At 37.5% G+C, this 72,089-nt stretch overlaps 2 protein-coding genes across 3 annotated transcripts in view; one reads left to right on the top strand and one right to left on the bottom strand.

Annotated features, from left to right (window-relative positions):
* The window catches only part of LOC127862357 (polycomb group protein Psc-like), a 21,341-nt gene extending 4,842 nt beyond the window's left edge, over window positions 1–16,499 (top strand). The window contains exons 3-9 of the mRNA XM_052401443.1: window positions 529–681; window positions 3,749–3,796; window positions 4,262–4,352; window positions 6,019–6,073; window positions 8,086–8,184; window positions 12,841–12,921; window positions 13,516–16,499. Of these exons, the coding sequence (XP_052257403.1) occupies window positions 529–681; window positions 3,749–3,796; window positions 4,262–4,352; window positions 6,019–6,073; window positions 8,086–8,184; window positions 12,841–12,921; window positions 13,516–15,363 (2,375 nt within the window). The 3' untranslated portion in view covers window positions 15,364–16,499. The remainder of the gene's footprint in view (window positions 1–528; window positions 682–3,748; window positions 3,797–4,261; window positions 4,353–6,018; window positions 6,074–8,085; window positions 8,185–12,840; window positions 12,922–13,515) is intronic.
* A 19,714-nt stretch (window positions 16,500–36,213) lies between these two features.
* LOC127862447 (uncharacterized) lies at window positions 36,214–71,160 on the bottom strand. Of its 2 annotated transcripts, none has more exons than XM_052401567.1 (10): window positions 71,057–71,160; window positions 46,580–46,691; window positions 45,620–45,716; window positions 44,545–44,600; window positions 43,413–43,463; window positions 42,113–42,212; window positions 41,605–41,665; window positions 40,304–40,402; window positions 39,870–39,950; window positions 36,214–38,694 (listed from the first exon to the last, which is right to left on the bottom strand). In XM_052401567.1, exons 2-10 carry the CDS (start codon window positions 46,689–46,691, stop codon window positions 36,628–36,630), a joined length of 2,724 nt encoding a protein of 907 aa, XP_052257527.1. In that variant the 5' UTR covers window positions 71,057–71,160; the 3' UTR covers window positions 36,214–36,627. The 2 variants fall into 2 exon arrangements, with proteins under 2 accessions (XP_052257527.1, XP_052257528.1); XM_052401568.1 differs by lacking the exon at window positions 71,057–71,160 and adding an exon at window positions 59,320–59,493.
* Between the last annotated feature and the right edge of the window lie 929 nt (window positions 71,161–72,089).

The following is a 72,089-nucleotide window of genomic DNA, read 5'->3' as shown; positions in this document are numbered from 1 at the left end:
TGGCCTTGAAATGAAACTGCGCAATATCGTTTCGAATTGTTTACAGAGTAGGTGTTGACAAATACTCCGGTTGATGTCAAATTAACGTATAAAACAACATGTTCTGTACGTCGGCAGTGCAATATGCTAGTTTTGGTTTTATTCGGTGTTTTCTACAATTTTAATGTTACGGAAAACGTGATCATTTTTCTGTACTCTCTTGAACGTATCTGTTGGTAAAATATGATGTTGTTGTTTTTGTAAAATTAGACACACATTTTCCTGACTGCACGTCGCGTAATGATTAACATACATGTAATTAATCCAACTCGAACATATGTGTTATTGCAATCGATTGTGTTTCTTTGTAATCAGGTTCTGAAATGACTATTGTATGCTATATAATGTTATGTTGTTATATATATTATATTATATTATTATTATATTATGATAAACAATTATGTGTATAAACTGTATATGTACGTATGAAGACGATATTCTGTAAGTCTGATAAGTCTGATTAAAATGTCTGTCTGTATGTATGTTCAGTTTGCAAAACGTGCATCGTGCGGTACCTTGAGTCGAGCAAGTACTGCCCAATATGCGAGGTCCTCGTGCACAAGACACGCCCTCTACAGAACATCAAGCTTGACCACACCCTACAGGACATCGTCTACAAGCTAGTTCCAGGACTTTTCCAGAGTAAGTACCGGAAGTTAAGTTCGCTGTGGCGTCGTGGGTATGGTGTCCACTTGATCGTGAGGTCATGGGTTCGATCCCCGTTCTTGAAGCGTTCTTTCGATCTTCCCCAAAGATACCAAGTAGTGGTTCTACCCAGATAACGGACTCGAGTGTTTCAATAAGCCAAGTCTTTCGATGATATCGAGCTTAAATCAATAGGTTTAAACTAAACTAAACTTAGTAGTCTAGGACTCGGATATTTGCTGACCGGTTAGTGCAGTGGTTGGTACACACGCTTCTCACCTGTGAGACTTTGTTAACCCGTTTATGCCTAGCGTCTAGAAAAAATGCCTTGGCAAACAGCGTTGACCCAGATGAGACGCCGCGTTATGCGGCGTCTCATCAGGGTCTGCGCTGTTTGTTCAAAGGAATTTCTGTATAAAATATTCTAAATATAGAAATAAACATACTAGACATACCTAATTTTGGAAATAAATTGATCAAATTTAGAAGGATGGGATAGTCCACTAGGCATACATTGGTTAAATTTTCACTCCTGGCGCATGTTTGATTTCCACTCCTGGCGCATGTCAGTTTGGTTGGTGGTGACTAAACCGAATTGGTCGGTAGTCCGGTTTACTATTCAAACAGCGGAAGCCTTCACCCAAATGCATAGTCTTTCAGTAAAAACACTAAATAGTTGGAAATTGCAGCCATGGTACAATAGTTATTAAACATTTCGTGAGCCTTGTGAGTCAATTATATAGGGAAACACACTTCGGCTCACATACAGTGCAGATTGTAGATGAAATTGAAAAAATAATAGTGTGCAGAGCTTTAGTTTATTTTTTGTATTTCTTTAAAGGTTAACTGCCGTGTCTTTAACGAAAAATACTATTTTATAAATAAAAGCATCATAAGACTATTGAAAACAAAAAGAAATATGGAAAATTACTTTATACAAAAACTCGATGATTTTGTTTATCGGCAATATCCGGTAAACGCTCGGGTATTTTCGCCTCCTGTTGTGATGTTTACGTAAACACAACTTGCATTGAGAGCCTATGGCTTAATGAGATTCTGTTGGGTCCATTTCCGTAAGTAGAGACAGTGCTTGGTGTCTTTGGGATCGATCTCGTCACCGTTATCCATTATGCCATCTCAATTTCTTTTTTCCTGAGCACTGTTCTCGCATTTCATTACGAAGCAAATGGAAACTTGTTGTTTAGAAAAAATACAACTTAAAGGGGCCGCCCAACAGATTTTGTCATGTATTGAAGCTTGTCGTTAAATGCTTTATATTGATAAATTTAAATATTTGAACAAAAAATCTCCATTAAAAAAAAACAAGAATACAATTCAAAAAAGGAAAAAAGTAACCCTTAGCAGGGCTCGAACCACTGACCCCTGGAGTAAAAAGTCTCCTGCCTAGACCACTCGACCATGCATGCTCATGCTTGGAGCGAATGTATTTTTTACCTATATAAGCAATCCTCGTAGTATCCCACAATAAAACAACAACAACAGAACTTTCCATATTATTCAATCGTTTTGCGTCGCACGACGCTTTATAATTTTCAGGTTTTTAAATCATAAAAAGATGCATATAATAAATATTTGAGAGCTTGGTAAATGGTCAGTATTACAATTTACTCAAAAATATCATAACTTAAACGAAAATTTGCGAATCTGAAACAACTTTTTTTAAATTTTGTCAATTTACTAAAACGTTGGACGGCCCCTTTAAATCAGTAAATACCATACTGTGATATGAGTTATCATCGTTCCTTGAACAGGCGAATTTCAAGATTTTATGTTCGTTTCACTTCAACGTCTGAGTACATGTTTAAGAACGGGTTGTTGAAAGCCATTCTGTGCAAAAAATTGGAACATGTTTACAGAGTTATCGTGTCTTTCATATACTAACATCAACGATTCTCTCCGTTCAATCGATTGTTGCAAAGGGGCGTGATCCATTTGTCGATACTACCAGGCATATTCGAATCGATTCTCTTTTATATATTAAATTATTAATAGATCTATATACTGTTAATTACACTTATGGTGTTGTGCTAATTTGGCATGTTGATGAAAGCCGGCATAACGGGTGCACTTGTCACACAGACTACTACAATGATATATTTTTTTAAAGTGAGTAATTAAAAACGCGTAACATATTTTCCCAGATTTTGTGTCCCGAATAGTTCACAATTTGTCTGTATCAAATTGGAAAACAAACATTGTATTCTAAAAAGCGATTGTCTTGCAAAGACATTTTAACGGTAATATCGTGACGCCTGAACGTGTGGGTTGGATTATTGTGGGGCTATATTTGTACCAAGTTGCGTTTATAATTACAAAGAAAATACTTCTAAACCGAGCTCAGACGAATGTCGTGGTTCTTTAACAAGACAGGTCAGTTCAGAGCGAGTCTAGACTTCAGTAGAAAGTGCGAATTTATGTTGTATTTGCTGTCTCCCTGCATGTACTTGTATGCAGACACAGCCTCTGTCTCTCTGCATGTACTTGTATGCAGACACAGCCTTTCTAAGGCTTCGCCACGAACTGGAGGTAAATCTGGAGAAAACAACTTTGATTCACAAGTATTTAAATAAGAGCGCACGTTTCTCCAGAATTGAAGGCTATAGATCACATGCGCCGCGTCATGCGAAAATGCGTATTGTTCCATATGCGGCCATCGTAACTCCATATCAGCCTGCACATTCCCCGAGTCTGGTAGGAGCTAAATTGTCTGGTATAAAGTCACTCAAGGTTTCGTGGTCTCATGAATAAAATGATGATTTTAGAAATTCAGCAGACACCAATTTAGCAGACGACAAATATCCCAGCATGCAAATGGTTTACGGACGGGGTAGCTCCTGACCTGCCTACTCGAATGGTCTGTAGCTACATTGCCTGCATAAGACATCGGTCAATAGGTAGTATCGAATATCAGCTACTATATCTAATGGGTAGAGTATATACTTGCAAAAGAGCTTGTTAACCATGTTAAGACCAATTATGTCAGTATGTTTGTTGTATGATATTTGTAAGAAGATGCATGATGCAGAGGTGTTGTTACTTGCAGATGAAATGCGCCGGCGACGGGAGTTCTACAAGGACAGCCCCACCATCCGTACGTATTGCAGACGACATCCAGTTATGTTATGTTACAGCTGAGTTGTGTTTGTGTATGCGCTCAGATTTTGACATTTGCAACAGTTTTCAAGTAAAAAATGGTGGTCAGTTTACACACTCACACCTTTCCTGCGCACACATTGCTAATCTAACTAATATCACATACGCATACTGAGATATCCACTGATTGAAAACTACTTCACTTTAATCAGATAAGGGAGTATCTGCTTAAAAATTAGATCCTGACCGATTCTCTTGCAAGAAAGTTCTATAAATTTGTTATATGATTTTTTTCAAGACAATTAACGGGCTTAAACTTATGCCTAATTTTCAAATAACAATCGTATCAATATGAAACATATTGGAAGTTTTAGATTTGAATTGACTTAATATTTAAAAAAATCTATATAATGTCGATGATGCTGTATTATTATGACGTTATTGGTATGGTCACGTGTTTCAGGAAGTGAAAAGGCGCGACAGGAACAGCAGCGCGAGCGCTATATCTTCTCAGCTGAGGAACAGTTTAGCGTGGCCCTTGAGTTTTGTCCGCAGTGTGTATCCCTTCCAAATCGTACATTATTTGTGAAAGGCTTACTTTTTATGTCCCCCACCCATATTGTTTTTGCCCTGTCTGTTGGTTTGTGTGTTTGTTTGCGTCTAACTTTAACATTTGCCATAACTTTTGCAATATTGAAGATATCAACTTGATATATGGCATGCATGTGTATCTCACAGAGCTGCACGATTTCAGTTTTGAGTGGTGAAAGGTCAAGGTCAAGGTCATCTTTCAAGGTCAAAGGTCAAATATATAGCATCAAAGCGGCGCAGAAGGGGACATAGTGTTTCTGACAAACACATATCTTGTTTCACATGCTTTTTATGCCCCCTTTCGGAAAAAGGGGGTATATAGTTTTCGCACTGTCCGTCAGTCTGTTAGTCAGTCTGTCTGTCAGTCTGTCACAATTTTCGTGTCCGCTCTCTAATTCAAATAGTTTTCATCCGATCTTTACGAAACTTGGTCAGAAATTGTATCTAGACAATATCTAGGTCAAGTTCGAATATGGGTCATGCCGGGTCAAAAACTAGGTCACGGGGTCGAAAAAAAATCCAATGGAAGTAATAAGCTTTAAATGGACATAATTATCTGACCTGCCAAATTATATGTTTTTGTTAAATAAATCAAAGCGGCGCTGTAGGCGGCATTGTTTTTCTGACAAGCACATCGTGGTAAAAAGTAATGGTCATCCTTCAAGTTCTAAGGTCAAAAATACAAATCCAAAGGAATTAATTAGCTTTAATGGGAGATAATTATTCAATATTGAACATAGAAACTTGATATTTGGCATGCTTGTGTTTCTCATGGAGCTGCAAATTTGGAGTGGTAAATCTACAGTCACGGTAGTGGCTTTTAATTATTTGCTACTAAAAATAGAGATTTGTTAGAGACAATTATTTTCAAGGGAAGTAATTTATATAATTATACATCTCAGATTATATATTTCCTTACCAAGAATTTAAGTTCTTTTCACAGTTGCTGTACAGATTTTTTATTTTGAATATTTATAGCTCAAATGATTGATTTGTCAAAGTTTTTTTTTAAATGATATAATTATCCATTTCTTTCCTGTACTTATTTGTGAATGGTAGAGTTCATTACATACCTGTGGACTTATGTCCATAGATACATGATGAACTCTGGCTATGATCTCTTTGATAAACCACAGGCCTCGTTTGTCAGTGATGTCTGACTTGGTCACTTTTGACTGTCTACAGACCCCCCCCCCCCCCCCCGGTTGAATTGGACAAAATCCAAGGGAAGTAATACGCTTTAAAGGGAGATGATTTCTATATCTGCCAAATGATAAATAGAAATTTTATTTCAAAGCGGCACAGTAGGGGGCATTGTGTTTCTGACGAACACATCTCTTGTTCTTATTCAGTAAATGGCCTTTGTGTAAGAGAGCACATTTTTGCGCACATAAATATTTTAAGCGAATTCGATGATCCGTACAAATAGACATCGATTTTGTTTTAAATTGTGATGGTTCTTCGTTGCATAAAATGAAAGCGTCTGTTTGTGTAACATTTACATCTGAAGTTACAACTAAATAACTTGAAGTAAAGGTAACATTAAGTTGGCATGTTACACATGTTTTTAAAGTTTGAAATTCAAGTATTTTTATAGAATAAATAAAATGCCATAAAAACTGTTTCCAGGGGTCGTGTGCGGCGAACATCCGGTCGAACGTCGCGAAAGAAAGATAATAACACGGTAAGCATTTTTTAGTTAATTTGTTATGAATGCAGTTTCAATTTTCTGTTTAACAATATGCTATAATCAAGGGCTGATGTATAAGCTGATGTCAGAACCGACGATTACAATTGCACGCTTGGTAAACAAACATCAACTCTGAAGATTTACTTTGTACAATTACTTACACCGCTTAAATTTACGATTTACATTCGCACGCTAGCTTAGAGACGGCGTAATTGAATCTTTACCTTCCACGCAGGACAGATCCGACTGTCCGTTTATGATCGATGTTAATTATTTATTAATGAGATTTTTTTTGTATTCTATAAACCACCAGTGGATTAAAACCGATTACTAGTATCTACCCACACCAACCATTTATCTATTAAGTGAATGTTTTCCGCCGTTTATTTTTAAAGCGGTTAACAGGATAATTCCACGACCGGAATGACGTCATGACGTCAAAATAATTATGTCCTTTAGCAAAGAAGGTGTGAACAAATTATCGATAAATAACACCGTAATTTTGGCTGTTTGAATCAGTGAATAAACCGTTTTAAATCATCGATATTTTCCGATTAACCGCAGGGCAGCAGAAAAAAAGCCAACGTCAACATTGACGATTAACTACGAAAAATTGACAAACCGACGTCAGAACTCGCTCTTTAATTTGCGAGCTGGATAAAGCGGCGTAAAAACTAAAGATTTTCTTGGCATGCGAGATAAGCCGGCGTAAAAACTGACAATTAATTGTGCGAAATAGATAAACCGACGTCAAAACTGACAATTTGCGATGCACGCTGGATAAACATACGTTAAAAAGACTATTACTTTTCTAGGTGGATAAATTGACGTCTCAATTAATAATTTAGTCGGCACACTAGATAATTCGACGTCAACACTGGCGATTTTGTTTGCGAGCTGAATAAAACGAAGTCCAAAAAAACGACTTACTTAGCACGCTAGATAAACGTCAGAAACGTCGATTTACTCTGCTCAGCAGATTAACCGATGTCAACACTGGAGATTAACGTTTCGCGCTGGATAAACCGACGTCATTGCAGACGATATACCTCGCACGCTAGATAAACTAACGTCATTGCAGACGATTTACCTCGCACGCTAGATAAACTTACGTCATTACAGACGATTTACTTCGCACGCTAGATAAATCGACGTCATTGCAGACGATTTACCTCGAATGCTGGATAAACCGACGTCATTGCAGACGATTTACTTCGCACGCTAGATAAACCGACGTCATTGCAGACGATTTACCTCGCACGCTAGTTAAACCGACGTTAAAACTTAGATTTGCTATGCACGTTGGATAAACGGACATCAGAAGTGACGATTTAGTTTGCGAGCTTGGTAAACCGACGTCAAATCTTACCATTTATTATCACCACTAAATAAACTGTCAATAAGACGGACGATTAACTTTGGACTCCGGATTAACCGACCGTTTACTTCGTGTGAGGGATAAAACCGTGAAAACTGACTAATGCACTATGTCACGCTTTACAAATCAATGCCAAAACTATCAATTCACTTTCCTATTTTAACACCATCGTAAACCGACGTCTAACCTAATGACATAGATTATAAACACACATAAGAAATGTTGAGTGCTTTGCACGCTGGATAAACCGACTTTAAAACTGACCGTCGTTCTGCTTTGCACATTTAATAAATATATGTCCAACTGACCGTCTACGGGGTTTCTTGTGTATACTATAGATGAATCGAAGTCAAAAACCGACCACCAATATTGCACGGCGTGCAAGCCTAACTGAAAACCGTCCATTGATATATCGCACGGGAGATATATTAACGTCAAAACTTACGCTTAATAGCCGTTCAATCTCAACAAAAACTGACGATCTAAAAGCATGCTATTACCGAATGTTTTTCACGGCGAATAAACTAACGTGAAAACTTTCCATCAATTTATTACAAAGTAGATATACCAACGTGAAAACTAACGCTACATATCCGTCCAACATTAACGCTACCGTGTTCGCTTGCAGGCGCGCGAGAGACGGTACCTACTTTGTCCAGCCGGAACCACCATAGCCATGCTGAGGAAGTTCATACAGCTCAAGTTTGCACTCGGTCCCGATATGCAGGTAAAACTCGTCTAGTGGATACGTTGTCGGATTGCCGTACTTTTGTATGATTGAATTACGTGTTTGAACTGGTAGTTTGATTGACGTACTTTTGTATGTTTTAATTACGTGTTTGAACTGGTAGTTGGATTGACGTACTTTTGTATGTTTGAATTACGTGTTTGAACTGGTAGTTGGATTGACGTACTTTTGTATGTTTGAATTGCGTATTTGAACTGGTAGTTGGATTTAGGTACTTTTGTATGATTACATTATGTGTTTGAACTGTGTTTAAAGGTAAACAGTATTGATAAAGTAGATTTAATTGTCACGTCATTCGCATTATTTTATTTTTTTGAGAGCTATGCACAGACATTGAAAGAACGTCATGGCTGTGTACGTGTTAGTTGTTATGCAGGCTGTTCTGATTACGATATAGGTTAGATTGTGGTGGCGACTATTTTAATTGTTGAAACCACGGTTGGAATGGTGGGCTTCGCATATGAAAGAAATGTACCAGTAATGTATGAGCATTTTGTTCACAAAGCATCATATTTACATGTCTAAAATAAGCAACTAATTATGTCCATTCGAGTGTGAAAAAAACCTCTTTTTTTAACTTCCGGGTATTGCAATTTTAAATTTGACGTTTTCTTTGACGTTTGTGATTGGGTGTCCAGTTTTGATATGCAATTCAAACATAGTCTTATGTGGTCGCCCCGCATGCCTCGCTGTAGGCCAAACGTTAGTCACGCTTAATTATGACCTATAAGATCCATTTCTTCACAGGTGGGTGAAAATGCGATTTGTAAAAAAATATGCTTGTACAGAGGAAGTTTTGATTCCATGTTCACACAGCTCCTTAGGTTGAACTTAAAATTCCTTCAAGTCTGTATATTTTTAGTCAATTGCTATAGTATTTAGACACTAAAAATTGAATATTGCTGATCGGTTAATAACATCCCCTTTTGATTTCTCAAAGAACATTTTTTTTAATTGTTTATTTAAGTACATGTATGTTTATGTTATGTTGGGTTAATGTTATATTATGTTGATTTCAGTTGACATTATGTTTATGTTATGTTGGGTTAAGATTATTCTGTGTTGATTTAAGTTGAGATTATGTTCTTTAGCTTGACTATACCTTATACCAACTTGACTGAACAGATTGAATACTGGACTCAACATTATGTTAACTCAATCCGACGTAAAGCAAACTTGACCCAACATAATGTTACCTTAACCCAACATAATGTTACCTTAACCCAACATATTGTTAATTTAGCCCAACAAAATTTCAACTTAACACAGCCTAATGCCAGCTTACCAAACTTATCAGTTTTTATGCTCCCCGAAATATTTTCGGTGGAGCATATAGATGCCAGTTTGTAGTTCTTTACTTCCTTACTTCCTTCCTTCCTATCTTCCGTCACACTTTTGTTACAGTTTCTCATAGCACCTTCAATACTTTACCGATCTCTTTCATATTTGACATGTAGGTACCTTGCATGGACCTCTACCTTTTGGTGAGGTTTGATGTCACTGGGGTCAAGGTCACCGAGGCTAATAATAGATTTTTCCGTCACACTTTTGTTATAGTTTCTCATAGCACCTTCAATTCTTTGCCGAACTGTTTCATATTTGCCTTGTAGGTACTTTGCATGGACCTCTACCTTGTTTAGCTCACCTGATTGCTCAGGTGAGCTTTTGTGACCGGTCTTTGTCCGTCCGTCGTCCGTCCACATGTGTTCGTAAACACTCTAGAGGCCACATTTATTGTCCGATCTTCATGAAACTTGGTCAGAAGCTTTGTCCCAATGAAATCTCGGTCGAGTTCGAAACTGGGTCGTGCCGGGTCAAAAACTAGGTCACAAGGTAAAAAAAGAAAGAAAAAACCTGTAAACACTGTAGAAGTCAGATTTCATGCCCAATCTTCATGTTACTTTGTCAAAATGTTTTTCTTAATGATATGTTGGTTGAGGTCACAAGTGGTTCCGGTCCGTTGAAAAACATGGCCGCCAGTGGGCGGGGCAGTTTTCCTCATTTGGCTATAGAGAAACCTTGTAAACGCTCTAGAAGTCACAATTTTTGCCCAATCATCATGAAAGTTGGTCAAAACATTGGTTTTATTGATATCTCGGACGAGTTCGAAAATGATCCAGATCGGTGAAAAAACATGGCCGCCAGTGGGCGGGGCATTTTTCTCTATATGTATATAGTGAAAACATGTGAACACTCTAGAATTCACATTGTTGGCCCAATTTTCATGAAATTTGGTCAGAACATTTGTTTCCTTGATATGAGAGTTGAGTTCGAAAATGGTTCCGGTCAGTTGAATAACATGGCTGCCAGGGGGGGGGGGGCAGTTTTCCTTATTTGGCTATAGAGAAACCTTGTAAACACTCTAGAAGTCACAATATTTGCCCAATCATCATGAAAGTTTGTCAAAACATTGGTTTTATTGATATCTCGGACGAGTTCGAAAATGGTCCAGATCTGTGAAAAAACATGGCCGCCAGTGGGCGGGGCATTTTTCTCTATATGTATATAGTGAAAACATGTGAACACTCTAGAAGTCACATTTTTGGCCCAGTTTTCATGAAATTTGGTCAGAACATTTGTTTCCTTGATATGAGAGTTTAGTTCGAAAATGGTTCCGGTCAGTTGAATAACATGGCTACCGGGGGCAGTTTTCCTTATTCGGCTATAGAGAAACCTTGTAAACACTCTAGAAGTCACAATGTTTGTCCAATCATCATGAAAGTTGGTCAAAACATTGGTTTTATTGATATCTCGGACGAGTTCGAAAATGGTCCAGATCGGTGATAAACATGGCCGCCATTGGGTGGGGCATTTTTCTCTATAAGTATGTAGTGAAAACATGTGAACACTCTAGAAGTCACATTTTTGGCCCAATTTTCATGAAATTTGGTCAGAACATTTGTTTCCTTGATATGAGAGTTGAGTTCGAAAATGGTTCCGGTCAGTTGAATAATATGGCTGCCGGGGGGGGGGGGGCAGTTTTCCTTATTTGGCTAAAGAGAAACCTTGTAAACACTCTAGAAGTCACAATTTTTGCCCAGTCATCATGAAAGTTTGTCAAAACATCGGTTTATTGATATCTCGGTCGAGTTCGAAAATGATCCAGATCGGTGAAAAAACATGGCCGCCAGTGAGTTTGAAAATGGTTCCGGTCAGTTGAATAACATGGCTGCAGGGGGGGGGGGGGGGCAGTTTTCTCATATTTATATAGTAAAAAAAGCTTGTGCACACTCTAGAAGTCACATTTTTTGCCCAATCATCATGAAACTTGGTGAAAAGATTGGTTTTATATATATCACATAATTAATGCCATAATTATTGCCCTTAGATTGTCCAAATTTTCATTTTATTATACAAAATCCTTGTAAACACTCTAGAGGTCACATTTTGTTTCAGATTTTATGAATCTTGGTCATAATATTTATTTTTGTAAGCAATGTTTGATGTTTGGTAAGCGAGGTCAACTCAAAATATAGGTCACCAGGTCAAATCTTACAAAAACAAAATCACTCCATATGCCAGTTTTGGTTCAATAATGATGAAACTTGACCAGGATGTTTGTCTGGACAATATCTAGGTCAAGTTTGACGTTTGGTAAAGATTGAATGAACCGACTCCTCTCAGGTGAGCGAACTAGGGCCATCTTGGCCCTCTTGTATTAGGTTTGAGGTCACTGGGGTCAAGGTCACCGAGGCTTATAATGGATTTTTTCCGTCACACTTTTGTTACAGTTTCTCATAGCACCTTCAATACTTTACCGATCTCTTTCATGTTTGGCATGTAGGTACCTTGCATGGACCTCTACCTTTTGATGAGGTTTGAGGTCACTGGGGTCAAGGTCAAGGTCACCGAGGCTAATAATAGATTTTTCCGTCACACTTTTGTTACAGTTTCTCATAGCACCTTCAATTCTTTACCGATCTCCTTCATATTTGGCATGTAGGTACCTTGCATGGACCTCTACCTTTTGATGAGGTTTGAGGTCACTGGGGTTATGGTTAAGGTCACTGAGGCTAATAAAAGATTATTTCCGTCACACTTTTGTTACAGTTTCTCATAGCACCTTCAATTCTTTAACGATCTCTTTCATATTTGCCATGTAGGTACCTTGCATGGACCTCTACAATTTTATGAGGTTTGAGGTCACTGGGGTCAAAGTCACCGAGGCTAATAATAGACTTTTCCGTCACACTTGTGTTAAAGTTTCTCATAGCACCTTCAATACTTTACCGATCTCCTTCATATTCGGCATGTAGGTACCTTGCATGAACCTCTACCTTTTGATGAGGTTTGAGGTAACTGGGGTCAAGGTCAAGGTCACCGAGGCTGATAATAGATTTTTTCCGTCATTTTTTTGTAACAGTTTCTCATAGCACCTGCAATTCTTTACCGATCTCTTTCATATTTTCCATGTAGGTACCTTGCATGGACCTTTACCTTTTTGATGAGGTTTGATGTCAATGGGGTCAAGGTCAAGGTCACCGAGGCTAATAATAGATTTGTTTAGGTGGTTATTAACACATAGATAGACAAAGCGCATCATCGGGGAGCATCCATCAGTTTCACTGATATTCTTGTTTTCAACAACAGGCAGTTTTGTCGTTTCATAAATATCATCACAAATCTTATTGCCAGGTTGACCTCGTGCACGCGGGAGGCACCCTGAGGGACCACTACTCGCTCATGGACGTCGCCTATATCTACTCGTGGAAGCGCGTGAGTGCATGACCAGTATATAGGCTTGCCATTTTAAGCAACACTGAATCTTCTTTGAAATAAATTTTGTTAAAAAAATAGAGTTCCCCCTTTAATGCCTAGATGTTTTACGGTTTGCTGCTCAAACTAGTAAGGACATACAATTTGTTTTTGGTTCAACCACAATTACTATTTTCATTAAAAGCACGGAATGCGATTTTTCACTTAAACGTATTTATATTAAAAAAAACAAGCTGTCGAATTTAATTATACATAATAAGATGTCACTTAAAATCATGACGCTCCAATTCAATTAAAGATGATAAAACTGGGCATAATACATGTGCGTAAAGTGTCGTCCCAAATTAGCCTGTGCAGTCCGCACAGGCTAATCAGGGACGACACTTTCCGCCTAAACTTGATTTTCGGTAACGAGGGACTTCCTTCAAACTAAAAATACCATAAAAGCGGAAAGTGTCGTCCCTGATTAGCCTGTGCGGACTGCACCGGCATATCAGGGACGACACTTTACGCACATGAATTAAGCCCAGTTTTCTCAGAACAAGACACACATGATACATTGTTGTTTCGCTCATGTTTTTTTTTCCATTCCAGGAAGGGGTTCTAGAGTTATATTATACAGTGTACAAATTACCACCGCCCCCGATGAATACAACGTTAACAGAAATAAAAGACGAAAAACACGTTCATTATTCAACAGACGATAAACTGCTTAAACCAGACGACAACCGTCCATCTTCGTTGTTTTCCAAAGCGTCGTTACTAGGTAACCACGCTATGAACAGGAACTTGCATCATGACCTGTCACCTTTAGAATTGATAGCAACGGTTGCTAACGACATTTCGTGTCTACAGGAGGGACGTGGCTTGAAACGTAAGCCGGAAGTTGCGCAATTGTACGAAAATGACGAAGATGCGAGCTCTACAGAAACGCAAATTAAACGAACAGTAGAACGGGCTATAGACCTGTGCTCCTCAAATAACTCAAAGTCCCTAAAAGACAAGAAAACAATCGTAGACGCTTCGGCGTCTGTGTTACCAAACGATCCCCAAAACCGGAAATCGTCGTTACTTAAAGTACCAGGTAATATAAATGAAAAGTCGAGTACAAATGAAGCGCATAATATGAGCAAAAGTTTACCGCAATTTAAAGATAATAAAAGTAACTCTATGTCAGCGACAAGCGGTAAATCCGGCTTGAGCGTTCAATTATGTGACAAGCCAATAAAGATGGATACAGCGTCACAATGTGAGCATAAAGCAAAGAAACTGAAAACGGATTTACATTCCAAAACAGAAAATATTAAAAAAAGTGAAAACCTGACTTTGTGTTCTAAAAATAGCTCTAAGCCAATAGAACCGCCACAAAATCGACTGAAGCCTGGAGAAAGTGGTAAAAACAGCGCGAAACATAATACGATCTGTAAACCAGAGAAAATCCCAGAGAACGACAGTTCTAAAAATGTTCTAAACGGTTCCAAAAATAAAGACGATACTTCGAAACTCGCTATTAAATCAGAACGTGCCATAACATCTAAGGGTATCAGTAAAACCGCTGCGGATAAACAGTTACCGGCGTTGCCTAATAAAACTTACTCTGGCCGGAAGTCGGAAAAGCAACAAACAGGGCTGCCTTCTAATGCGATTGGAAATCGTGCGTCGTCGAGTCCGGCCCGCACACACCCTTCAAGTACTGCCGCTGTGTCTAGTCCGGCCCGCACACACCCTTCAAGTACTGCCGCTGTGTCTAGTCCGGCCCGCACACACCCTTCAAGTACTGCCGCTGTGTCTAGTCCGGCCCGCACACACCCTTCAAGTACTGCCGCTGTGTCTAAGCGACAAAGCGTGGCACCAAACCATCCTGACCCAAAACCAAGCTCGTCTAAGACGCACGTGCCTAACCAGCAAGACAAAGCGTCTTGTAATATTGACCAAAAACCAAACCCGACTGAGACGCTGGCTTCTAACAAGATTGACGAAGCGTCTCGTGATAGTGATTCGAAACCGGTCCAGAAAAAAGTCGGAGGGCTGCGTCCGTTGTTTAAGAAAAGCAGCAACGCTGCGTCACCAATGAAAGCAGACAAGGCGGTCGCCGAAGGAAAAGCGAGTCCTCAGAAATCTAGTGCAAGTGGAAACATTTTTGAGCTTACCGGAAATGCTTCAAAACTCGCGCTTCCGGTGGCTAAGAATGGCGACACGTGTCATACGCGTCCCGAATCCGTCGGTGATGTCGGCGATGGCATGAAAGAAAACAATAACAAGACGGACGATAAAGGAGTGGTCGATAAGGAAGAGACATGCCCGGTATCTGAGAAGATTTCACATCCGCATGATAAGGTTAATGAAGCGACTACTAAAGCTGCTCCGCAAATTAATGGTCATTCCACCATTAAAGACATTGGCTCCAAACATCACACCACAGCTCAGCCGACGTCTAAATGATAGTAGCGGTTCTGTTCGCGGCTTTAATTACAGCACATGTACTTTATTCATGTACATGTAATTCTGATACGCCCGCATTATGTGTGCTCTCCGCCATATACATTTTCGTACGTAATGTTTACTCGGTTCCGATGCACACATTGTGATGGTAAATGCCCGATATGTATTACAATATTAGTATGGTATTGGTCTCATTTAGAATCATATCGAATGATCAACTATTTATAATTATATACATGTAACTGTTAATATTTTGAGGTCTATGAATTTAATTGTTTGCGAACATTAAATATGGCCTAAAATACATTTGATATTAGTATTTCATGGCCGACCAGCCTTCGTCGCACAAACTCATGTGAGCCGCGCCCTAGTAAAACCGGGCTTAATGCATGTACGTGAAGTGTCGTTCCAGATTAGCCTGTGCAGTTGGCAGTTTACGCGCATGCATTAAACCCCGTTTTCATAGGGCGCGGCTCATATGAAAAAAAACTTAGTTTTTTATCGAGGCCCATATAGGGCATTTAGCTTTTTAAGAGGAGTTTTCATGGAAGCACCGAAATCATCCGCTTGTTACGGTTCACTTTGCAATATCAAAACGCTATGGATGCATTTATTTGCTGCCTTTTTTTATTTCAAAACTTACATGTTTTTCGCTTTTGCTTGTTTGTTAGCTCTTAAAACTGGAAGTTTGTTTTAACTGTTAGTTTTATTGTAAATGTATACTGAAAAATATACGTTATTAATACAAAGTTTACAAGTGTTGATTTTAATGTTGTAATGTTTAACTGCCTTAAGATAGTTATGTTTTTGATTGTTGAACGATTGTTTCTGTGTTAATCATGTTTGCATTGAATTTGTATTTTTACATTAATAATATATACGCACGCACTTTGAAATTTATGTTCAACATAACTTTGATTTAAATATGTTTGATTTGATGTGACCAAATAGTTTATTTACTAAGAGTTGTAAACTCGAACTCCGCTTTCGCATCATCTATACCATAACCCGTGTCTTTGTTTTATTATACTTAAACTGTATTCGTTTTTTTTTTACTATTTCAATGCTGAAATCCAGATTATATTAAACAGGTATTAATTATTTTAATGGAGGGAATAAAAACGAAGATATCCGAACTGTTTTGTTCTGGTAAACCCCATCCTTAGAGCATGTACACTTAATTTTTCCGGCTTGTGCGGTGAATGTTCATTTTTCGTTCGATCATTTTATAAAAGTTAACTTGCCAAATACGTTCACCTGGTTGAGACGGTGTGTGCACACGTAGCCTGTTTATATTTTAAGAAGGTCAAGGTCTGTTAGACTTAGAGATAAAGGTCATTTTTAGCATATATCAGCTTGGTAATAGTGTTATTGGGCATTCATCGGATAGGGCTGTATTTGAGTCTCGCTCTGGGAAAACGGGGTTTAATGCATGTGCGTAAAGTGTCGTCCAAGGTTAGGCTTTGCAGTCCGCACAGGCTTATCAGGAACGACACTCCGCCTAGACTGGATTATCTTTAAGGAGACTTCCTTTTAACAAAAAATACATGAAATGTTAGTGCCCTTCCTGAATAGCCTGTGCGGTCTGCACATGCTTATCTGGGACGTTTCTTTTCGCACATGAATTCAGATCTGTTTCAGCGTGGCTCTTTTAAATTATTACTTTTGCTCAGCGTGTGGGCATGACGTGACCTTCGAAAAATGTAATACCTACTTCTAACGTCAAGGTCGCATTGAAAGGTCAAAGGTCAACAGTTGTTATTAAACTTCCAGTCAGGGCAAGGCACGTATGACTGTTGCTTTTCCAAATAGGTTTACACAAATATTTGTCGTGTTTTCGGCAACGGTCTACGTGATTCTCAAGGGAAAGTTAGTGGTGTTATAAATGTGTGGTGTCAGTGTTTTGACCAAAATACAAGAGTACTTCGGTATTTAGAAATGTTACTTGACAAGTGGTTACAAACGACTGCATTGATGATGCTTAAGACAATTATTGTGATATAACGATGAATATGGTAATGAAAATAGAAAAGTGGCTTTATTCTTTCTTAATATATCGGATTAACAAGGTTAAATAATATATCAGCTGAAATGCAACACTAAGCCCTTTGACGGCCGGGTTATAAAACGTACACCATAAGTGAGATCAAAGCTTATTATCGACATGATAAATGCCATCTAAAAATGGGTTATGGGTAGGGAAAGATTCGTTCATTTATATAAATCGCATATCCCTATAAAAAAAGATACAAGTTTGAGCAAAATTCGGGGGGGAAAATGCACACAAAAGTCATGTGTACATCCACAATCGAGGGAACATATCGTTACTGCAGGGTTTAGGAAATTATATGTTAATATCCGATCTGTTCTTCTTCCTCGTCCCATTAAGAGCATCGACGCATCATCTAGGTTTTATAATAATAATAATAATAACTTTATTTCATGAAGAATTCACATTAAGAAATAATTTCTTTTTTACAATGTGGTCTTCAGTAACAAAACACAAGTATATATTTTGAAACATGCATACGAACATACAAGGGAAAAATAGAAAATGAACTATACAGTTAAATGTTATAATAACTTCCTTTTCAATTCCGACGACGTCGACGACGACGAAGACAACGACGACGATGATAATGATGACGATGATGATTATGATAATACGAAATATGCAAAATGTGATACAAAAATCAATCTTTCAAAAATTAATCTTTCAAATAAATCACATCAGACACATCACAACAAAGTATTAACATAGAAAAATTAACAAATGAGCATACATATATATCAATGATTTGTTTGTAGGTATTCTTTAAATTTTATTTTTAATATAGTATTCGAAGACACTTGTCGGATGCTTATTGGAATTCAATTCCATATGGTTCGTGACCGAAACGAAAACGCTCGTTTTCCATAATTTGTTTTAAACGGAATAGATGATATATCAGTGTGTGTGATGGATCTAAGAGCGTACACATTGTTATTTGAGATATGTATAACATTATTGAAATAAGAGGGCATTGCGCCTATTACAAACTTATGAACAATAGATCCAGTTAGGAAAGTACATCTGTTATTGAATGTCAACCAACCAAGTTCTTTGAATAAGGGAGCTGAAGGAGTTGAATATGGTTTATTCAGTATTATTTTAGCAGCTCGTTTTTGTATCGAATGTATTTTACGTAAGTGTGACTGTGTTGCTGAACACCATAATGCGCAACAATAATCCATAGTCGTTAATATATGTGAGTTGTAAAATAGTTTTTTTGTTTCATAGTTAATAAAATAGTTAATTCGTTTTAATAAGGCCAGTTTAAAGTTAAGTTTACGACATACACTGTTTATGTGAGATTGCCATGTAAGATGCTCATCAATCGTAACTCCTAGTAAATTAAATTCTTTGGTTTGTTCAAGGAGAATGCCATTAATATTAAGTCTAAGCTTGTCAGTAGAACTACGAGCTTTTGATAAAAGCATACATTTAGTTTTGTTTGGATAAATTTACGCATCTAGATTCCGTGGTTTACGGAAGTTTAGTGGAAATGAACAAGAAAGAAAAATCTAGATGCAAATACGCGTAAATTAAAACAGAAAATCGAAAAAATACCGATTTGGATACAGTTTTAATTTCTTTAAATTTTCTAGAGTTTCAATCGAGATCATTTTGTGATATTAGAGTTTTTTCCCTTTGTCAATTCGACAAACGTATCAAATTAAGCTTGAAACGGACGTATCGTATTGCAGCTTAACAAGTGCGTTCCAAATTAAATGTTTCCGGTATAAATATTACATGGTCATTATCATGATCAATATTTATATCATCAAAACATTTCACCATTTTCATAGCGGCTGCAAACCGCCTTTTTAAATAACGCTTGAACGTAACGACACCAATGCGATGATGGCAACATCGTTTATTGTATATACATGAGCCTCGCTCTGGGAATACGGGGGTTACTGCATTAGGGTAAAGTGTCGTCCTAGATTACACTCTGCAGTCTGCAGACACTTGGTTACTGCATTAGAGTAAAGTGTCGTCCTAGATTACACTCTGCAGTCTGCAGACACTTGGTTACTGCATTAGAGTAAAGTGTCGTCCTAGATTACACTCTGCAGTCTGCAGACACTCTCCGCATAAACTGGATTTTCTATAACAGAAGACTTCATTGAAACGAAAGCGGAAAGTGTCGTCCCTGAATAGCCTGTGCGGACTGAAAGGGCTTATATGAGGCGACACGACTCTTTACTGCCTGAACGGGCTGCATGCTGGGAAGAGCGCGGCTACTGACCTGTGGTCTCAAGGTTGCAAGGTTAAATAATATATCAGCTGAAATGCAACACTAAGCCCTTTGACGGCCGGGTTATAAAACGTACACCATAAGTGAGATCAAAGCTTATTATCGACATGATAAATGCCATCTAAAAATGGGTTATGGGTAGGGAAAGATTCGTTCATTTATATAAATCGCATATCCCTATAAAAAAAGATACAAGTTTGAGCAAAATTCGGGGGGGAAAATGCACACAAAAGTCATGTGTACATCCACAATCGAGGGAACATATCGTTACTGCAGGGTTTAGGAAATTATATGTTAATATCCGATCTGTTCTTCTTCCTCGTCCCATTAAGAGCATCGACGCATCATCTAGGTTTTATAATAATAATAATAATAACTTTATTTCATGAAGAATTCACATTAAGAAATAATTTCTTTTTTACAATGTGGTCTTCAGTAACAAAACACAAGTATATATTTTGAAACATGCATACGAACATACAAGGGAAAAATAGAAAATGAACTATACAGTTAAATGTTATAATAACTTCCTTTTCAATTCCGACGACGTCGACGACGACGAAGACAACGACGACGATGATAATGATGACGATGATGATTATGATAATACGAAATATGCAAAATGTGATACAAAAATCAATCTTTCAAAAATTAATCTTTCAAATAAATCACATCAGACACATCACAACAAAGTATTAACATAGAAAAATTAACAAATGAGCATACATATATATCAATGATTTGTTTGTAGGTATTCTTTAAATTTTATTTTTAATATAGTATTCGAAGACACTTGTCGGATGCTTATTGGAATTCAATTCCATATGGTTCGTGACCGAAACGAAAACGCTCGTTTTCCATAATTTGTTTTAAACGGAATAGATGATATATCAGTGTGTGTGATGGATCTAAGAGCGTACACATTGTTATTTGAGATATGTATAACATTATTGAAATAAGAGGGCATTGCGCCTATTACAAACTTATGAACAATAGATCCAGTTAGGAAAGTACATCTGTTATTGAATGTCAACCAACCAAGTTCTTTGAATAAGGGAGCTGAAGGAGTTGAATATGGTTTATTCAGTATTATTTTAGCAGCTCGTTTTTGTATCGAATGTATTTTACGTAAGTGTGACTGTGTTGCTGAACACCATAATGCGCAACAATAATCCATAGTCGTTAATATATGTGAGTTGTAAAATAGTTTTTTTGTTTCATAGTTAATAAAATAGTTAATTCGTTTTAATAAGGCCAGTTTAAAGTTAAGTTTACGACATACACTGTTTATGTGAGATTGCCATGTAAGATGCTCATCAATCGTAACTCCTAGTAAATTACATTCTTTGGTTTGTTCAAGGAGAATGCCATTAATATTAAGTCTAAGCTTGTCAGTAGAACTACGAGCTTTTGATAAAAGCATACATTTAGTTTTGTTTGGATAAATTTACGCATCTAGATTCCGTGGTTTACGGAAGTTTAGTGGAAATGAACAAGAAAGAAAAATCTAGATGCAAATACGCGTAAATTAAAACAGAAAATCGAAAAAATACCGATTTGGATACAGTTTTAATTTCTTTAAATTTTCTAGAGTTTCAATCGAGATCATTTTGTGATATTAGAGTTTTTTCCCTTTGTCAATTCGACAAACGTATCAAATTAAGCTTGAAACGGACGTATCGTATTGCAGCTTAACAAGTGCGTTCCAAATTAAATGTTTCCGGTATAAATATTACATGGTCATTATCATGATCAATATTTATATCATCAAAACATTTCACCATTTTCATAGCGGCTGCAAACCGCCTTTTTAAATAACGCTTGAACGTAACGACACCAATGCGATGATGGCAACATCGTTTATTGTATATACATGAGCCTCGCTCTGGGAATACGGGGGTTACTGCATTAGGGTAAAGTGTCGTCCTAGATTACACTCTGCAGTCTGCAGACACTTGGTTACTGCATTAGAGTAAAGTGTCGTCCTAGATTACACTCTGCAGTCTGCAGACACTTGGTTACTGCATTAGAGTAAAGTGTCGTCCTAGATAAACTGGATTTTCTATAACAGAAGACTTCATTGAAACGAAAGCGGAAAGTGTCGTCCCTGAATAGCCTGTGCGGACTGAAAGGGCTTATATGAGGCGACACGACTCTTTACTGCCTGAACGGGCTGCATGCTGGGAAGAGCGCGGCTACTGACCTGTGGTCTCAAGGTTGCTGCTGGCAGGACATTAAGTCGGCTTGTCATCATAAAGCATAGGTGGCAGGACAAACATATTGGCAACAGCGCGTTTGGCCTCTCGTCTAAATACAATTAAGAATCTTAATTCAACATCTTTATAATGTTAGATTGTTAACAGTATATTGTACATACATGTTTATAAAATATATCGGACTTCGTTATATAACGCAATATGAACTCATATGAATATGAACTGTTGAGAGTGATGTGATACATATTTTCCTATCGATCTGTCAAAGCCCTCGTGATCAAAAATAGTCCGATGCATTTGAAACTAGCATCAATTCTAATGATAGTAAATGATGTTTCTTTCATTGGATACTAGTTCGTTAAGAGACGCGCGTTTATATTAAAAGAAAGTCTTAGAAAAGGATGAACTTTATCAGATGAGGCAAGGAACAGATTTCCGGTAGCGCGATACCACATATTTGTTCTCGAAAAAACAACATCAGATTGATAAGTCATTTATCCTAAATCGATAACATTCAGTTTATAGAACAAGAAATTATGTCGAACTTTCAATTCTCTGTCAAAAAGGATGATGATTCCATTTCAAGTGTTAGGTACCTTTCATAAATGGAAGATGTACTGAACTAGTATATATACTAACATTTTGTATTAATAAAAATACGATGGAATGGTTTTTGAATGATTCGTTAATATTCCATATTTAATATACCACTATCTTTAAATATACATTTAATGGATTTATGCGCTTTCGTATGTATAAGACATCGGATCAATCAAACAAACAGACACGTCTGGATCAAACAAGTGCAATAATTCATTTTTAAAGAAGTACTAACACCGATTCGGGCATTAAAGCAGCCCCATGAGCCATTGAATTAAACTCATGCTGGATAGAAGCTTTGTCTGACGATATAACTTAATTGACAACCTATTTAATTTATACCGCATATAACATTTTACGTGTATGTACACATTAAGAGTTGCTATACACGATCGCATTAAGCGTTTCTATCGCGAGCTGGTTTTAATTCTACTATTTACGTTTTGGCCTACATCTGCATATCAGCGTGGAAAACAGCACGCTACCTACTGCTGAGAATGCATAATTAGTTCAACCAGCTGATTATTTCCGCCTCGATTAAACCATCCGCAGATTGTGTGTGGTTTTATCGAGCGAGCAGACGAAATAGCTGACCTACTTTGCGCGGAGGAATATCTTTATAGGCGTGGCCTACACGTCAATCATTGTGACTGTCAATGAATAGTTATAAACCAATGAAAATATTCAGAAATTTTGCTATCGTTTTCTGATTGGTTTTCGATAAATGGTAGCTCCTGATTGGCTATATGCGCTTGACTTGCAGAACAACCAATTGTTAAGGGATCGTCTCAACGTTCACAAAGCATATAAAATGCAGCCTCACCAAGGACTTTAAACCCCGAAACGACAAGCAGTACATCTGAGCGAAGGTAAATGCAGGTTCAAACATATTTGCTACATGTTCACCGTTTACTGTAGATATAAACTACGATGAGGACTAGAAATAGTGTTTGATGAAGCTTGCTATTTTACCTTGTTCTTTAATGACCACGAATTATTCACTATATTACAAGCGGAGACAAGCGAGTACTTGCGCCATCTCAATGGAACTACTACTTCAAACAATAATGAAAACATTATTGCATTATTCGTTATGATGTCATCGAACTTACCAGGCTCAGCGAAATTCATTTCGATGTCATTGCCGCAAACAACCATTGGAAGGTGATACACCAACACAATTAAATTAAACACGGTCGAACGTGGATCTGAAACACAACACGACCCGTTGCCATAGCAACTGATCATTAGGAAAATAAATTCACTCAGATATCAGAAAATCGCCGTGGTAAGAATTAGTTTCGCAAACACCAGGCTGATTGAAAACCCCGACCGAGTGTCAGCCTCGCGTTGATAACAAAGGGTAAATATTGGTAGTCTGACTGCGTGAAACGGGGTACAGCTGTAAAAACATCTGTAGGTCGGGGTGGGACGCGCTCTGAAGGGAAACGTTTGCCATCGGCGAAGGAAAATGTCTACACACCGTCGATTTATTTGTAGTGATTTGCGTGTCACTATTTAAGAATATAAATTTCTTTTATTTATTTTTTAACGCGATTTCCCGAACAAAGGTATGCACATAGAGATTGAAAAAAATGTTTCTGTATCGGCATTGAGGATACTTTTCCTATACAATTTAGGAAGGTGAACACGTTAAGGCCGTATGATAGACCGATTACACGTTACGTAATAGATAAGTCTTCCGCCATCTTGGAGATATCGATAAGCACCGCCGCTAGCAGAGATAACACCAATGAAAATATTTTACAAAATGGTAAATAAGAGTTTTTGGGTATCACCATCGAATGCAGTAGCAATTGCCCCTTTCTTAATATTCCGCGATTAGGTCTTAACACTAAGGGATCAACATTACTAAAAATGAAACCTACAAACAATGATCTTTTTTGTGCGTTTGTCTCAAATAATAGAAGCCTGTATGTTTTAAAGAACACATGGCAAATACAGTGATTTCAATTGAAGCAGAATCTTGTTTTTCGATGCAAACATTTTGAATGTTTTTTCACTTTTGACTCCTCCATTATTTCTGCGTTGCATCATTTTGAAGCAAATGTTACAATGAAAATAACACCAAAATGTGCTTTATATTAAAAAATTGTGGTTTTTTAAATAAGATTCTAAAATTTATACAAAGAAACACTTCGAGAAATCAACAAACATATAGAAACAAAAATATAGACTTCAGCATTTCGAACCCTGAAAATTTCATTCAACCCCTACAAATTTTAATCATTAATCCTTTGACTCCCGCAGTCAATTGTATAAATCTGGAAAACTCCTATCCAACGGATAACTTCTGGTTATCATCAATGTAAGCACATCTTTTTTTGGTTAGCGATTGTATAAACAAATAGATATCTGAACAGGTGCCCGTTTTGGTTACGTTTTTTAATCAGATTTAGCCAAGGTATTTTACTTTATCCGAATAAAGGCAGCGTTCCTAGATAAGCTGCGTATCAGCGTAATATACGCACTAGAAATATCAAGATACGCCCAATTTATCATTTCCGTGCGTACATTTAAGCAAGCCAATCTGGACTTACGCAAATGATGTAAATTTTCTGCGTACAACCACAGGAGTTTGAAATTCTATCCATAAAGCTAATCTAATGGCTAAATAAAAAAAAAACTTTATAGTATAAAGACTACAGGAATGAAACGCAGCAGACCCCGGACCCGCCCATTTTCCAGTAAACAAGGGAAATTACTGGAAAAACAGGGTACCCTACATCGACCCATGGTATAATAATCAAAAGGCCGGTGAAAGAAACTACGAACACTGCTTACCGTGAACTACCTTCCTCTTAATTCACAATTATTCAACACTTTTCGCTCATCGTGGATCCATTGCGTGTTGTTGTTGTTTTTTAGGCTAACACTCTACCGGTACGCAGTTGTTTACCACTATCGACAAAGCGGGGGTTTGGGGCGGAAGCTCCCGATACTAAGCAAATATATAGGATAAAAGGATTATTAGGTGTTGCGTAGGTGCGTGAAGTTGGCTCGCCGTTCGACGTTCGACATTAGTTCAACATTCAAATAACCGAATGTCGAGCTGGCTCGGCATTCCAGCTCGACATTCAGTTCGGCATTCGCATATAATGTTGTATGCTTATTTTTGAATGTCGAGCTGGCTCGGCATTCCAGCTCGACATTCAGTTCGGCTTTCGCATACAGTGTTGTATGCTTATTTTCGAATGTCGAGCTGGCTCGGCATTCCAGCTCGACATTCAGTTCGACATTTGGATAAAGTGTTGTACAATTATTTTTTGAATGTCGAGCTGGCTCGGCATTCAAGCTCGACATTCAGTTCGGCATTCGCAAATAGTGTTGTATGCTTATTTTCGAATGTCGAGCTGGCTCGGCATTCCAGCTCGACATTCAGTTCGACATTCGGAGATAATGTTGTTCAATAATTTTTGAATGACGAGCTGACTCGGCATTCCAGCTCGACATTCAGTTCGACATTCGGAGAAAGTGTTGTTCAATAATTTTTGAATGACGAGTTGGCTCAGCATTTCAGCTCGACATTCAGTTCGACATTCGGATATAGTGTTGTACAATAATTTTTGAATGACGAGCTGGCTCGGCATTCCAGCTCGACATTCAGTTCGACATTCGGAGAAAGTGTTGTACAATTTTTTTGAATGACGAGCTGGCTCGGCATTCCAGCTCGACATTCAGTTCGGCATTCGCAAATAGTGTTGTATGCTTATTTTTGAATGTCGAGCTGGCTCGGCATTCCAGCTCGACATTCAGTTCGACATTCGGATATGGTGTTGTACAATAATTTTTGAATGTCGAGCTGGCTCGGCATTCCAGCTCGACATTCAGTTCTGCATTCGCAAATAGCATTGCATGCTTATTTTCGAATGTCGAGCTGGCTCGGCATTCCAGCTCGACATTCAGTTCGGCATTCGCATATAGTGTTGTATGCTTATTTTCGAATGTCGAACTGGCTCGGCATTCCAGCTCGACATTCAGTTCGACATTCGGATATAGTGTTGTACAACAATTTTTGAATGTCGAGCTGGCTCGGCATTCCAGCTCGACATTCAGTTCGACATTCGGAGAAAGTGTTGTACATTTTTTTTTGAATGACGAGCTGGCTCGGCATTCCAGCTCGACATTCAGTTCGGCATTCGCAAATAGTTTTGTATGCTTATTTTGGAATGTCGAGCTGGCTCGGCATTCCAGCTCGACATTCAGTTCGACATTCGGATATAGTGTTGTACAATAATTTTTGAATGACGAGCTGGCTCGGCATTCCAGCTCGACATTCAGTTCGACATTCGGAGATAGTGTTGTACAATGATTTTTTAATGTCGAGCTGGCTCGGCTTTCCAGCTCGACATTCAGTTCGGCATTCGCAAATAGTGTTGTATGCTTATTTTTGAATGACGAGCTGGCTCGGCATTCCAGCTCGACATTCAGTTCGACATTCGGATATAGTGTTGCACAAAAATTTTTGAAAGTGGAGCTGGCTCGGCATCATAGCTCGACATTCAGTTCGACATTCGCAAATAGTGTTGTATGCTTATTTTCGAATGTCGAGCTGGCTCGGCATTCCAGCTCGACATTCAGTTCAGTATTCGCATATAGTATTGTATGCTTATTTTCGAATGTCGAGCTGGCTCGGCATTCCAGCTCGACATTCATTTCGACATTCGTATATAGTGTTGTACACTTTTTTTTTAATGTCGAGCTGGCTCGGCATTCCAGCCAGACATTCAGTTCGACATTCGGATATAGTGTTGTACAATAATTTTTGAATGACGAGCTGGCTCGACATTCCAGCTCGACATTCAGTTCGACATTTGTATGCTTATTTTCGAATGTCGAGCTGGCTCGGCATTCCAGCTCGACATTCAGTTCGGCATTCGCATATAGTGTTGTATGCTTATTTTCGAATGTCGAACTGGCTCGGCATTCCAGCTCGACATTCAGTTCGACATTCGGTTATAGTGTTGTACAATAATTTTTGAATGTCGAGCTGGCTCGGCATTCCAGCTCGACATTCAGTTCGACATTCGGATATAGTGTTGTACAATAATTTTTGAATGACGAGCTGGCTCGGCATTCAAGCTCGACATTCAGTTCGACATTCGGAGATAGTGTTGTACAATGATTTTTGAATGTCGAGCTGGCTCGACATTCCAGCTCGACATTCAGTTCGGCATTCGCAAATAGTGTTGTATGCTTATTTTTGAATGACGAGCTGGCTCGGCATTCCAGCTCGACATTCAGTTCGACATTCAGATATAGTGTTGTACAATAATTATTTTAATGACGAGCTGGCTCGGCATTCCAGCTCGACATTCAGTTCGACATTCGGATATAGTGTTGTACAATAATTTTTGAAAGTGGAGCTGGCTCGGCATTCCAGCTCGACATTCAGTTCGGCATTCGCAAATTGTGTTGTATGCTTATTTTCGAATGTCGAGCTGGCTCGGCATTCCAGCTCGACATTCAGTTCGACATTCGGAGATAATGTTGTTCAATAATTTTTGAATGACGAGCTGGCTCGGCATTCCAGCTCGACATTCAGTTCGACATTCGGATATAGTGTTGTACAATTTTTTTTGAATGTCGAGCTGGCTCGGCATTCCAGCTCGACATTCAGTTCGGCATTCGCAAATAGTGTTGTATGCTTATTTTCGAATGTCGAGCTGGCTCGGCATTCCAGCTCGACATTCAGTTCGACATTTGGAGATAATGTTGTTCAATAATTTTTGAATGCCGAGCTGGCTCGGCATTCCAGCTCGACATTCAGTTCGACATTCGGATATAGTGTTGTACAATAATTTTTGAATGACGAGCTGGCTCGGCATTCCAGCTCGACATTCAGTTCGACATTCGGATATAGTGTTGTACAATAATTTTTGAATGTCGAGCTGGCTCGGCATTCCAGCTCGACATTCAGTTCAACATTCGGAGAAAGTGTTGTACAATAATTTTTGAATGACGAGCTGGCTCTACATATACATATATGTATGCTTATTTTTGAATGCCGAGCTGGCTCGGCATTCCAGCTCGACATTCAGTTCGACATTCGGATATAGTGTTGTACAATAATTTTTGAATGACGAGCTGGCTCGGCATTCCAGCTCGACATTCAGTTCGACATTCGGATATAGTGTTGTACAATATTTTTTGAATGACGAGCTGGCTCGGCATTCCAGCTCGACATTCAGTTCGACATTCGGAGATAGTGTTGTACAATAATTTTTGAATGTCGAGCTGGCTCGGCATTTCAGCTCGACATTCAGTTCAACATTCGGAGAAAGTGTTGTACAATAATTTTTGAATGACGAGCTGGCTCGGCATTCCAGCTCGACATTCAGTTCGACATTCGGATATAGTGTTGTACAATATTTTTTGAATGACGAGCTGGCTCGGCATTCCAGCTCGACATTCAGTTCGACATTCGGAGATAGTGTTGTAAAATTATTTTTGAATGTCAATCTGGCTCGGCATTCCAGCTCGACATTCAGTTCGGCATTCGCAAATAGTGTTGTATGCTTATTTTTGAATGCCGAGCTGGCTCGGCATTCCAGCTCGACATTCAGTTCGACATTCGGATATAGTGTTGTACAATAATTTTGAATGACGAGCTGGCTCGGCATTCCAGCTCGACATTCAGTTCGACATTCGGATATAGTGTTGTACAATAATTTTTGAATGTCGAGCTGGCTCGGCATTCCAGCTCGACATTCAGTTCAACATTCGGAGAAAGTGGTGTACAATAATTTTTGAATGACGAGCTGGCTCGGCATTCCAGCTCGACATTCAGTTCGACATTCGGATATAGTGTTGTACAATAATTTTTGAATGACGAGCTGGCTCGGCATTCCAGCTCGACATTCAGTTCGACATTCGGAGATAGTGTTGTAAAATGATTTTTGAATGTCAAGCTGGCTCGGCATTCCAGCTCGACATTCAGTTCGGCATTCGCAAATAGTGTTGTATGCTTATTTTCGAATGTCGAGCTGGCTCGGCATTCCAGCTCGACATTCAGTTCGACATTCGGAGATAATGTTGTTCAATAATTTTTGAATGCCGAGCTGGCTCGGCATTCCAGCTCGACATTCAGTTCGACATTCGGATATAGTGTTGTACAATAATTTTTGAATGACGAGCTGGCTCGGCATTCCAGCTCGACATTCAGTTCGACATTCGGATATAGTGTTGTACAATAATTTTTGAATGTCGAGCTGGCTCGGCATTCCAGCTCGACATTCAGTTCAACATTCGGAGAAAGTGTTGTACAATAATTTTTGAATGACGAGCTGGCTCGGCATTCCAGCTCGACATTCAGTTCGAAATTCGGATATAGTGTTGTACAATAATTTTTGAATGACGAGCTGGCTCGGCATTCCAGCTCGACATTCAGTTCGACATTCGGAGATAGTGTTGTAAAATGATTTTTGAATGTCAAGCTGGCTCGGCATTCCAGCTCGACATTCAGTTCGGCATTCGCAAATAGTGTTGTATGCTTATTTTTGAATGCCGAGCTGGCTCGGCATTCCAGCTCGACATTCAGTTCGACATTCGGATATAGTGTTGTACAATAATTTTTGAATGACGAGCTGGCTCGGCATTCCAGCTCGACATTCAGTTCGACATTCGGATATAGTGTTGTACAATGATTTTTGAATGTCGAGCTGGCTCGGCATTCCAGCTCGACATTCAGTTCAACATTCGGAGAAAGTGTTGTACAAATTTTTTGAATGACGAGCTGGCTCGACATTACAGCTCGACATTCAGTTCGACATTCGGATATAGTGTTGTACAATAATTTTTGAATGACGAGCTGGCTCGGCATTCCAGCTCGACATTCAGTTCGACATTCGGAGATAGTGTTGTAAAATGATTTTTGAATGTCAAGCTGGCTCGGCATTCCAGCTCGACATTCAGTTCGGCATTCGCAAATAGTGTTGTATGCTTATTTTTGAATGACGAGCTGGCTCGGCATTCCAGCTCGACATTCAGTTCGAAATTCGGATACACTGTTGTACATTTTTTTTTATAATGTCGAGCTGGCTCGGCATTCCAGCTTGACATTCAGTTCGACATTCGGATATAGTGTTGTACAATAATTTTAAAATGGCGAGCTGACCGATGGACGACCAACCGAAGACCGATGGACGACCGTTGGACGGGAGAGGGATAACCGATGGACGACCGACAGAAAGATAAGGGACGACCGATGTACAACCGATTGGCGACCGACGGACGACCGATGGACGGGAGAGGGATAACCGATGGACGACCGACAGAAAGATAAGGGAAGACCGATGGACGGCCGATGGACGACCGATGGGCGACCGATAGACGACCCATCGATGACCGTTGGCCGACCGATGGACGACGGATGGACGACCGAAGGACGACCGAAGGACGACCGAAGGACGACCGATGGACGACCGACAGAAAGATAAGGGACGACCGATGGACAACCGATTGGCGACCGATGGACGACCGATGGACGGGAGAGGGATAACCGATGGACGACCGACAGAAAGATAAGGGACGACCGATGGACGACCGATGGGCGACCGATGGACGACTGATGGACGACCCATTGATGACCGATGGACGACGGATGGACGACCGAAGGACGACCGATGGACGACCGATGGACAACCGATTGACGTCCGACGGACGACCGATGGCCGACCGATGATCGTCCCTGGACCAACGGTTGGTCGTCCATCGGTCGCCCATCGGTCGTCCATCGGTCGCCATCGGTCGTCCATCGGTCGTCCATCGGTCGTCCATCGGTCGTCCATCGGTCGTCCATCGGTCGTCCATCGGTCGTCCATCGGTCGTCCAACGGTCGTCCAACGGTCGTCCATCGGTCGTCTTTCGGTCGTCCTTTGGTCGTCCTCCGGTCGTCCTTCGGTCGCCCCTCGTCCATCTGTTGGTCGTCCATCGGTCGTCCATTGTCTGCCCTTGTCCGACCGTTAGTCGTCCATCTGTCGTCCCTTATCTTTCTGTCGGTCGTCCATCGGTTATCCCTCTCCCGTCCATCGGTCGCCAATCGGTCGGCCATCGGTCGTCCCTTATCTTTCTGTCGGTCGTCCATCGGTCGTCCCTTATGTTTATGTCGGTCGTCCATCGGCCGTCCATCGGCCGTCCATCGGTCGTCCATCGGTCGTCCATCGGTCGTCCATCGGTCGTCCATCGGTCGTCGCTCGGCCAACTGTCGGTCGTCCATCGGTCGTCAATCGGCCGTCCATCGGTCGTCCCTAGTCCAATTGCTGGCCGTCCATCGGTCGTTCATTGTCTGCCCTTGTCCGTCCGTTGATCATCCATCGGTCGTCCCTTATCTTTATGTCGGTCGTCCATCGGTTATCCCTCTCCCATCCATCGGTCGTCCATCGGTCGCCAATCGGTCGTCCATCGGTCGTCCCTTATCTTTCTGTCGGTCGTCCATCGGTTATCCCTCCTCCGTCCGTCGGTCGTCCATCGGTCTTCGGTTGGTCGACCGGTCAGCTCGACATTTAAAAATTATTGTACAACACTATATTCGAATGTCGAACTGACTGTCGAGCTGGAAACTAAACAGTACATGTATATTGATGCAGGAGTTTGAAATTCTATTCATAAAGTTAATGTAATGGCTAAATAATAAAATAGACCCCCTATATAGTCTCTATAGACTATATAGGCTAACTCCCGTGATATTATTATTGTCAAATATTGTCTCTTTCGGAGGATACAATTCCACGCACGATCGGACATTTCCCTAGAACCGCTGATCGTTCAGCTCGGTTACACCAGCACTTAAACCAGATAGACACAATCGTAAGGTCTACATCATCGGACATTGTACTAATTAATTAAGCAACATGTATGTTTAAATGCATAAAGTAACGACACATCTAAACTGCCGTAGACAAACTGATAACTAACTGCTGAGGTCAATCATTATAGCCTCTACTGGGATCTGGTCAGGTTCCAAGCAGTTTGACGATTTAACAATAATTCTTCTGAATTTAGATAACTTGGAAAAAAAACAACATAAATCTTAAGACATTTTAGCAGACGACATGGAGTTGATTAACACATGTATGACGAAACACTGCAGAGGCGTATTTAGGTGGGGGGCTATGGGGCTAAAGCCCCACCCCCCCCCCCCCCAGCTGGCTGGCTAGATATGATTTTTTTTTAAATGAGCCCCTTACAGTTCCAATCCACTTGTGTATTTCCTTTCATATGCCCCTAATTAGGCCATTAACAGCTGTCAATTTGTGTGATTAGCCCCAGGGATGTGTACAGACGATCTAACATTCGCCAGCTAAACTGCACGCTTCATTGACTGTAAGTGATAAACTGCGCTATTTGATTGGCTGCAGGAGATACATTCAACTTATGAAATTCATCGATACATTTAGCTATAGGTAAATGTTTACAAATGGCTGCCGCATGGGACTTGTGAAAAACAATATCCTCCAATTACCTTCAGTCGAGCGGTTAAGGAAACAACTAAAATAATTTCTTAATTATTTCAAACATTGCCGCAATAAACGATGTACCTAAAAAGATTTATTTCATTCTTGTTAAATCCATGTCAAAATTGTTTATTTAGAGCGTGTTTAACCACACATAGCCGATAGTTTCATACACATCCGCAAATGACATACACTTCGCGCGTCGTTTACCTTGAGTCGAGAGGTAACATCCGAAAAGCGAGAGTACTCGATTGCAATAGACATGAGGTCAACAAAACTTCGTAAATTCGATTCACTGAACAAATTTAGAGAAACCGAAAGATTAATTTTACTTATTTTATAACTTTTATTTACGCCCTACCATTTAACAAGTTTCTGTTTTAACGGTCGATTTATGAGCAACATTGACATGAAAAAGTGCTCAAGAACTGAAAAAAACCTAGAACGTTCGCAATTTGTTCCAATACAATTTCGGCATATATATTACTATTAAAAGATTTGATAAAATTATCATCAAATCGGGACAGGGTATATCCACTGAACATGTGGATATCAACATGTCTCGTATTTTCGCGATGTGCGCGCACAGATTGTTCCATGCAACAATTTCTGGGAATCGTGAAAAAGTAAAAGAATTTTCTTTAAAATAAATCAAATACTTGAAATTATGTGTTTACACTAGCGCAGTGGTCTGCAATTTATGCGCAAGTTTAATGAAGAGTACCGAAAAATGCACGGAAAAGGCATAAATTTGGACTATTTCAGTTGAAGTAAGATTTTTAATGCAATTAAACTTTTTTTTTCTTATATTAGTCGTGTCTATAATTATTTTCAAGCGTAGTAATTTTATTAAAACAAAATACTGGTTTGAGAGACATTTGATTTACCCCTGTGTGTCTGTCTGTCTGTCTGTCTGTCTGTCCGAAAATTCGATTCACTGAACAAATTTAGAGAAACCGAAAGATTAATTTTACTTTTTTTATAACTTTTATTTACCATTTAACAAGTTTCTGTTTTAACGGTCGATCTTCTTTTGAGCAACATTGACATGAAAATGTGCTCAAGAACTGAAAAAACCCAAAAACGTTCGCAATTTGTTCCAATACAATTTCGGCATATATATTACTATTAAAAGATTTTGATAAAATTATCATCAAATCGGGTCAGGGTATACCCACTGAACATGTGAATATCGGCATGTCTCATATTTTCGCGATGTGCGCGCACAGATTGTTCCATGCAACAATTTCTGGGAATCGTGAAAAGTAAACGAATAAAGAGTACCGAAAAAATGCACGGAAAAGGCATAAATTTGGACTAATTCTGTTGAAGTAAGATTTTTAATGCAATTAAACTGTTGTTTTTTTTTCTTATTTTAGTCGCGTCTATAATTATTTTAAGCGTAGTAATGTTATTAAAACAAAATACTGGTTTGAGAGACATTTGATTTACCCCTGTGTGTCTGTCTGTCTGTCTGTCTGTCTGTGTGTCTGTCACACTTGATGTCTAAAAACAAGTTCTTGTTTTATATGCACTTTTATCATGCAAAATGCTGATTAGATAGCATGAAATTGCATCATTTGAAGGTACCATTAAAAAAAATCAACGACGGAAGGGGACACCCCTCCCGCACCCTCACCAGTTGAGCCCCCCCATCGGAAAAAATTCTGGATACGCCTCTGCACTGTGATATATGTAAAAATATTACGATGGGATATGTTTAAATATTACGATGGGAATAAAAAACGGGACGATTGCACGTTACCGGTACGTAAAAAAGAATGGAAAAGCGTATAATTGTATAGTTGCTAAGCGCCCAATACCTAACACCTAACGCAACACCTAATAATCCTTTTTATCCTATATATTTCCTTAGTATCGGGAGCTACCGCCCCAAACCCCCGCTTTGTCGATAGTGGTAAACAACTGCGTACCGGTAGAGTGCAATCTAGCCTAAAAAACAGCAACAACACGCAATGGATCCGACGATGAGCGGAAAGTGTTGAATAATTGTGAATCAAGAGGAAGGTAGTTCACGGTAAGCAGTGTTCGTAGTTTCTTTCACCGGCCTTTTGATTATTATACCATAGGTCGATGTAGGGTACCCTGTTTTTCCAGTAATTTCCCTTGTTTACTGGAAAATGGGCGGGTCCGGGGTCTGCTGCGTTTCATTCCTGTAGTCTTTATACTATATAGGGGTATTTTTTTATTTAGCCATTAGATTAGCTTTATGGATAGAATTTCAAACTTCTGTGGTACAACGTAAACAAAAAATATAAACAGCTGATTGTCTTTCGACAAACTATGAGACTGGTTATCGTGAAAATTAGAGTTATTTGTGAGCTGAATTGTACAAATAGTTAGCAAGTCGATATGTATACTCTGTATCATCTAGACGCATTGTAAATTTAGCATTGATTTTTTAATAGACAGTCAAGCGCTCATGTGTTTATTTACATGCAGAGGTCAGCATGGCTTCTTCGAAGCCAAAACAATTTACTTCTTAAAGTGTAATTGATTCTTTTTATACGGCTCAAGTTGTATCGAGTAAAAACATTGTACTGACAATACTGAATGATTTAATTTCCCCTGTTTTCAAATAAAAAAGGACACTTTAACGCTAATAAAACAACTGTTGCAAGTTGGCAAAACAGTTTTCCGTGGCTCACGGGCCTATAAACCAAGGACAGTTAAAAAACAAAAGCCACTTTAAGAAACCTACTACTGTGAAAGAATACACATAGTTAATGGTTTATTGTGTTTAACATGATAAAAGTAGTGTGTCTTTACCCCGGCTATATTCTTTTTTTACTTTTAGCAAATTACCCTTCAAGCAAGGCAAAATTTGACCATTTACCCCCATGCTTTGAAAAGTGGGGGTATTTACCCCCATGGGTCATCTACCACTGTAAAGGTTATCTTTCGGATTGGATAGTCATTTATATTTATACAATTTTCTGTTAGTTTTCAAAAGCTTTTGAAATCCCTGAAATAACTTTTGCATATCAATAATTTATCTTAATTAAGAAATGCATTAATGCATCCGACCATTTCCATTGTCCATTCCAATGGCATGCATCATTTTACTTTTTAACTTATGTGGCAATCGAAAGAAAAGCAACAATAAATACGGGTTAAACTGTTTTGGTTCAACAAAATTGTTCGTGTACATAATTAAAACATCAACGCAAAACCATTAAACGCTTCAATAGAAATGCTTTAGAATTTATTATGTTTTGAAAGGAGACAAGTCGCTGAAACTATTTTGTACGTTTAATACAAAAAGTACATTTATATAAGCACATAAAGCACATAATATTGTTCCCAACTTTTAAAACAAATTTAAGAAGACAATGATAATGAAAAACAAAACAAACTTTGTGAACAGTGTTGCCGGTAAGTTAACTGATACATGGGTTAGATGTGTTTGAAAACGAACCATTTGATATATAATTTATTTATAATTATTGCATTTCATCTTGAAAATAGAATTCCTTCAATAAATCGGACCATTAATAATGCCACCATTCATTTGTAAGACCACACCTTGTAAGTAGAAAAAACAACAATTCTGCATAATTAACAAACATAAAAAGTCAATGGCACCATTAGAATATACGCAGACATTGGAGAAAATAGAACCTAAAACATAAAATAACAATACACAGTATGCTAAAACTGAGAGTCCTGCATCGTGTGTTTATCTCTCCCGTTCTGTGTGATATCCGATTTCGGGACAGGCCTTTTCAGTAATTTCGTCTTGAATATTTTCCCTTTTGTGTACTCTTCTCTGGAAAAATTGTTCGTCAAGTCTAAAGGCTGCTCCACGTGGTGGTCACATGACTGGTACCCAGCGTTCACATTGGTCACGGTATTGCCATTGGTCAAGTGATTGAGCTGAGCATGCGCATTCAGCGGCGAAGGAGAGAACCCATTTATGATGCAGAGTGCATTCGGCGGAATAGTTCCCGCTATGGTGTTAGCGAAATTAAAATGTCCCGGTGAAAAATCTGGCCTCAAGGCGTTCATAGCAACCAAATTCCCGTTGTATCCGATAAAGGCCGGCTGCATAGAAGTGGGAAACATAAAACTAGATCGAATACCGAAATTGTTCTGAATTCCACTGCTAAGGCCACTTTCTAAGGTATTTAACACCTCTGCATTGTCTACGTATGCACCATTGGAAATAGCACCATTAAAATCACAGGGTTTGTCTTTGATTACATCCTGTTCAACATTTGAGCTCTGGTTTCCCTTAATGTCCATGTTTGGCGAACAAGGCAACCCTTGATTAGATTCATTTACGTTGGGTGTCTCCCCATACAACGGTGTGATGGGTTCTGAAAACGCGGATGGAAGAAGCGTTTTTCCATCTTGAGCAACGTCATTGTCGTCTGGTGAACAATTATTCAGTCCAGTCTCACCACCGTTTGAAACCTGTACAACACCTTCTCCCTCGGACACTGTCTTTCTAATGTCTATAGGTTTTGATATGTCAATATCCGCCAAAGTGTCCTTGCCATTTACCCCACCACTCGCGTCTTTGCATTTCAGCATAGCGTTAACTGTCTTTGCTCTTTTAAGAGGCACGGCGTGCTCTCTTTCACTTGGCATTTTCTTTTTGCGCACATATTTTCGTTTCACTAAACTTTGTTCCGAGCCATCGAATGCACTTACCGAACGCTGTACATTATTTCCTTTCTTTTGATCAGCATTCAGATTTTCATCAGCAGAAAACGAATAAACTATTTCAGTATTCATTTTCGATTTCTGATTTAACTCAATGTCTTTTGAAACATTTGATACCTGCTTTACTACTACGGATTTTCCCGCGTTCTTTGTTACTGCTAGCAACGATTTCACCTTATTTTTGCTCCCCTTTGGTCGACCTTTGGACCGTTTTGGTACTGAAGTAACTAAACTATCCCAACTTTTCGCATTCTTCCCGTTTGCAATTCTAACAACGCTTTCTTTTTTCGCTGACTCATCGTTGCAATTATCGGACAGTGAGTTCTCAGTTAGCGGCTGGAACATGGTAAGATGCACAGATGAGCTCGGGCTGCTCTGGGTGCTAGAGGGCTTGCTGGGGTCGTGGTCTGTATCCACTACAAGCCTCGGTTCTGAATCGCTCTCGTCACCATCCTCCTCAGAAGCATCCAATTTATCCGCCCTTTCCGACCTGTGAGCGTCCAATGTATCAGTCCTTTCCGAAGCGCGATCGCCTAATTTATTGCAATTACCTTTCGACCGTACCAGACCATTGCTCTGCGAATGTGAATTGCCTACTACGCTTGCGCTGTTTGCACAATCAACATTGTTCTCGTTGTCAAAGTCAGGTATTATAGTCTCCGAGTCGCTACCACAGTCCAGTCGTAATTTTGCAAGCTGCTCCTCGGACTCAGACATTTGTTCCTTTACCGAGTCGTCATCCGAGACTGAGAGCAGCTTCTTTACTTTCGCTTTTGTCCCACGCTTTCTCTTTTTTCCCTTCTGAGGTACGCCCTCCTCTAGGTCTAGATCCGGACTTATGTCGTCGGGACCGGTCAATAAACATAAGGGCAATTTGTCTGTCTCCTTAACACCTTGGTCAATATCAGTCGCATCTCCTAGAAGTTCGGTGGTTTCGGTCGTGATTTCTGCGTCGCTATTTAGCGCCCGTTTGACGTCAATATGTCCCGGGTGGTCCCGGTATGCAGTACTGCGCTCAAATACTGTGTAATACAGGCGAAGCGGGGTTCTCTGGAACAGAAACAGGCTCATTGAGTTCTTTTGTTGTTTTATAACAGGTTTTTTTCATATTCTAGAATGTTATCCAGTGTTACCCGAATAGATAAAACTATTGTGCGTTCATTCAAATAAATAGTTCGTTCATTTTTTTAGCGTTCGTTCAAATAAGTTCTTACAATTTTATACCGTTCGAGCAAATTAGTTCGGTTTTTTTTCTGAGACAAAGCCGCGCAGACAATCACTGAACATTAAAATTGTATGTCTTGCTTGAATAATGTTATAATGAAACAGAGCGTAAACATGCTTAGTTCAAAGTACGAGCGATCGAACGCGAAGTGAAAAGATTTGAATTTTTAACGCACTTAAAAACAAGATTGATAAACAACTTTTATTTGTAATTGGGGATGGATCATATACGGGTTTTTTTCTGTCAATTATCGCAAGTACAAGCATATGTGTACATGTGGTATTTTTATATCAATAAGGGAAATCCAAAATATAGGATACGCTAAGAGACGCCTATTAGAAGCAAACTTAGAAAAAGCTCATTAAAAGCTTACAATTGCTTACAAAATACATCTATGTTAAAAAAAATGATTATAGCTACATGAAAGACTAAATGCAACTTGTAAATTATAACCAAATCGAAATGTAAAGTTTTTAGAGCTTTACCGGATATTATCAAATCACACATTGGCGAGTATCAAATACTTCATCTAAGAAGCGCACAATCGACCGCCGTGAAAACTAACTTTTATTTGTCGGAAACTTAAATTCGCGGTTCTTTCCAATTTTTACAACAAAATCCGTGAAAATAAGTGCCCCAGAACAATGATTCTTTTGACGTAGGTGAAAATGCTGTTAAATATCTCCTACACAGCCAAATTCGACAAAGAACTCCATTAAAATAAAAGCCCCAGCACAGAAGTGGTTTTAGCGTATGTGAAAATGCAGCAATTTTTCTTCTATTATTTTAAACCTTATTTTATCTAAACTCAAGTGCATCGAAAACCTAAGGCTTACTGAAACGCTCTGGAGTCAGTTTCCTGGGTAGAACCAGTACTTGGTGTCTATGGGGAAGAATAAAAGAACGCTCCCACAGTGGGGATCGAATCCGTGACACCCCGATCGCTAGGCGGACACCATATCCACTACGCCTCGACGACCTGCTATTCAGCGCTACTCACCCTGGTCCAAGTGTAGATGTAGGCGATGTCCATGAGAGTGTAATAGTCGGGCAGGGGCTCGGCCGTGTGGAATATGTCCATCTGAAATCATAGCAACAGGCGTATAAGTTGTGATAATAATCTGGGACCCACTGTATTAAACGTGTCTGATTTAAGAATCACCTCAAGGGACCTTACAGGTTTCAGCAAAACTCTTCATTTGTATATAGATTGTTTTTATTTAGAAAATAGCTACAGAATAGATAGGGAGGAAATCAGCTGAAAGGAGGAGAAATCACATTTCCGAGTGCATGTGTAATATACGATATTCGTGTCAAAGAAGCCAGAACACTATCAAGGCAACAAAATCGACGATTACTTATATAAATAATTTCATTTATTTCTTTGGTATGTTCACTATTTTCAAATACTTTCACACTGTGTTATTAGTTTACCTCGTACTTCTGTTGGAGGTCAAACTTCATTCTTATAAACTTCTTAAGGTTTCCGACGGAGAAAGCAGCTGGGCACTGTAGATACCTCACATCTCGGACCTTAAAGTTTAGCATATACTTTTTCCGATCACCCTTTCGCACTCAGAAGCAAATAAAAATGGCTAAATGCAAGTAACTCGCAGAATGTTTAGGTTGTATGTTTTTTGCTGCTTATCCGTATCTTTGAGAAGTAATTAAGTATTTAAAACTTGAATCTAGAAAAAAGGTCTATAATTTAATTTGAATTTTAAAGGGACTATAAATACGTGCGTATCGGAGTGTTGAATGGTTAAAAATCAGCATGTCTGTTAACTTGTCACATACATGGCGTTCTTATCCAATATGCCTGCTGGACACTTGAATTCGAACTAGTTTGTTCAAGCCGCGAACTGCACGATAATTAGGTGTACCACGAAAATTGATGGTTTGCATTAAACCGCATCATTGAGCCTTAAGTTCAGAGGTCATTAGCGATTTCATTGTATGTGAGCATGATTAATTGCTTTTAACCCATTTATGCCTTGCGTCTATAAAAAGGCCTTGGCAAACAGCTTAGACCCAGATGAGACGCCGCATGATGCGGAGTCTCATTAGGGTCTGCGCTGTTTGCTTAAAGGAATTTCTATAAGAAATATTCTAAATATAGAAATGAATATACTAAACATCTTTAATTTTGGCAACAAATTTATCCAAGTTAGGATGGGAGAGACCACTTAATTCAAAGAGGATAATCGTCAGTCTCTGTACGATAGACAATAACCGATAGCTATTTATAATTTAACAAGAGGTAACCTTTTTGACAGCACGGCTCCGTCAGTGGCGACCGTATTGCCACTAGGGCCCCGGTATTAATATCAGAAGAAAGATTTTAAATTTTAACATGTTTACAGCGGAAACCGGTTGTTAGAATGAAAAAGGTATTGAAGGGGCTCGAATTTGCTAAACCTGAATTGTCAAAAGCAGTTTGTGTTCACAAGCGCAGGGATCGGATACTAAAACCCTCTGCTGCTTATTAAAAACTGTCCCGCGTCATGCGAAAATGGGTCTTATACATCCGCACACACTGATAAGAAGATGCGCTTTCCGCTATCAAGTCAACTGTTTAGTGGTCTCATGAGTGGAAAGTGTAGCTCCAGACCAGTCTGCAGATGCTGGCATGGAGCTCCGCTGGACGCGTATTGCATAAGACCCATTTTCGTATGACGCGTCGGAAAAGTATCTAAGTTGTATAATCGCATTCTGCAGAATGATCGTATAGTTACCTTTATGCTTGCAGCGCCTGCGTGGCCGTGAACGGATGTAGGGGTCTTGAAAGGGATTCCCCTGAAAAAAAATTATACACGGTATTTGTAAAATAAAACAAAGCGCCATAAAAGCGTAAATGTCGTTGGTGAGCGAGTTGAGTAGCGATGACAGAAAATCTTGTAAATGTCACATGATGTGTCTTTGTTTTATAACCAAGGTCCGTATCATCAGTCCATTCTTAGACTATTTAAGAATAAAGAATAGAATTAGAACCAAGAAAAACACACCCGGCGTTTGAATATACAGGCTACAACAGGTTTTGGTGAGATTAAGAAAAGGTTGTAGAAGAAGAATGGCGTAGCTGGAGGAGGTTAATTTCAAGTTTTACTCAAAATTAAAACAGTGCCTGAAAGCTCCAACTAAAATAATAATCTATAATTCTAAGAAGTAAGTCTGGGAGTTGTTTGGCGAATGCGAGCCCAGAAGTTATGAATGAATGGCTAAACTGAAAACAGGGCTGCTCACTCTGCACACAGCTCCAGAGAGAGGCTGATACGCTCGTCCTCCGTGTAGATGATGCGGTCATAGAACTCGTCACCTCGGTCCTCGCTAGGGGGCCGCGTTACTATGGAAACACAAGATATAAGTATGATTTTCCTATTCAGAAAATATTTAGAAAATGTGGAATGTAAGGAAAAAGTATGAATTTCCTATTTAGAAAAAAGTGGGGAAAAAAATATGAATTTCATATTTAGAAAATATTTTGAAAACGCGTAAAAAAGATAAAGTATGATTATTTCTATTTAGAAAATGTGCAAAAAAGGTACAGTAAGAATTTTTTATGTAGAAACTATTGAGAAAATATGGGGAAAAAATAGGTATGAAAATCTTATTGATCAAATATTTTGAAAATGTCGAAAAAAGATCAAGTATGTACTTCCTATTGAGAAAATATTTCGAAATGTTGCCTGAGACGAAAAAAGAAGATATTGGAGCTAACACAGAAGGTAACTTTTTTAATTTCCTCTTTTATTAATTTCCGGCAACGAAACAAGATGATATGTGTCTTGTTCTGAGAAAACTGGGCTTAATTCATGTGCAGTCCGCACAGGCTAATCAGGGACGACACTTTCCGTTTTAATGGTATTTTTAATTTCAAGGAAGTCCCTCCTTACCGAAAATCAAGTTTAGGCGGAAAGTGTCGTCCCTGATTAGCCTGTGCGGACTGCACAGGCTCATCTGGGACGACACTTTACGCACATGCATTATGACCAGCTTTCACAGAACAAGACACATATAATAACGACTTAGTTACCGCATTAATCGCTTCAGAACGAAGGATAGGGTTAGTATGGGTACGGAGTTCTAGTATAATCGTTCTTTAATAACACGAAGAGGGTCTCAGTTTTCTTGACACGTGCGCATACGACACTTGATGGCTTTCAATGGCCCACATGAATGTTATAAAAAAATATACTAGTATTTCATTTAGGTACACTAAAAGCTTGAAAACAGAAACAATCACACCAATTAAATTGAAATTTGGCAGCATTTAAGAGTAGAAATTCTTTCTTATTTACATATGTTTTCCATCAAATCAAATGACAAATAACAGGTGTCCGCAGGTCAAGTGTTCTATCCCCCCCTGTGGGAGCGTTCTTTGGATATCCAAAAAGACGCCGAGTATTGGTTCTTCCCGGGAAACGGACTCAATCAGCCTATTGCTTTCGACGCATTCAAGCTTAAAAATAGGTTTTTAAAAAAATATTTCAACAGTGAACGAGCTACTTTTAGTATTTTAAAAAGTGTATAAAGGGTCCCTTACCCCCGGGCGGATCCACATGTGCGTAATACTCTCGCCGCCTCTTCATCTCGCCTGAAATCAAACGAGGCGAAAGTAGACATCGGATTGATCCAGATTATTCGTCAAATTGGATGCGATTTTTTAAAATATTTATCGCGTTCTGAGAAAACTGGGCATAATGCATGTGCGTAAAGTGTCGTCCCAGATTAGCCTGTGCAGTCCGCACAGGCTAACCAGGGACGACACTTTCCGCTTTTATGGCATTTTTCGTTTAAAGGAAGTTCCGTCTTAGCGAAAATCTTGTTTAGGCGAAAAGTGTCGTCCCTGATTAGCCTGTGCGGACTGCACATGCTAATCTGGGACGACACTATACGCACAGGCATTGTGCCCAGTTTTCTCAGAATGCGAATAATATATTTTGCCGTTCAATTATTTTATATTAGATTTGTAAAAAAGGGTGTTTAAGGGTCGAGGGCATCCGACTCCAAACCGTATATAGTACACAAGCACTGTATGCATATTATAACAAAGATGAAGCATTTTACCATTAATAGCATTTTACTAACTAAGTGAAGTAAGATTTTTACATCAATGTTTTCGCGAGTGTTAACGTCTTTAATTGTATTCAACTAACATTTCAATTTAATTTTTTTTTTTTTTAAATTAAAGACGTCGTTTCCTCGCGAATACATTAATGTAAAAATCTTACTTCACTTAGTTAATAAAAGAGCACTTCTAAATATACATTATTAAATAATGTGTTTCTTAAATTAAATTAAAATAAAATAAATCGTTTTCATAATAAGGTACATATCGATAATGACATCGACTATCTAATAAAACAAAGTCTCAGTATTGCAAATGAAGTCAATATTGAGTATACATGCATGCATTTTAAAACACAAATCGTACATCTCTGCAACAAAAACTACAACATACACACATGTGTATTTGTAATCCACGAGTAAGACATTACCAGACGCCAATGTGTTGTTCAACTTTCGCTTATGACTTATACTTTAAACAAAACGATTGTCAAGAACCATGTTTAACTAGAAACGGAAGACATTACGTTTTAACGCTAACAACACGCCTCGCGCAAACATAATGTTACGTTAAGGACGTTTGACTGGAAACATGGATTGTCACTTACTCCTGTATAAACCGGGCACCAGCTTGTAAACAAGATCTTGTAGGGTTTTATCTGCTCTGAAACATTAAATGTTATCATTGTATAATGTTGCTGTTTTTTAATATGAAATAAAGAATCACCATATTTGAACAAGTAATCAATATCCTCTCCATATTTTCGAGAGTTTTATAAAATGTTCTAATACTAGAATGTCATTTTATTGGATAAAAAATCCGCTATAACCCTTTGTTAATATATTAAATTGTATATTTGAGTTTTTGTATTGCTTTCTTTTACATTCAAAACTTCTAAACTATTGACCTAATCAATTCCAAATCATAAAATTTGTGCAATTTTTCTTGGATTTGACAAGGAAATTATATATATATATATATATATATATATATATATATATATATATATATATATAGAGAGAGAGAGAGAGAGAGAGAGAGAGAGAGAGAGAGAGAGAGAGAGAGAGAGATAGATATATATATGTCAAATCCAAGAAAATATATATATATATATATATATATATATATATATATATATATATATATATATATATATATATATATATATATATATATATATACACATATATGAGTAAAATTAAGATTTCATGTAGTGGCTTTGTGAGTATATTATCGGCCCTAGGTCCATATTCACCTACCCGTTCTTAGATTTACGGATACAGAATTAACCAGGAATCAAGAAAAACAAGAAAGTTCGTTTAATTGATATCCCCGCAAAAAATAAAATTTGTGACAGAAGGACGGAAGGACTGACGGACGGATTTACAGACGGACGGACTGACGGACACCGCCGATTCTATATCCTTCCGCCTTTGGCAAGGGATATTACCTTCAGCGTATGAATATATACAAGCTAAAACATTTTCTTATGTCACAAATTAATAATTCTAAATGAATACTTGTTTTGCTCGAATTTCTACATTCCAGGCCAAAGCGAACAGTATTCCACTATTAGCGAATTGCAGTTTCGAGAATGGTCTTTATTTTTGGATTCAAGTCTAATAATTGGATGGTGAATACAACCACATGGGTTTCTCTAACTCTTTGTGAACCAACTGTACCGGATATAGTTGAGCGGCTTGGTCTTGTGCACCATGACGTCACAGACAGGGCAGTACTTGCTCGTCTCTAGATAGCGCGTGATGCACGTGCGACAGACTGCAACAACACAGGCAACACTTAATTATATGCATCAAAACAACAACGAGCATTATACATATATAAACGGATATATTTGGTATATACATTTACTATTTTGATATTGAACTTTTCTGGATACAATAACGAACGGAAAATAACTACGATATAATAATTATTATTTTTTACTATTTTTTTTCTTTATAAAATTGACCAGTCTGCTTCTATATTTTTTGTAACGCAAACGAATGGTGCTTTTGTAGCGCTGCTGTTATATCGAAATTTTGATTAGGGTTTAACTTTAAAAAAAAAAGAGAAATACCATTTAAATACAGGACAATAGGCGACATATTAAACACAATCCATTTATTTCTTAGTTTGAAAATTAAATTTTTCATTAAATAATTATTTCATTTTGTAATTTTTCTATCCACATTTGGTGAAGGAATTAATACAACAATGAGGAGTTACGACCACATGGCCTTGCCAATGAACATCAGTACAGATATTCGTTGAATAAAGATTCTTAATTGTATTTAGGGAAGAGAGCAAACGTGCTGTTGCCCATATGTTTGTCCTGCCACTTATGCTTTATGATGACAAGCCGACTTAATGTCCTGCCAGCACCACCCTTTAGACCATGCGTCAGTAGCCGCGCTCTGCCCACCAGGCAGCCCCCGTGCATGGATTCCTACTCAAACTCCGGTTTAAGTAAGACCCAAAACTCACAAATACTAATACACCGGTAAGTAATTATTTAGTTCCTAATTGAGCATGATGATCAAACTCATCTAAAAATGATAAAAAAACACTCAAAGTTGAGTCAGAATAGTGACTTAAGTATGTGACTGAGTGTTACTAGGCACAGGCCCGTGAATACGCACATGAGTGCAGACATTCTGTGATGGTGGTGGCGTTGACGAAGTAGCCTCCGCACAGTACACAGATCACGTGCGGATTCAGTTCAGTGATCCGGATCTTCGTCGTTCTGTTCATCTGGGGAAAATCGAAAATAAAATTAACCCATGTATGCCTAATGCACTCTACCATCCTTCGAAATTAGATCAATTTATTTCCAAAATTAGGGATGTCTTGTATATTTATTTATATTTATATTTAGAATATTTCTTACAGAAATTCCTTTAAGCAAATAGCGCAGACCCTGATGAGACGCCGCATCATGCGGCGTCTCATCTGGGTCTACGCTGTTTTCCAATGCCTTTTTTCTAGACGCTAGGCATAAATGGGTTAAACATAGAATTGTTCAAAATATAACATTCCTTTTCGCAAGCTATTGGTCGAACAATTTAAGTCTTGCCCTTTGACGAACATTTAGCATTCTGTTCATCTGGGAAAAAAGAAAATGCAATCTACAATTTAATCTGGAATTGTTAAAAAAAATTTAAAACGTTGATTTTTGCAAGCTGTTGCTCCTTTTATTTTAGTCTTGACTTTTGGCACACATGTTTAGATCAAGAAAATGACACATGATATGGGTGTTTATTGACTATTTGTTTTTCATTTAGTGAAAAGTCTAAGTATCAAATAAAAAAAAATAGACATGATTTTCCATTTGAAGTTCAACCTGAAGATCTAGTGCTTCAGAAATAAAATGACATATTGCATTATGTTTATACGGAAACAGATTTACGACATGCTATCGTTAACATTTGCATATAATATCCGAGAATGTTTGCTTATTTTTCGTATGTTATATCGAGCACTGTCCGCCATAACGGTAGGGATTTTTCAAAATGTACATCGATAATTACAATTTTAAATAATTAACGACGTTACATCTTCTTAATTTACATCAAGATAAAACAATATACAATGGCGTAATTAATTTCATGACTCTTTTATATTAAAATTTCACATTATTTCATTTTCCTCTACAGTCGCTCAACAGAACGCTCTTCGCCGTGAATCAATGGCTATGACGTGTGTGTCGCCAATGAGTGTTAGTTAAGACCCATGGCGTAATTAAAAAGCAATAAAACGTAACGCATTTATAGACGTTTGTGATCTGTCATGTCCTACTATAAATTATGTCACATTAAAACGCTCGTAAACGACTGATCCCCTAGATGAGTTCATCAGCATCTGCAGAGATATTTCAGCTTTTATGTGATAGCTGTACATGGTTATAGGTCAGGCTTGTTGTAACTCAATGCAATATTGTAGCGTAGCTGGTTAACTAACTTACCCAGAGTGATAGTAAAGATGGCAACGTCCATGCCGCGGCAGGTATTTTGCGCCGTTTTATATCCTTTATTTCTTGTATCAAATTTTAAATGCCGCTCACTTTCCAGCCATATCAGCAAGAAAGTTTTTACTAGCGTTTATATCGTATTAATATTCGCTTTCTATCTCGACTAGCGGGATGACCTAATTACATCTCCTTTAAGAAAATTTGCGGGGAGTAAAGTTGATATATAAAGCGAATTTTATTGCGAAATAAACGCTAATCACCTCTTTACTGATATGGCTGGAAAGTGGGTATCTCTTAAAAATAAACAAAAGTAATAAAGGACATAAAACGGCGAAAAATATCTGTCTCGGCATGGACGTCGCCATCTTGACTATCACGTGATTACCCCTTCTGTTACCCACAATCACAATAGTGCACATGGGTTATAATTTATTGATTCCCAAATTTCGCATCAACTATAAAAGATCGAACACACTTATGACAGAGCGTATCTATTCCCACTGGCGGACGATCGCAATAACACGCGGCTGCGATTTCACTAGCGTACGATTATAACATCACTGCATGTGCCCTTTTGAGCGCATACTCGGATATTATATGCAAATGTTAACGATAGCATGTCGTAAATATGTTCCCGTTCTAGCGAGCAGTAATAACGCGAATACATTTTGCGTATCGAATCCCACAAACGTACGTCAATAACGGTACAACAATAAAGAGTATTTATTTCACGTGCATACGATACAAGTGCGACTACATTTATTTTTCAAAAGCATTCGATAATAACGCGACATTTGGCGTATCGTTTGCGAAAAGCATGCGATAATAACGCGACAACATTTGTCGTATCGTTTCCCGCTAGAAAATGATAATAACGCGACTTCAGTGTGGCTTTGTCGGACCGTATTTGGTACAAAAACGAATATGGTACAAGTTTGTACCATATTCGGCCGAATATGGTACAACTGTCTAATTGTACCATATACGTATCTGCAGTTTTGGGGTAAAATGCCTGACCGAATATGGTACAAACTTGTACCATATTCGGATGAAAAATGTACCACATTCGTTCCGAATATGATACACACTCATCATCGTAATCATCATCATCATCATCATCGTTATCTCATCATCATCATCATCATCATCATCATCGTTATCTCATCATCATCATCATCATCATCATCATCATCATCATCATCATCATCATCATCATCATCATCACATCAATTATCAACACCCCAATGATCATCATCGTTGTTATCATTACCAACACCACCATCATCATCACCATCAAAACCAACATCATCATATCCATTATCATGATCGTAATGGTGATCACAAAAGTTTTTTTTGTGATGATAATGACAGCGATGTTTTCGGTCGATAATGAGGATGTTGTGATGATGATGACGACGATGAGAATATCATCATCATCATCGGCCAATAAACATCGCCATCATCATCATCACAAATATTTTGTTATCATCATCATCATTATCATCATCGTCGGCCGATAAACATCGCCGTCATCATCATCTAAAAACTTATCATCATCATTATAACCATCATCATCGTCCGATAAACATCGCTGTCATCATCATCCCAAAACGTTTGTTATCATCATCATCATCATCATTATCATCATCATCATCATCATCACCACAATCATCAAACCCCAATCATCATAACCACTGTCATCATCATCACCACCACCATCATCATCACAATTTTTTTACCATCATCATCATCACAAATGTTTTGTCATCATCATCATCACATATTCATTTTACATTTTGTATTTTATAATTTGTTTCATTCAAGAGATTCAACAAACTTGTACTTTTTTCATTTATTGGTATACTGACAGGATTTTTCAAAGTAATATTGAAGAACATAGAACAGCATTTAAATTTTAATCCAACTGTAGCATTTTGACAAGACATAATATACATATATACATTCATTTTAGTAGCAGCCAAAATATCCCAAATGTGCTTCGTAAAAAGTTACCAGTAAATGAGCAAATGACAACAAATTTCCGGTAGAAGAACATAATCATCAATCACAAAAATAACATAACAGGTTTCCAAACACCGATATACATGTATATTTCACCTGTAATGTCTGTACATGACATCTATGATATCATACCAACCGATTCCACTAACACGCAAACGCAGCCATGCGTTTGCCCATTTTGGCCCCTTGATGATTTCTTTTATTGCCGAAATAAGACCGCTGTTTCTGCCCGCTCTTGTTAATAGGAAACGAACGCTAACAGGATTTCTGTTACTAGTATCTAGTCCAATATCCGGCCGAATGTAAATTCTAGGTGTTTGCAAACTCATTGACCTTATTAAATCTCTAAAGGGTTTGCCGACCTTCGCCAACACAAACTGGATTGACTGGTTTGATTGTATGCAGAACTTAAAAATTTCAACTTGAATGTGAAGTGGTAACATCAGAAATGGAAAAGTCGTTCGCTTCTGTGCCCTCCTATTGTTTATCATATCTTGAAGCTCTTTCAGGGCTGAACACACAGAGACGTCACCGTTGTCGCCAGAGTCACCGTTGTCGCCGGAGTCACCGTTGTCGCCAGACGCAGCGTTGTCGCCGGAGTCACCGTTGTCGCCGGAGTCACCGTTGTCGCTGGAGTCACCGTTGTCGCCGGAGTCACCGTTGTCGCAAGAGTCACCGTTGTCGCCAGACGCAGCGTTGTCGCCAGATGCAGTGTTGTCGCCAGACGCAGCGGTGTCGCCGGAGTCACCGTTGTCGCCAGAGTCACCGTTGTCGCCAGACGCAGCGTTGTCGCCTGACGCAGCGTTGTCGCCAGACGCAGCGCTGTCGCCAGAGTCACCGTTGTCATACGACTGTTCTAAGCGTGATATTATGTCCTTGTACACGCGTTGATTGATACGGATACTAACGTAATGCATGCCAAATCCTTCTGGGAAATACCCCAATGCAATTGTTCCAACATCACCATCGAACTTTCCATCTGCTGACACAATTGATGAGTGTTCTAGTCCTCGGGTAGAAACTACCAGGCACTGCAAATTATATTCTCTCATAAGTGCAATGAGCGTGAGGTTGTCGCCGTATGTCCCATTCTTAGACATATTCTTAACGTATTCATCAAATGTTTCATCATAGACAAAAGTTTCATAGAAATATCTGTTTTCTACAATGTGATGGACTGCTTCCTTACGTAAAGCATCTACGTCTTTGTATATACCAATTTTACCAAGTTGATGCGATATAGCAGCAAATTGACAATTTCCATCCGGATTTGGGTCCATGGCAATATTCACCCCATCCAACAACTGCAGATTTTCATGGTGTGTTAAAACATGATAGTACTTAGTTCTGTGATTTTGTTTCTCTGAGCGGTTCTGTTTTAATGAATGTTTTTAATTTTTCGTTGTTTCTCTAACGCAACAGTTAGGCTAGTCATGTTTTCGACCCCAACCGATTTGCTTACGAATCCAAGTTCGGGTTTGTTCGGTACTTGAAATGACACGATATAAACACCATTTCGTTTTACTTTTTCTACCTTGCCTTCGATAACATATCTTTTGGTTGGCACCCTGGATTTTCGAAAGGGATAGCGAATTAATACTGTCTCTCCTACTTTGTACTTGCTTGGGGAAGTTGCGTTTTTCAACAGCGACCTGTAAGCCTTTTTATTTGCTCGCCGTATGGTTTTCTTTATTTCACGAGAACTATGACGTTCTTTGGTAAAAACATGACTTCTTCCGTATTAGGCTTCAAAGGGCGTGAGACCCCCAAGAACTCGTTTGAAACTTGTGTTTATGGCATAGGCTAAATCTTGAAGCCCTTCGACCCAGTTAAATCCACGTTTACTTTTTGTTGCAAATAGAATCTTGGCCTTTATAACACTGTTTGACCTTTCACACTTGCCCTGTGATTGAGGATGATACGGCCTACTATTGATCATTTTGATGTTGTACTTGTTCAACAAAAGTTTCATACTAGGGCCTTTAAATTCCAGTCCGTTGTCACATTGGATGATGTCAGGGGCAAGGTTAACCATCAACACGTCCTCTAATGCCTTTGCAACTTCACGCGAACTCTTCGTTTTCAGGGGTTTTGGCATAACGTACCTAGAATAAACGTCCACGACTTGTAGAATATAACTGTATGTGGACCCCTTGTAGCTAACACTTTGATTTTTCATGTTAATTATGTCAGTCTGCCATCTTTTGCCTGGTTCCTCTTCTGTAATTGTCTTTGGCTTTGGCTTGTTTGTAAATCTCGGATACTTCTCATGGTAATACTTGCTATTGTACAGTATTTCAAGGATAGCTTGTTCCGAGAACCCCGTGTAATTTACTTTCAGTTTGTTGTAAATAACCCTTGCTCCACATCCTTTGTTTTCCATGAACATCTTCTCAACAAATCTAGGAAGATCTTCTTTCACAAGGACTTGCTTTCCGCCACACAATAAAGAACACCGGTCACCAAGCTCGAAGTCCTTACGTTTTCTAATCATGGCCAAACAATTATTCTCTTCAGGTGTCCGTTTCTTCACAGGGACATCGAACGATCCGTTTAAACATCTGACAATAATGTCGTACTTCGACCTGGGCAAGCACCCTAATTGCTTCCTTTTTCTCCTAATTGCTTCCTTCATCTGAAATAATATAATAAGTTATTATACATTTATACTTCATTAGTTAATAGAGCTTGTATTGAACACCGCGTGTCGAAAACGAATGTCTCACGACATGAGCTGAGCTAAAATCACTCGTCTGATAGCTCCGCTAAAATTTACAATCCGAACTTCCGGGCAATATGCGCAATGAAAGTAGCAAGTACTTCATGTAAAGTTTCATTGAAATCCAACCGAATTCAAATTCAGGGGAAAAATAGCGGGCAAACTTATGGCGGTCAACGGACAAACGGTCTGTAGAAACCAATGCTACGTGGATGGAAGGGATATAAAGAAGGGGCCCTGGGGGCCTAGGTCGCTCACCAGAAGTCACGACTAGGCAGGGTTCGAAGGTCAAAGACCTATAAACTCCATAAAATTTAAAATGTTCAAATCTACAGATTACAGGAGCTCGATCTGATTTTGGTGGAAAATACACTTTCGAAAAAATGACTGTAGCTTAAATATTTTAGCAGTTTAGGAGTTACGCACCCGGAAGGAATGCCACGGACAATTGGATAGACGGACGGACAACTGCAAATGCACTCTGAGGGGGGGGGGGCATAAAACATAAAAATCAATGCATGTTAAAACATCAATGCATATTAAGACAACTGAAAATTAAAATTATGTACAGTACTTACTGTCAAGAATTCTTTTGAAGTTTGAAGAAAGTTTGGATTTCAATTCTTTCTAGTCGAAAATCACAACTTTTCTTGCCGACCGCCAAGTCAAATATGGTTACTGACTTCTGAGTAAGACTCGTGTGCAAAATTCCCGCCTTTTTAAAGCGGCACGTTATCAAAGAAAAAATCGGAAACTTCAAAGCTTTGTCGGCTTCTCAGCAATATGACGTCGGAACGACAAATCAACTTTACAAAGTAATGTTTAGGAATACAGTCACACCTGTCTAAAGCAGCCAGTCAAACATCCTTATTTTTGGAGAGATATATTCATTTAAAAGAGCTCAAAATCTCTTAAATCGGATTTTGGTGAAAATACACTTTCGAAAAAAAAAGTTTTAAAAATTTGAAAATTGCTATTAATGATCTCCACGAAAGTATCTGGCCCGCCCGGGAATCGAACCCTGCGTGCCAATCTGACGCGCAACCGACTGAGCTAGCCGGCGAAACAGTTACACAACCAGCAAAATCCATGTAAAGTGTGGTTAGGTTAGCTGTTTCTGTTACTGCTAGTTACGACGACGACGACGACGACGACGATGATGATGATGATGATGATGATGATGATGATGATGATGATGATGATACTTTTGTCACTTCCAATATTAGGTTAATACAATGTATTTGAGTTTGAAAAAAAGTTTACACATCGGCAGACTATTTCATTTATTAAGAAATACATAATTTATGTACCATATACGTAGGCCATTTTCATTTTTATGAGTTTTTTTGGTATGTACCAAATACGTTTTGGCGAGCATAGAAAAACTTATTCCAACCGAATATGGTACAATGTTTGTACCATATTCGGTCGAAAATTGTACCATCTTCGGTCCGAGTATGGTACATTTGTACCATATTCGGCCGAATATGGTACAAATGTACCATATTCGTTTTTGTACCAAATACGGTCCGACATGGCTTTCTGTCTGTATCGATTCCTATCGGCGAGCTTTAATTACCCGACCACACTGTGCATTTTAATATTCAAATTGCTATACGGTAAATCGCGATCGCACACATTTCTTTTGCATTGACACGGTACCTGCTTACTGTATTTGACTGTGTGCAGCACTATGTGATGCGTGCTTGCAAAATCACAGAACCACCGGTTTAATTTATGATGTAGGTCCCTGTATATCCATGTGACAGTTTGACATATGATATATAGCCGCATACATTAAATGTAATTTATCGCCCACGGTTCGCCTCGCAGAATCCACACGTGCATTTATGTAGGTGTCAAGACTTATTTATTCTATGAAGCGTCAGTTGCAAATCTAGGTCTTTTTAAATGTCTCAATATTTGGCGTATGTCGTTTTCTGAAAGAGAACATTATGCAATGTTTCGTTATTTTCTACTTAAGACGTACGGAGAAATAAAAAAAATGTGGACAGTTTTCGTTGTTCACTTTTACCCGACGGGCCTACTTGATCATCATGATTCTACTCTAACATCCTATAAATATAAATACCGGTAAAGACGAATATAATAAGCAAGGTAAATGTTGACGACTGTTGACGACAGACGTCGCACGACGGACAAATGCGATCACAAAAGCTCACCATGAGGTAGGCTAAACAGATGGAAAAGGAAGAAACAAGAGTGTTAAGTTGTTAGCAATGTTTTACTATAAGGAACAATGCCCCGCACCTAGCGGCCATGTTTTTTTCCAACCAATCGGAACCATTTTCGAACTCGTCCAAAGTAACATTGGGTCAAATCTTCTGACCAAGATTCACGAAGATCGGAAAATAAATGTAAACGGACAGGTCCACCCTATAGATGCACTCTACGAAGAGGCTGTTTGACCCGAAAATTAACTTCAAAATACGCACACGGTAACAAGGCAAATGTTGACCACACATGACGGACGACGACGAACGACGGACAAAAAGCAATCGCAAAAGCTTACGATCAGGGTTGGCATATTGACCGGTCAATTGAGTATTGACCGGGCCGGCGGTCAATACCCGGTTAAAACCGGTCAATACTGGTCATTACTGGTCATTATTGGTCAATACTGGTTGATTGAAAATTGTAGCATTTAAACATGACAAAGGAAGAATTTAAGCTATTCTATATTAAATCAATCATTATTCTGTAATTGATAAACTTTTTTTGAGTTATCTATTGTAAACAAAAAGCTTTAAAGCTGTAAAAAATACTTCTTTATTATTTATGGAAACGGTCTCAAATACAAAAGAACTAAGGCAATATCTTTATCTCAGTGTATCACATCTGTTACTGAAGTATTATTACTATTGTAGTTACCATAGTATTTCACTGATCTATTGATATATCTATTTGATAAGCTGATGGACAAACAGAACTCTTGTGGTTTCTAGGGTCATAAATGATCTGGCCCCTAAGCCTTAATTGGTAATAAAATGCATGCACTTGTATGTCTCTGATAGTGACAATGAAGCAAATCTGCCCTTAGGCTATTTTATTTCACTCAAACAAAATGGGATAACTTGCTATTAATGTTATTAATTTAATAGTTACTTCTAACTTGTCTCCTTTCTATATTAAGAGGGTTTTCTTATTTTAAAGTTCAATTGGTCTTCAAATGAATAAGCAATCAAAGTTCTTGATTTTGGCAATAAATAATGTTTACCAATTGTGGGTCTACTCTAGACTCTTCTTTTCGATTATTTCTTTCTTTTAATAATTATTTCTTATTAAGTTTTTTTTTTATATCAATGGTAAAATAAAATATTTTTTAACCATTTTTTTTTAAAGAAATCCAGGCAAGAATACATTACAATTAAGGGTTGTGTCAAAGGTGCCATGTATACCCTATTATCAGTTTTGGGTGCCCTAACCTGTATAGGTTTTAAGACTTTGAAAGACTGTGGAGACAGTGGGGCATGATCATGAGGAACAATAATACAAAGTAATTGACAGGTTCTTATTGAATCAAGCACAGAATTTTCGGAGCATTCATAATTCATTAGAATGGGAAAAAAATCAATCGACCAGCAAAATCCAATTGACCAACTTGACTCATTTGCAAAATTTTGAGAGATTGGCCTTCAAATTGCATGAACAGGTATAAAATAGTGGGTTTTAATAGCTTAAGACATTATTGGCAACATGTCTGTTTAATTTATATTATCAATATTGTTTAATTAAGCATGGAATATGTATCAAAATTGGGGGTTAAGTTCAATCGACCAGTATTGACCAGTAATGACCACTTTGGGAGTATTGACCGGGGCGGTTTTAACCGGTAAAAACCGCCGGTTAAAACCGGGGGCGGTCGATTGGTGCCAACCCTGCTTACGATGAGCATGCTTAGGTGAGCTAAAGAGACAACATAAATGTCCCTCATTTTGATTTTTTTAGAAAATAGTTTTATTCTTTGGTAGGGTGAGTCATCTAAACTATGTTTCTATCATAGGACAGAAACAGTGCATTGGGCGCATAAATCATTCAAACATGGACAATAAACTTGAATAAAGTCGGTGACTTGTGTCTTATAATGCTATCATTTACAATCATATGTGACGTAAAACGGTTTGGTAACATAAATTTCGAGTAGAGCAGTGACAAATGTTTTTATTTTAAAATGAAATTGAGAGAAGATGTTTTCGGCCATTGACCTTCAAATAGGCTCTTAACAAACACTGGTTGGATCGCATTTTCCAACCTTTAAAAATTGAAATGATAATTCCAAATTTCATGCACTTAGCCCAATGTTTTCGCATTTCGCTTCAGTAGAAGTGATTATTAGAAATTTATTACAATAGTTCTAACAACCAAATTTTAAAAGGCCATTAACTACATTTCCCAAGGGTATTTACCATATTTCATAAAATGTTTCAATTATTTTTTTAGCCCTTATCAACAAGAAAAGAAATGGGAGGCGAAGACTTGCGGACAAAGCGGTGAATACAACTCGCTGACCGCTGCATTTGAAATTAGGTATCAAACTTACAAAATGGCGAATGCACACGGGAATCACGACCGCTGATGTCAATAAAAACACATTTATCCTAGAAGGGGGGAAACATTAAACTTGTACCAAAGAAAGTGACTCTCGCTTCAAAAACATGTTAATTCAGACAGTTAGAATAAAACTCGCATCTATCATATCGCTATCGTTCGATCGTCAGTATAACAGAACGTCACAGAAATTTCAATGTATTGCTCGCGGGTAAATGTCGTTAAATATACATTATCATGTTTTGTAACTAACGCGGTTTCATTTGCTTTCGCATCAGCCAAGCAATGCATCACCCAGTAGGTACAGATAATGGGTAACATGCTGTAGGTAAAAAAGTCTTAGGTGGTAGCGTTAAAAGATAGCTAGCTAACTGTATGCGAGTGTGGTGGTAGTGGTGGTAGTCACAATGATGGCGATGGAAATCATTATGTTGTTGTTGGTAATGATGATGATAATGACAACGACAGCGATAACAATTTCAACGCTGCTCACGACAATATGATCATATTATTAATGATGGAGTCGCAAACGATGAAAATACGATGAGAATGATAATGACTAAGGTAACAATAATGTTAAAGACAATGATAATAGCAATTACAATAATGCTGAAAGTGATGAAGAGATGATGATGATGATGATGATGATGATGATGATGATGATGACGACGATGATGATGGATGATGATGACGACGACGATGATAATGATAATATGACGATGAGAAAACTTCATAAGTCGCAGGGCGGCCCTGTATGGGCGTTCATACGCAAGCGCGGTGGGCAATCTGTACCGCCATTATAAACCCATCTGTCATACGGAGCCGAGCAACTCCGATGAGCCGATAGAGACCTCTTGCGGTCACACACCACTGATTTTCAGACGAGATAACACTAAGGTGGTCCGCTCGCGCAATATTGTGCAACGCCGCGTGAGCGCTGTTCTATGTGCTGTCTCCAGATCGCGTTTTGACTTCCATTCCACACTTGAGAACGATAACAGGCATAGATTTTATTTAAAAAAATGGCGATCCCAGATGTATTTTGTTGTGTATCGGTATGTATTGTCTAGCTGATTTGCATTTCATTGTATGGCAAAAAACAAGATCGAAACATACAAGTACAAGCTACTTAAAGGGGCCTTTTCACGTTTGGTAAATTAACAAAATTGACAAAATTGTTTCAGATTCGCAAATTTTCGTTTTAGTTATGATATTTGTGAGTAAACAGTAATACTGAACATTTACCATGCTCTAAAATTACCATTATATGCAACTTGTGACGATTTAAAAACCCGAAAATTATAAAGCGTTGCAACGCGAAACGAATTAATAATTTGGAGAGTTCTGTTGTCGTTACATTCTGTGAAACTACGAAGATTGCTTATATAAAGTATAAAATACATCAGGCATTGTAGCCGGAAGAATGGCCGAGTGGTCTAAGTGGGTACTACTTTTACTCCAGGACTCCAGGGGTCAGTGGTTCGAGCCCTGCTGAGGGTTACCTTTTTTCTTTTTTTCTCTTTTATTCTTGAATTTTTACTGGAGTTTTTTTTATATCTAATGCTTACATTTATCAATATAAAGCATTTTATGACAAACTTCAAAACATGTCAAAATCTGTGAAAAGGCCACTTTAATCAGCGTTTTATATGATTGAGTTTCGTAAAATTATGTTCATTTTTTATTTAATAGTTTTTTTTCTCAGGCGCTTTAATGTAATATAATAAAAATTGTGTTGATTATTTAGCTGAAAAGCGATAACATGTCATTCCTTTGCAGTTATTTCGTATAAAAATGTATATTAGGCATAAATATAACGTTCGGCATAATTACAATTAAGCGATAACATGTCATTCCTTTGCAGTTATTTCGTATAAAAATGTATTTTAGGCATAAATATAACGTTCGGCATAATTACAATTAAGTAAACCACATCCTTTAAACAGGTTAGACAATCTAATAAATCGAAACTGCGTTCCGTACTGTTATCGTTATTGTAAATAGTTATTGATTAATTTATGTAAATAGTTCTCATATTTAGCGTTTTTATGTTACATTCAAAAATGTGTTTATTGTTTAACTGAATGTTAATATATTCATACCGAAATGTCGTCCTTCTTTGGCAGATATTCCGCAGAGGCACGTGTATTTTCGGCATAATTATAATTTAGTAATCCACATAATTTCAACAGACGAGAACTTGAACCATCAACACTAAATTTTTATCGGACACCAGTCAGATGCAGGAATAACGCTCAATTCAACAAACTTGTATTCTTAAAAAGAAAACCTAAATTGAGTTCACGAATAATATAAGCGATTGATTACGTCACAAGACGAACGAATAGAAAGCTCGGCAAACCGTTGCGCGTTGTGTCGCGGGCGAACGCACATACATTCAAATGCGATGCAAGAAAACGATAGAGCATAAGACAAATGACACATTTTATCTACGTAGAAGTATCTACCGGGCGCTATTAACATTTCAAGACTGGCGACTTACATACGAGAGCGAATGAAAAATGTAAAATTAATGCAACGCAGTTAATCGGTTTGCGATGTGAAATGAAATTTCCGTCTTTGGTGTAGGGGCGCAATGGGAGGTGTACGATGAAACTTTAAAGAGGCTCATGCACGGTATCATATAACGGTACTTGCAAATTAGTTTTAACCTAATTACTTGAGCTCGGTTGCATCGAAATCATTGGACTTATAGAGCAGATCGCGAGTCCGTTTCTTTGGAAGAAATAGTATATTAGTGGAAAGATCTTAAGAACGACCCTGTAGGGGAATCAAAGTTGGGATCCGGCGATCGCAAGGCGAACACCATATTCACGCGGCCTAATGACGCCTTGTAGCAAATTGACGACCCTCAATGTGACGTAATATAAGTAACATTAAATATGATCTATTTAGGAAGACGAGTTTGGAGAGAACACTTCTAAGTTCTAACCCAAAAAATATATTGGAGTCAATTGGTCCTTTATTATTATCATATGTCCCCCACCACTATAGTGGGGGACATATTGTTTTTGCCCTGTCTGTTGGTCTGTTGGTTGGTTTGCGCCAACTTTAACATTTGCAATAACTTTTGCAATATTGAAGATAGCAACTTGATATTTGGCATGCATATGTATCTCATGGAGCTGCACATTTTGAGTGGTGAAAGGTCAAGGTCATCCTTCAAGGTCAAAAAAACTAAATCAGAGCGGCGCACAAGGGGACATAGTGTTTCTGACAAACACATTTCTTGTTCAACATGATATTAGATTTTTTTGACACAAACCAACAATCAAAGGTGTTTATCACTCCATTCGCAAACTATTGTCTCGCATCTGAGAGGGGCATTGTCAAATATAATTCGTCCAAAAATTATAAAAATATTTATCACGCAAGAATCTCAATAATGTTTGCATTATCAATGTACATCCGCCCATACACTACTCCTTTTCATTCCAATTGAGGTCTATTAGATGGCTTATTTTTTTTAATGTATACGTCAGAACTCAGTAGATACCGTTGTTCATTGCAAGTCGGTATTCATATACATTTTCTTCATTGAAATACATTTCATTCCGTGAAATTAAAACACCTGTCTCATGGTTATAATGTCCCATTGGTTGTTATACCCGTTAATTGGCATGTACTACATCTGGCAAATATCTTCAGAATTCCGTATTGCTATTGACGAAAGATCATTTTATCAGGATTCATCACAAACTTGTATATTTTATTCATCTTGATATACGCAAATAGTAGCATAACTTTTCTCTTTAATTATTTTCCACTCAATAAGCGAAGTATATCCTAATGTACCGACGTTTTCCTACCGCGGCATACGCATCAGAAGAAAGTTATTATTCAGTAAAAAAAATCATCAAAACTCCAAAAGCCATCAATTTTTAAATAATGTGAAAATTATGATAATGATAATCGACGATGGCAAGATTCGCGCAGGAAAAATGAATCGCCCCGCGTGCACATTAGCCCACCAAGTTGGTTACAAACTTTAAATTAAACCTCACCTTACTGTGAACATTTAAATAGGCATAACACTTCAAACTCAAAGAATAAACGTCTGCCTTACGTATTATGATTAAGGTTTATTGCATATAACATGAATACGTACAAGACGATTTTAATTTCCACAGACACATTCGATACAGATACATTAACAAAACCTCAATAAAACACTTTACTTCAAACATTACAGGGGACATTACACTTCAAAATCAGTAAAGAAACTATTTTGTTAAGTATAATACATGGTCTTAAAGTGTATTGTAGGTTACATGGACATGTACATGGCGATTTGAATTTCCACAGGAGCTGCATTCGATAACCACTTATTTCTAAAACAAAACGTACCGGTATCATCGATTGAGGAAACCTCTTAACCACAACAAAACATTATCAAAGATGAATTATACTACAGCGAGATACATATGCCCACTATTCTGATATGTGCCGATTTCAATATACGAGTCGTGTTCTGAGAAAACTGGGCATAATGCACGTGCGTAAATTGCCGTCCCAGATTAGCCTGTGCAATCCGCACAAATGAATTAGGGACGACACTTTCCGCTGTTATGACATTTTTCGTTTAAATGAAGTCTCTTCTTAGCAAAAATCCAATTTAGGCGTAAATTGTCGTCTGCGGACTGCACATGCTAATCTGGGACGACACTTTACGCACATGCATTATGACCAGTTGTCTCAGAACGCAACTCATATTAAACAATGGTCCGCCCCAGTGTCGCAATAGGTTAGCGCGCCGTACTTATAGACAGTATCGGCTATGATATGCGGAGGCTGTGTGTTCAAGCCTCACCCGGGGCACCTTTTAGCGTCAAGTTAATGATACAGTGATCGGATTCACATGCACGGACGAGACAATCGCTGAGCTAGTAAACCCGATGTACGATTGTTCAATAAGCGGTTATGTATGCAGCAATAATAAGTTCATGCATACATAATAAGTGCATGCAGAAATAATAAGTACAATGCATATAATTCTTCCAACCAGGTCTGTTTAAGGGGAATCTGTTTGGATTTTATTATTTTCCTTTATCTGTGAATAGGCGCATCCTTAGTTTATTGTCACTTTATAAAACAAACACGAAAGAACAATAGAATCTAATATTAAATTTTATTAACAAACAATGTGAACAAGGCAGTCCAACAGAAAGCTATTTCTCCCGCCGTTCTCTTTTTAGTTTGAAGTGTTGTTCTTCAGTTAAAGCCAGCGTGACTGACTCATGTCTTGTGCACATCGGCTTGATGGCATTCACACTGTGGCATAGTTTGGTGCAAATCTTTCAATCAGTGAAGAAATTATGGACCGGACACGAACAAAGGCTCAATATTTTGACCTTGAAGAATAACCTTGACTTTCAGCCAGAGTCACTGACTCATGCCTTATACACATCTTCCCAAAGACCTATAAACATAATAGCTAAGTGTCATAAATTCGTTCAATGGTTATAGAGCGGGCACGATAAAAGCGTTTAAAACTTTTGACCTTGAAGTATGGCCTTGACCTTTAGCCGCCGTGACTGACTCGTGCCCTATACACATCGTCCCAAAGACCTATAAAAATTGTAGCCAAGTGTCATAAAAATCCTTCAGTGGTTCAAGAAGATGTGGACGCTGCTGCCAGACATTATCGCCAATGGCGATTATTTAATCCAACTGGCTATTATTTCTTAAAATTGTCTAGAAAAAATGGCGATTATTCTATCCGCCTACATCAAAAATAAATTTGCCTCTATAAGTTTTCTGGCGAATGCGAAACGCCTGTAAATCTGGGTCATCAAGCAGGAAAAATCAATAACGAGATTACCTGTGTACACACTCAACCCAGTGTATTGTCATGCAAGTGTCAATAACTTAGAACTGCGACATCATTGTCCGACAGAAGTGATATATTTCGAAAAATACGTCTTTAATCTCCCAGTGCTTTACCAAGTATCGGTAACTGTTAGATTTTCGTTCTATTTTCGCCAATTATTATTTTTCAAAGCGTCATTATTGAAAATCGCCGCGAATATTGTCGGCTGGTTTAGTTTTTCACGCCGTTTTTTCTGCAATTAGATTACGTTGAACATTAATTCTCGATTAAATAATTATTAAATCGCCATCAACTAATTATCCCCGTCATTACCGCTATCTGTCGTCTGCTTCAACATTTCTTGATGTGTGATAATGATTTCAATTTTGTTTGTAATTATTTTGTTTACGAACGTTGCTCAAATGATACTCAGACAGACAGACAGACAGACAGACAGACAGACAGACAGACAGACAGACAGACAGACAGACAGACAGACAGACAGACAGACAGACAGACAGACAGACAGACACAGACAGACAGACAGACAGACAGACATTTTATTTGACTTGCACAATGTACATTGTCAACATCACATGGTTAGAATTGATATATGTCAACATGTATATGCGCAGAAAACAAGTGTCAACAAAAATGAATATTTACAAAACAAATATATACAGAAGTACCCAAAGATATATTAATAGATCTTTGTTTATAATAAAGAAGCCTATTTTTCTATAATTAATGTGTTTTTGTTGCTCAAAATACTAATTAACGTTAAAAACATTTGACACTTCTCAAAAGCTAAGTAGTATAAAAACTTGAGTTTTGCAATGTTGCAATTATTCACGCTTTCGCTACTTTCTGAAAACAGTACCATTTAACGCATGTTGCAAATGTCCGCCATCTCGCAATTTTATGAGTAAAGTAAAGCACTGCAATATCTAATTTTAAAACAATATTTCAACCTATATTGATTGCGTATTCGCAAGGTTACGGGGTTTTATTTTCTGCAGTCAACCGATATGCATATTTTATTTCATGTTCAAAATAGGTATCTCGACATATTTTCGGACAGCCGTTTTCGGATACGGTACGGTTTGTCGATTTTAATTTTCTTTCAGCATTCTTTATAAAAAATTTATAGAATGACGAATACATATGCGGTGTTACGGATGGTCTGGTTGACAATATTTCGTTGTGTACTAACAAGAACTTGCACCTTAGATAGACTTTAAAAATTGAACAATTTGAAAGGGCAGTTTTCTTATTTTATTAATAGTACTTTAATATAAGTATTTATATTTTTGTTTTAAAGTATACATGTATGTAAATGTAGCTGATGTCTGGTTTGTTATGTCACACCCACAACCTTGGTTGTATTCTTTATTGTAAAGACATGATAATATTTTATAAGAAAATGACACTGATATTATGCTTGTTTTTAAATTATAATTATAACTTAAATCCAATAGATATACATTTGATTAAACATTGATAACATGAGATTCATTTTTTTTTCTTTTTACCTTCAGTACCATTTTGCGGAAAAGTCCGCGTCTGTTTTGGCTATTATTTTTTTTAATGAAAAAATTATGGCTTTTATTTTCTGAAGGCCAGAGTGAGCACTGGGGCACAAATGAAGAGGCTCATACTTTTGGCCTTTACGTATAACCTTGAGCACACGTGGCTGACTCGTTCATTCTGCACATCGTCTTATTGATAAATATTGAAGCCACGTTTCATGAAAATCATTTAATAAGTACATGGGTGTAATGAAAGATCACTGACAGATTTTACATATAGTTAACAATTGGAATTTTGCATTTTAATTACGAAAATGCAGTTTTTGTTACTTTACGGTAAGAATGGTGTTAACTTAGACCCAGTTATCATGTCAATATAATTTATAATACGACAAATATATACGACTATTATTATCGCTATTATTATCATGATTATTATAATAATTATTATTAACATACATTATTATTATTATTATTATTATTATTATTATCATAATAATAATTATTATTATTTACATAAATTTGCCCCAACTTATTTAAAGTGGCAAAATTTAGAGGCGACAACTTTTATGAGCAAGTGAACTCCCATGACACGAAAATTGAGGTTCGAACGGTTGACCTTGAAGCACATTCTTCTGTGAATCGTCTCAAAGCCTTCATCTGTTGAGATAAGTTTAATGAAAATCCGTAAAATGTATATGGGATATGGAGCGTACACGAAAGTAATACAGACAGATTAACAGACTAGTTTGCGGACGAGGCGTATTCCTATGACTCCCTACCGCTTTTCGGCGATGAATAATAAAAACTAACTTCGAAGCATAAACCGTAAAAATTCATGAAATCACACGAATAAAACAATTTAAATGATTTTTGTGAAGCAGGCATTACCATTGTTTCTTGTACCAGCACTAGAAACCTTAATGCAAAGCAGAACCTCTATAATTATTCCGCTATTGTTTAATTATTTGAAAAACATCATCAACGTTGCCAGCTACTTAACATTTGGATAGACTTTTAAAGTCCAAAACAATAGCAAAACAATATCTGCTGATTTCCTTGTTTTGTCCAAAAAATGTTTTCTTGGTCGCGCATATGAATCACGCATTTCGAATGTATTTATTTATGGGATCGAGTGTATATAAAATGTTTAAACCTTTCCGTCGAATCAGGGTGGTTACTAAAATTCAACAACTTAAGTTTCCCCCCTCTCTCTCTCTTGTTTTTCCAGGACATGATTGTTAAACGATTTCTAAGTGGTAAAACTTCACACAAAGCGGATTTGAGAAGAGCATGACATACTTACGTCAAAAGGTCACTTACGCGCGCGTGGTCATATTAACAATGTGGCATACTTTCAATATAGCAGGTCATGGATAAATTACAAATTGTCATAATACATTTATTTTCATTACTAACATTGTTCATAAAATTCATCAAATTAGTTTCAATGAGAAACTGAGATAATTTATTGAACTTAAAATTAAAAGACTTTTACCAATCAATGTCCCCTACCGGCTCCACCATTGTCAGAATTATTATTTTTTATTTGTTGCCATAGCAACCAGAATTTTTGACGTAGGAACAAAATAAAATGACGTGCATAATGTCCTTATTGCCATCTATCCATGTTTCAAGTTTCATTAAAACATATTAAGAACTTTTAAAGTTGTCGCAGGATCCAGAAAAGTGTGACAGACAGACTGACACACTGACGGACAGTCGCACAGAGCGCAAACCATAAAGCCCCTCCGTTGAAACCGGTACGGGACAAAAAGTGTAGAATGATAATGTTATCAATTAAAAACAGCGCCTGGCGGGTCCGACGGGACAGGGTGGGACGTTGGGTCTGCTAAGTGCTACGCCGTTCCGTTAAGACGTAGTTTTCATTATTTTCATCGATTTTTGTTTTAAAAATGTTTCACTGACTTTTATCCCTCTCGTCTATCAGTGTGATTATTACCTGAAAATCCCACAATGAAAATGAATAACGATTGATGCGTTTTCCAAAGACATGGTTCGAGGTTGATGTCAACGGGGCTATCATTAAATTAATAAACTATCGATCTGAATGCGAGGAGTTAAGGCTGTGATGAGAGTTAATCGTTCTGTTAAGGGCTTCTAATGGTAAAAATAGTGTTGAAGGTACCGAACAAACAAAACAGGTTTATAATTGAAGTTATCACTCGCAAGTACGTTTATTCTAATTTATTCATGTAAATTGTTACCTTTTTGTCGAAACATGATGGACATTTCTGTAAATTTTAATATAAGCCTCTATCCTTTATGTTCAAGTCAAATTAAATAGGAAAAAAGTTTTTAAATTCCATATTAAGGAATATACATCATATTTGTATGTAGATTGCAGATAGATAGTTATTTATTTACTGCTGCAATTTTGCCTGACTCTGTTGGTATAGACCAGTTGACGAGTGACGTCACGCGCACCTGCAAAGTTTAGACTCCGCCCACTGGTTGGCAAAAAGAGGTGGAATTCATATAAGCGCATATAGAGAAGGTTGACAAAATCATCGTTTTTAATGATAATCATACAATATCAAATATAATTTTACTAATTATGTCTATATAAAACATTAGCATGCAAGGAAATGCATCTTTGGAACGGTTATATTGTTGTTACTATTCGTTTTTACTCACAACGAAATCGGGAGTGGAACACAATCTAAAGAGCTCGATATGTGGTTACCACAAAAATCTCTCTACTTGGCACTTCTTCGCGACCATTTCTTGTTTTAAAAAAAATCTCAGAAATTGAAATTCTTTCATAATAAATTAAATTTAATGAACGAAAACAAATAAGAATGAAAACAAATAAGGATGAAAACAAACAACCAAAAGGTCTTTTTTCTGTACGCAACATAGGGTAACTGATTTGAACCTTTAAAAAAGACTTTCCTTGTTACACATTAAATAAATTCCCTTGACTAATGTAATTGTTTTATTTGATTGTTCACACTAATTTTGACACTCTAAGTTGCAAGTTTCAAGTTTATTTATTTCAGGTTTTATTTCCCGGTGAATAATTGCACCTCTGTTTATCACAAACCGATTATTTCGTTATGATCGGATACTGTCCAGACAATTACAAAGAAAACATGGTGTCATAAAGTAAAACCCAGGGACCGAAACTTGGGTCCCCGAATAAACCACATGTGGCAGACGAGAGTCTGGTCATTAAACACAAGTTAGATTTCCCATGTCATCTCTTAAAGTACTGAACAGTTGCTTCAATAAAAAAATAACATTTAAAAAATGAAGATATTTGTCGGAAATGGATTAACAGGAACTATATATATAAATATAATATATATATATATATATATATATATATATATATATATATATATATATATATATATATATATATATATATATAATATATATATATATATATATATATATATTATATATATTATATATATATTATGCATTTTAATCATAATAATACTTTGATTAACAACTAATGAACTATACATTTAAATATTGTGCAATTTTACTGCTACGCAAGTAAGGGTACCGGCAAAAGTAAACTCAACTATTACGTGTAAAGCTTGTACATTACTGCAGTTACTTCAATTTGCATATTATGCTGGTTTTTTCCGTGTGCATGCTATATTTCATTTTATTTAATGTAAAAGGAAATTACCACAATAGTTAGAAATTGTAATGTATTACGCTTTTTAGGGCTTTGTTTCATATTAAATGCACCTCTGAGCTCTGACACTATCGATCGCTGATGAAAAATAACACTATCCACACACTTACAATTATAATGAAATTAATACATTTTTATTATTGTTGAAATATAATTTATTTGATTCTTACTATCAGAAAGAATACGGCCAATTTATTGTTTTGTTTTGTGGAAATGTCAGTATGTAGTCTTCCGATCACGTTTACTCAAAGACCTATAGATAAGATTATAGGTCTTTGGTTTACTCTATGCATTTAACTACTTCGTATTTTTATGACGAAGAAATTTGATTTGTGTATATACATCTATTTGGTACTATATATGATATATTTGCACTATATTTTAAGTGTTTTAATGGTTATTTCGGTCTTATTACCAATTTATTGACTAAACAAGAGTCCTTTATACATGTTTTACGTTACTGTAACCAGTGTTTTTGCCAACCAGTGAGAGCGCATGCGCAGAAAATCCCGAATGTAAACAATAACATTCAACTGGTCTAGAGTAAACTAAATGCATAAGATTAAAATCCAGAACGCATGAAAAGGATGCCGTGTCTTGTTCCTTTAACTTAAGGTACCCCGGTTGCCCCTTTTGGTCATCTTAAAAATTTTGGACATCCAGTTTATGTCCTATGATTTCAGCGCATGTTTTCGCATATTGACAGGAAAGTACTATGATATTTATAAACAGATAATAGAAGATAACGGTTTTCTTATGTATTACGCAAGACAATGCCACCCACACCCCGACTGAGTCTAATTTTTGGCGCTGACCGTTATCAGTGTTTGGTATCCGAGGTTGTGAAAAACGATCCTTTTTGCTACATTAAATTATCTTCGCAATGTTGAATTTTACATGTATAGACAGATAAGGTATTTTTCTAAGAGAGTTTGAAGATTTCTGTAATTGTACATTCTTAAGTGGGTGATAACTTGAGTAAAGATCTATTTAAATAAAAAAATGTTAACGAAAAAATGCAGACCTTTATCTACCTGTTATGAGAGGTCAGTGGAAACGAACATCTTATTTTTGTTCCATAATGGTAAACACTAAACAATCATTAACAAAATGCTGAATTGTATTCTAACTTCGTATTATCGTTTATATTGTTATTAAATAAAATCTGTAATTGTTAATAGTTCCCGTCCAAATCGGTTTACTCTTTCGAACATAAAGAAATTATTATTTTGGGAAAATGTTCCGCTCTAGCTCTCGCCTTTTGAAACTTCTAAGGGCTACGGCTACTTGCAAGGTCAAGTGCGAATAAAGCAAATATCCCTCTTGCTTCTGATTGGTCAATTTTTCAATTAGCCCTAGGATTTATTTCCTGTCAGTCATGTAGCGTTATCTGTCCGTTGTAAAACTACCATGAATAAAGCTGGTAAACATCAAAGTTTCGCACCAATCCACTGGTTAGAATACAAAACCAGAGCACACTAAGCAGTAAAAAGGCTGTTTAATAGCCTATATATCAGGTCAGACGTAGACAATCATCTAATGTTCTAATGCTGTTCTTTATAGTCAACAATGCGATTTATTATAACGGACAACTTCATCCAAATGTACAAGAGCTAGCTCCAAATTCACGCGAAAAACATTTAGCTTTAATTAAAAGATCGTTAAATGTCGGCCTATTCACCATTACTGGCATTTTGGTTCCATCTCATACAAAAAGTAACTTTTATATAAGTAAGTCATGAAATTTAAACAAAAAAAAACATAATATACAATAATATATTTAAATCTTCACGTGATTAACACACATTTTTTACATAAATATGTGTATTGATAGATCCTTGTCATCTTTACCACAGCGAAATAAGCTTCAGGCTATTGGCCTACTATATTGAAACTATGATCAACAAATTAAATCAAATTAATCAATAAAGCGGCTAGAATATATATTATTTTAACAGTTTTTCTACTAAGTATTAACAATTTATGTGGAAAAGTTACGCATTTAATGGAAATTAGAAAGTATGCAGTTAAATCATTAATAACATGTGTTCAATATTATTAATTGTTCAGGTGCGAGCAAATATGAATAAACCTGTTTAGTTTTACCTGAACCATTCAACTATTAATTAAATTAACCAATAAGGTAACGTCGCAATATACTGATGGTACTATAATGGTGCACAGTTACCAAGTATAAATACTCGTCACGCCGGTATAATTTTTTTAACAATAAATAACCTTATAAATACGTTTCAAAATGCCTAAATATTGACAACAAAGAGTTGTAGATATCTACAATATCAGTAAAGCAAGTTTTACATAACTCGAAAATGAATCAATAATAATTCAAGTAACTGATCACAATGTGATAAAGTAAAGTTCTTCAGTCTTTAGTGACCTAGATCTAATAACAGAAAATCTAATCGCTTTTTCTGCTATTTCGCTTGCGTGTGGTCGGTCGACAAACTGGTTAATAAATCTTGACATGTAGAGGCTACAAAAATACTAACGATCTGCTGAAATATTAGCCTTTCATATTTTTACAACCATCATAATCAAATAAACGCCACTTACCACATTTCAATAATTGTGGACATTTTCTGCAACGTAAAATAATCGACACAAAGAAATTCCAATCGCGGCGAACGATATTCAAATTTCGGCTGCGGACGCCATTTTGACTAATTTTGAAATGCGCGATATTTTCCGTCGTTTAATCCTACTTTTCGAAATAATATGGTTTCCTACGACCACCTTGCGAACATGCTTGCATTCGAAAATATACAGACACGTAAATCACTAACCTTTATCGGGTAAATCTCCAAGTAAAAACAAAAGAATTTAACAAAGAAACTTCTATCTCGACAAACTCGGCGAATCTGGATAAATTTAGCCCATGAGCACGTGACCAAAGCCAGTTTATTTACACGACGTTATTTTTAGCAAAAATAATCGACAACCAATCGCTGTAAACTAATGGGCGGAGTTAATAGAGTTTGCATATTTATATTTTGTTTTGTTCGGAGGAGTTAGGGTCTGTTTTCATTTATATTACATAGATCTTTTAAAAGCAATAAAATGTAGAGATGTCTTGTTAACATTAACGATACTTTTTGTTAACTATAATAATAATAATAATAATAATAATAATAATAATAATAATAATAATAATAATAATATAAAAAAAAAAAATAATAATAATAATAATAATAGATCTACAAATAATAATAATAATAATAATAATAATAATAATAATAATAATAATAATAATAATAGATTATTATTAAAATAATAGATAATAATAATAATAATAATAATAATAATAATTATTATTATTATTATTATTATTATTTTATTTTTATTTTTTCTATCTATTATTATTAATTAAATAGCATAAATACATAAGAAAAATATTAATACTGTACTCCCATTTTGTTCACCTATTGGCAACGTGACTGTACATGTATATTGTATAGAGAGCTCAGCTTCAGATGGAACAAATAAGTAAAATTAACATAGAAAGGGAGATGGGATTTCGACTTAAAACTTTGTCATTTATTTTATGTACATTTTTTTCAGGGGATTTTGCGAAATATTGAAATTAAAACGTTTATCTATCGATTGTCTTAATACATGTATACATGTACACGTGTATACGCCAAAATACGTGTACATTAAATACTTATTTAAAATAAAACCAATCTGCAAGTCAATTGACTCCACTCAAAAGCCATCATGAATCTAGATGTTTCAATAAACGATAATTTCTTTTCAATCATCCGAAATTATGTATCTCTATATTATAGTAAATTAAATATCACTTTTGTACACACATTT

Source organism: Dreissena polymorpha, chromosome 16, assembly GCF_020536995.1.
Source record: "Dreissena polymorpha isolate Duluth1 chromosome 16, UMN_Dpol_1.0, whole genome shotgun sequence".
NCBI classification, from domain to species: Eukaryota; Metazoa; Mollusca; class Bivalvia; order Myida; family Dreissenidae; genus Dreissena; species Dreissena polymorpha.
The sequence above is the reverse complement of the archived record's forward strand: the minus strand, read 5'-3'. Positions and strand labels throughout refer to the sequence as shown.

Coding starts and splice junctions, on each gene's coding strand:
- LOC127862447 (XM_052401567.1), bottom strand. CDS start 46,691: ATGAACAGAACGACGAAGATCCGGATCACTGAACTGAATCCGCACGTG. Junction 44,601..45,619: donor AAGCCGCTCAACTATATCCG/GTACAGTTGGTT, acceptor TTAATGTTTCAG/AGCAGATAAAACCCTACAAG. Junction 40,403..41,604: donor CAGGCGCTGCAAGCATAAAG/GTAACTATACGA, acceptor CTAAACTTTAAG/GTCCGAGATGTGAGGTATCT.